This window comes from Protomyctophum parallelum (genome assembly GCF_964188405.1).
Source record: "Protomyctophum parallelum genome assembly, chromosome: 1".
NCBI classification, from domain to species: domain Eukaryota; kingdom Metazoa; phylum Chordata; class Actinopteri; order Myctophiformes; family Myctophidae; genus Protomyctophum; species Protomyctophum parallelum.
In genome coordinates this window covers 23,893,957-23,966,045 of record NC_139697.1, presented here as the reverse complement: position 1 = coordinate 23,966,045, position 72,089 = coordinate 23,893,957, and the positions used below count along the sequence as shown (strand labels likewise).

General features: G+C 40.4%; 3 protein-coding genes across 3 annotated transcripts; all 3 read right to left on the bottom strand.

Moving 5' to 3' along the window:
• Positions 1–29,138: 29,138 nt before the first annotated feature.
• nrsn1l (neurensin 1-like) lies at positions 29,139–32,123 on the bottom strand. Its single transcript, XM_083766669.1, has 3 exons — positions 32,034–32,123; positions 30,971–31,174; positions 29,139–29,619 (listed from the first exon to the last, which is right to left on the bottom strand). Exons 1-3 carry the CDS (start codon positions 32,097–32,099, stop codon positions 29,212–29,214), a joined length of 678 nt encoding a protein of 225 aa, XP_083622795.1. The 5' UTR covers positions 32,100–32,123; the 3' UTR covers positions 29,139–29,211.
• A 2,548-nt stretch (positions 32,124–34,671) lies between these two features.
• Positions 34,672–45,461, bottom strand: LOC310863210 (coagulation factor VII-like; the record flags this gene model as incomplete). Its single annotated transcript, XM_083771394.1, has 10 exons — positions 34,672–34,734; positions 36,593–36,818; positions 37,241–37,595; positions 38,425–38,545; positions 39,011–39,126; positions 42,061–42,198; positions 43,369–43,482; positions 44,121–44,145; positions 44,281–44,444; positions 45,404–45,461. 10 exons carry the CDS (start codon positions 45,459–45,461, stop codon positions 34,672–34,674), a joined length of 1,380 nt encoding a protein of 459 aa, XP_083627520.1.
• Positions 45,462–47,025: 1,564 nt separating this feature from the next.
• Positions 47,026–60,065, bottom strand: LOC310863127 (coagulation factor VII-like; the record flags this gene model as incomplete). Its single annotated transcript, XM_083771278.1, has 10 exons — positions 47,026–47,400; positions 47,686–47,820; positions 52,998–53,275; positions 53,537–53,657; positions 53,859–53,989; positions 54,768–54,908; positions 55,392–55,505; positions 56,459–56,483; positions 59,000–59,163; positions 60,005–60,065. 10 exons carry the CDS (start codon positions 60,063–60,065, stop codon positions 47,026–47,028), a joined length of 1,545 nt encoding a protein of 514 aa, XP_083627404.1.
• Between the last annotated feature and the right edge of the window lie 12,024 nt (positions 60,066–72,089).

Here is a 72,089-nt window from a genome sequence, read left to right as displayed (position 1 = left end):
ACCCTGTCCAGCTAACCTTTTACCATGAAAATGTCCAATTTAACATACTCTTACCACCTCTCAGTGTGCCCTTTTCCAACTGGCCTGGAAGCCAGACATAAAAGAAGGACTTTCCAACCAAGTTTTGGGCCACCAATCAGGGCCCAGTATGCAAATACACAGCCTATTCTGTCAGATGATGGGCCAAAACTATATATGTCGTTTTTTCATCATTTTCATATTGGTTTTTGAAATCGTTGCGAAAATCATGAACTATAGTTCATGGTTTTTGCGACGATTATTAGTTTTTTCATTGTCAAAAGTCAAGAAAAATGACATTGCCATTGTCGACGATTATAATCGGGGCCCAGTATGCAAATACACAGACTATTCTGTCAGATGGGCCAAAATGCATTGCAATTTTATTTGTAAACATTTGACCTAATTCTTATCTGTAAAATGTTAGGTGGACAGGGTTCTTTCAAACATAACCCCCGACTGTTACTTTTCAGGAAACAGGGGGAGAGAGCACCGTCTCCCGATGGTCCTCCAGCACCTTGATGTCATGATGTGGGACTCGAACCTGCCAACTGCCTGTAGCAGAGACAACGGGTCAAGCGCTCCACACCATTACGCCAAGGCACCTTTGGGCATTCAGCACATGTCTCCTGGTGCTTTTGAGTTTTTATTTTTTATTCTAGCCTTGAAAATTTCAAATTTCAAATTTCAAATTACTGCAGCATTGGTTGAGTATTAGTTTTGATGGAGTTTTGAACCAGTAACCTTTGGATTACAAACCTCAGATTTATCTTTTGAGCCACACTGGCATGTAAGGTATAATCGGGAACTTATATTTAACCATCCGTTTAGAATTTAGATGGCCAGTGAAAATGTTCTTCAGGAGATTTGAACCCGGAATGTTCTGTTTATAAACCCCAGGATTATCACCTGAGCCACACTGGCATAGGTGATGAAGTTGAGAACGTCTTACTTCACTCACCTTTCAGAATGGACAGCCATCTTTCAGAATTTAGATGGACAGTGAAAATGTCCTGTGGCAGGTTCGAACTCGCAACCTCTGGTGTACAAACACTGGATTTTACTCATGAGCCACACAGGCATAGGTAATGCAGTTGAGAATGTCTGACTTGACCAATGAAAAAAAACAAAAAACGATGCGTTCTAGCCCATCGTTTTTTGATTTTTTTTAAAATCCTCGTTTTTCATCCTTTTTGACCATCACACTGAGCAATAGCCGGCTATTAGACGTGCTTCTAAAAATGGGATAAAAAACTTCTAAAAATAGACGTCTAAGAAACGTCAAAAAATAGACGTCTAAAACACGTCTATTTTTAGACGTGTTTTAGACGTCTATTTTTAGACGTTTTTTATCCCATTTTTAGACGCTCGTCTAATAGCCCGTACCGTACGGCATACCATAGCACGCCGTTTTTCATCATTTTTGAGGATTTAAAAAAAAAAATGAAAAAAAAAAAACATGGGTTATAGCCCATCGTTTTTTGAAAAAAAAAAAAAATTACCTCGTTTTTCATAATTTTTGACCATGGGCTTTAGCCCATACCGTACGGCATACTATAGCACGCCGTTTTTCATCATTTTTGAGGATTTGAAAAAAAAAAAAAAAAAAAAAAACATGGGTTATAGCCCATCGTTTTTTGAATTTTTGAAAAAATAAGTTGTCCTCGTTTTTCATAATTTTTGACCATGGGCTATAGCCCATACCGTACGGCATACTATAGCACGCCGTTTTTCATCATTTTTGAGGATTTGAAAAAAATGAAGAAAAAAAAAAACATGGGTTATAGCCCATCGTTTTTTTAATTTTTGAAAAAAAAGTTATCCTCGTTTTTCATAATTTTTTACCATGGGCTATAGCCCATACCGTACGGCATACTATAGCACGCCGTTTTTCATCATTTTTGAGGATTAAAAAAAAATGAAAACAAAACATGGGTTATAGCCCATCGTTTTTTGATTTTTTTTATTGTATAGCAGTGGCTCACAGCCTCAGCCTCAGCCTGATGACCTCAAAACTCTAATTGTCGCAGTGGTTAAGATGTTGGCTTTCCACGTGGGAGACCAGGGTTCGATTCCCGGCTGTTACACTATCATATAAAAGAAGACCTCAACAGCGCTAAGAAACATCTGATTAATATGATTCTGTGTTATTTAAACTTTACTAACTGAAGGCTAACAAACAAAAGATCACTTCAAAATTACCAGGAGACTTTGCCTGAGAGTGTCTGACTGTTGGTGCAGTGGTCTAATCATCAGGCTTTCAGTACAGACATTCTATGTTCAAGTCCTGTTCATCCTACAGCTCAATGCTGCAGTAATTTGAACTTTTCAAGGCTTGAATAAAAAAGAAAAACTCAAAAGCACCAGGAGACATGTGCTGAATGCCCAAAGGTGCGTTGGCGTAATGGTGTGGAGCGCTTGGCCCGTTGCCTCTGCTACAGGCAGTTGGCAGGTTCAAGTCCCATGTCATGACATCAAGGTGCTGGAGGACCATCGGGAGACGGTGCTCTCTCCCCCTGTTTCCTGAGATGTAACGGTTGGGGCTTATGTCTGAAAGAACCCTGTCCAGCTAACCTTTTACCATGAAAATGTCCAATTTAACATACTCTTACCACCTCTCAGTGTGCCCTTTTCCAACTGGCCTGGAAGCCAGACATAAAAGAGGGACTTTCCAACCAAGTTTTGGGCCACCAATCAGGGCCCAGTATGCAAATACACAGCCTATTCTGTCAGATGATGGGCCAAAACTATATATGTCGTTTTTTCATCATTTTCATATTGGTTTTTGAAATCGTTGCGAAAATCATGAACTATAATTCATGGTTTTTGCGACGATTATTAGTTTTTTCATTGTCAAAAGTCAAGAAAAATGACATTGCCATTGTCGACGATTATAATCGGGGCCCAGTATGCAAATACACAGACTATTCTGTCAGATGGGCCTAAATGCATTGCAATTTTATTTGTAAACATTTGACCTAATTCTTATCTGTAAAATGTTAGGTGGACAGGGTTCTTTCAAACATAACCCCCGACTGTTACTTTTCAGGAAACAGGGGGAGAGAGCACCGTCTCCCGATGGTCCTCCAGCACCTTGATGTCATGATGTGGGACTCGAACCTGCCAACTGCCTGTAGCAGAGACAACGGGTCAAGCGCTCCACACCATTACGCCAAGGCACCTTTGGGCATTCAGCACATGTCTCCTGGTGCTTTTGAGTTTTTATTTTTTATTCTAGCCTTGAACGTTTCAAATTTCAAATTTCAAATTACTGCAGCATTGGTTGAGTATTAGTTTTGATGGAGTTTTGAACCAGTAACCTTTGGATTACAAACCTCAGATTTATCTTTAGAGCCACACTGGCATGTAAGGTATAATCGGGAACTTATATTTAACCATCCGTTTAGAATTTAGATGGCCAGTGAAAATGTTCTTCAGGAGATTTGAACCCGGAATGTTCTGTTTATAAACCCCAGGATTATCACCTGAGCCACACTGGCATAGGTGATGAAGTTGAGAACGTCTTACTTCACTCACCTTTCAGAATGGACAGCCATCTTTCAGAATTTAGATGGACAGTGAAAATGTCCTGTGGCAGGTTCGAACTCGCAACCTCTGGTGTACAAACACTGGATTTTACTCATGAGCCACACAGGCATAGGTAATGCAGTTGAGAATGTCTGACTTGACCAATGAAAAAAAACAAAAAACGATGGGTTCTAGCCCATCGTTTTTTGATTTTTTTTTAAATCCTCGTTTTTCATCCTTTTTGACCATCACACTGAGCAATAGCCGGCTATTAGACGTGCTTCTAAAAATGGGATAAAAAACTTCTAAAAATAGACGTCTAAGAAACGTCTAAAAATAGACGTCTAAAAATAGACGTCTAAAACACGTCTATTTTTAGACGTGTTTTAGACGTCTATTTTTAGACGTTTTTTATCCCATTTTTAGACGCTCGTCTAATAGCCCGTACCGTATGGCATACCATAGCACGCCGTTTTTCATCATTTTTGAGGATTTAAAAAAAAAATGAAAAAAACAAAACATGGGTTATAGCCCATCGTTTTTTGAATAAAAAAAAAAAAATTACCTCGTTTTTCATCATTTTTGACCATGGGCTTTAGCCCATACTGTACGGCATACTATAGCACGCCGTTTTTCATCATTTTTGAGGATTAAAAAAAAAAAAAAACATGGGTTATTGCCTATCGTTTTTTGAATTTTTGAAAAAAAAAGTTGTCCTCGTTTTTCATAATTTTTGACCATGGGCTATAGCCCATACCGTACGGCATACTATAGCACGCCGTTTTTCATCATTTTTGAGGATTTGAAAAAAATGAAGAAAAAAAAAAACATGGGTTATAGCCCATCGTTTTTTGAATTTTTGAAAAAATAAGTTGTCCTCGTTTTTCATAATTTTTGACCATGGGCTATAGCCCATACCGTACGGCATACTATAGCACGCCGTTTTTCATCATTTTTGAGGATTTGAAAAAAATGAAGAAAAAAAAAAACATGGGTTATAGCCCATCGTTTTTTTAATTTTTGAAAAAAAAGTTATCCTCGTTTTTCATAATTCTTTACCATGGGCTATAGCCCATACCGTACGGCATACTATAGCACGCCGTTTTTCATCATTTTTGAGGATTAAAAAAAAATGAAAACAAAACATGGGTTATAGCCCATCGTTTTTTGATTTTTTTTATTGTATAGCAGTGGCTCACAGCCTCAGCCTGATGACCTCAAAACTCTAATTGTCGCAGTGGTTAAGATGTTGGCTTTCCACGTGGGAGACCAGGGTTCGATTCCCGGCTGTTACACTATCATATAAAAGAAGACCTCAACAGCGCTAAGAAACATCTGATTAATATGATTCTGTGTTATTTAAACTTTACTAACTGAAGGCTAACAAACAAAAGATCACTTCAAAATTACCAGGAGACTTTGCCTGAGAGTGTCTGACTGATGGTGCAGTGGTCTAATAATCAGGCTTTCAGTACAGACATTCCATGTTCAAGTCCTGTTCATCCTACAGCTCAATGCTGCAGTAATTTGAACTTTTCAAGGCTTGAATAAAAAATAAAAACTCAAAAGCACCAGGAGACATGTGCTGAATGCCCAAAGGTGCGTTGGCGTAATGGTGTGGAGCGCTTGGCCCGTTGCCTCTGCTACAGGCAGTTGGCAGGTTCAAGTCCCATGTCATGACATCAAGGTGCTGGAGGACCATCGGGAGACGGTGCTCTCTCCCCCTGTTTGCTGAGATGTAACCGTTGGGCCTTATGTCTGAAAGAACCCTGTCCAGCTAACCTTTTACCATGAAAATGTCCAATTTAACATACTCTTACCACCTCTCAGCGTGCCCTTTTCCAACTGGCCTGGAAGCCAGACATAAAAGAGGGACTTTCCAACCAAGTTTTGGGCCACCAATCAGGGCCCAGTATGCAAATACACAGCCTATTCTGTCAGATGATGGGCCAAAACCATGAACTATAGTATGCCGTACGGTATGGGCTATAGCCCATGTTCAAAAATGATGAAAAACAAGGTTATTTTTTTCTTTTCAAAATTTCAAAAAACGATGGGCTATAACCCATGTTTTTTTTTTTTTTTTTTTTAAACTCAAAAATGATGAAAAACGGCGTGCTATGGTATGCCGTACGGTATGGGCTATAGCCCATGTTCAAAAATGATGAAAAACGAGGTTAATTATTTTTTTTCAAAATTTCTAAAAACGATGGCCTATAACCCATGTTTCTTTTTTTTTTCTTTTTTTTATCCTCAAAAATGATGAAAAACGGCGTGCTATAGTATGCCGTACGGTATGGGCTATATGCCCATGTTCAAAAATGATGAAAAACGAGGTAATTTTTATTTTTCAAAATTTCAAAAAACGATGGGCTATAACCCATGTTTTTTTTATTTTTTTACAAATCCTCAAAAATGTTGAAAAACGGCGTGCTATAGTATGCCGTACGGTATGGGCTATATGCCCATGTTCAAAAATGATGAAAAACGAGGTTATTCTTTTAAAAAAAAAAAAAAAAAAAATGATGGGCTATAACCCATGTTTTTTTTTTTTCTTTTCAAATCCTCAAAAATAATGAAAAACGGCGTGCTATAGTATGCCGTACGCCCATGTTCAAAAATGATGAAAAACGAGGTTATTTTTATTTTTCAAATTTTCAAAAAACGATGGGCTATAACCCATGTTTTTCTTTTTTTTCAAATCCTCAAAAATGATGAAAAACAGCGTGCTATAGTATGCCGTACGGTATGGGCTATAGCCCATGTTAAAAAATGATGAAAAACGAGGTTTTCTTTTTTTTTTTCAAAATTTAAAAAAATGATGGGCTATAACCCATGTTTGTTTTTTTTCTTCTTTTTTTCTTTTTTTTCAAAAACTCAAAAATGATGAAAAACGGCGTGCTATGGTATGCCGTACGGTATGGGCTATAGCCCATGTTCAAAAATGATGAAAAACGAGGTTAATTATTTTTTTTCAAAATTTCTAAAAACGATGGCCTATAACCCATGTTTCTTTTTTTTTTATTTTTTTTATCCTCAAAAATGATGAAAAACGGCGTGCTATAGTATGCCGTACGGTATGGGCTATATGCCCATGTTCAAAAATGATGAAAAACGAGGTAATTTTTATTTTTCAAAATTTCAAAAAACGATGGGCTATAACCCATGTTTTTTTTATTTTTTTACAAATCCTCAAAAAATTTGAAAAACGGCGTGCTATAGTATGCCGTACGGTATGGGCTATATGCCCATGTTCAAAAATGATGAAAAACGAGGTAATTTTTTTTTTTCAAAATTTCAAAATACGATGGGCTATAACCCATGTTTTTTTTGTTTTTTTTCATTTTTTTCAAATCCTCAAAAATGATGAAAAACGGCGTGCTATAGTATGCCGTACGGTATGGGCTATAGCCCATGTTAAAAAATGATGAAAAACGAGGTTAATTTTTTTTTTTCAAAATTTCAAAAAACGATGGGCTATAACCAATGTTTTTTTTTTTTTTTTTCAAATCCTCAAAAATAATGAAAAACGGCGTGCTATAGTATGCCGTACGGTATGGGCTATAGCCCATGTTAAAAAATGATGAAAAACGAGGTTAATTTTTTTTTTTCAAAATTTCAAAAAACGATGGGCTATAACCAATGTTTTTTTTTTTTTTTTTCAAATCCTCAAAAATAATGAAAAACGGCGTGCTATAGTATGCCGTACGCCCATGTTCAAAAATGATGAAAAACGAGGTTATTTTTATTTTTCAAATTTTCAAAAAACGATGGGCTATAACCCATGTTTTTCTTTTTTTTCAAATCCTCAAAAATGATGAAAAACGGCGTGCTATAGTATGCCGTACGGTATGGGCTATAGCCCATGTTCAAAAATGATGAAAAACGAGGTTTTCTTTTTTTTTTTCAAAATTTAAAAAAATTATGGGCTATAACCCATGTTTGTTTTTTTTCTTCTTTTTTTTCTTTTTTTCAAATCCTCAAAAATGATGAAAAACGGCGTGCTATAGTATGCCGTACGGTATGGGCTATAGCCCATGTTCAAAAATGATGAAAAACGAGGTAATTTTTATTTTTAAAAATTTCAAAAAACGATGGGCTATAACCCATGTTTTTTTTTTTTTTTTCATTTTTTTCAAATCCTCAAAAATGATGAAAAACGGCGTGCTATAGTATGCCGTACGGTATGGGCTATAGCCCATGTTCAAAAATGATGAAAAACGAGGTTATTCTTTAAAAAAAAAAAAAAAAAAAAAATGATGGGCTATAACCCATGTTTTTTTCAAATCCTCAAAAATGATGAAAAACGGCGTGCTATAGTATGCCGTACGGTATGGGCTATAGCCCATGTTCAAAAATGATGAAAAACAAGGTTAATTTTTTTTTCAAAATTTCAAAAAACGATGGGCTATAACCCATGTTTTGTTTTTTTTTTCATTTTTTTCAAATCCTCAAAAATGATGAAAAACGGCATGCTATAGTATGCCGTACGGTATGGGCTATAGCCCATGTTCAAAAATGATGAAAAACGAGGTTAATTATTTTTTTTCAAAATTTCAAAAAACGATGGGCTATAACCCATGTTTCTTTTTTTTTCTTTTTTTTTTATCCTCAAAAATGATGAAAAACGGCGTGCTATAGTATGCCGTACGGTATGGGCTATAGCCCATGTTCAAAAATGATGAAAAACTAGGTAATTTTTATTTTTCAAATTTTCAAAAAACGATGGGCTATAACCCATGTTTTTTTTTTTTTTTTCATTTTTTTCAAATCCTCAAAAATGATGAAAAACGGCGTGCTATAGTATGCCGTACGGTATGGGCTATAGCCCATGTTCAAAAATGATGAAAAACGAGGTTAATTATTTTTTTTCAAAATTTCAAAAAACGATGGGCTATAACCCATGTTTCTTTTTTTTTCTTTTTTTTTAATCCTCAAAAATGATGAAAAACGGCGTGCTATAGTATGCCGTACGGTATGGGCTTATAGCCCATGTTCAAAAATGATGAAAAACGAGGTAATTTTTATTTTTCAAAATTTCAGAAAACGATGGGCTATAACCCATGTTTTTTTTTTTTTTTTTTCATTTTTTTCAAATCCTCAAAAATGATGAAAAACGGCGTGCTATAGTATGCCGTACGGTATGGGCTATAGCCCATGTTCAAAAATGATGAAAAACAAGGTAAATTTTTTTTTTCAAAATTTCAAAAAACGATGGGCTATAACCCATGTTTCTTTTTTTTTCTTTTTTTTTAATCCTCAAAAATGATGAAAAACGGCGTGCTATAGTATGCCGTACGGTATGGGCTTATAGCCCATGTTCAAAAATGATGAAAAACGAGGTAATTTTTATTTTTCAAAATTTCAGAAAACGATGGGCTATAACCCATGTTTTTTTTTTTTTTTTTCATTTTTTTCAAATCCTCAAAAATGATGAAAAACGGCGTGCTATAGTATGCCGTACGGTATGGGCTATAGCCCATGTTCAAAAATGATGAAAAACGAGGTTAATTATTTTTTTTCAAAATTTCAAAAAACGATGGGCTATAACCCATGTTTCTTTTTTTTTCTTTTTTTTTAATCCTCAAAAATGATGAAAAACGGCGTGCTATAGTATGCCGTACGGTATGGGCTTATAGCCCATGTTCAAAAATGATGAAAAACGAGGTAATTTTTATTTTTCAAAATTTCAGAAAACGATGGGCTATAACCCATGTTTTTTTTTTTTTTTTTCATTTTTTTCAAATCCTCAAAAATGATGAAAAACGGCGTGCTATAGTATGCCGTACGGTATGGGCTATAGCCCATGTTCAAAAATGATGAAAAACGAGGTTAATTATTTTTTTTCAAAATTTCAAAAAACGATGGGCTATAACCCATGTTTCTTTTTTTTTCTTTTTTTTTAATCCTCAAAAATGATGAAAAACGGCGTGCTATAGTATGCCGTACGGTATGGGCTTATAGCCCATGTTCAAAAATGATGAAAAACGAGGTAATTTTTATTTTTCAAAATTTCAGAAAACGATGGGCTATAACCCATGTTTTTTTTTTTTTTTTCATTTTTTTCAAATCCTCAAAAATGATGAAAAACGGCGTGCTATAGTATGCCGTACGGTATGGGCTATAGCCCATGTTCAAAAATGATGAAAAACGAGGTTATTCTTTAAAAAAAAAAAAAAAAAAAAATGATGGGCTATAACCCATGTTTTTTTCAAATCCTCAAAAATGATGAAAAACGGCGTGCTATAGTATGCCGTACGGTATGGGCTATAGCCCATGTTCAAAAATGATGAAAAACTAGGTAATTTTTATTTTTCAAATTTTCAAAAAACGATGGGCTATAACCCATGTTTTTTTTTTTTTTTTCATTTTTTTCAAATCCTCAAAAATGATGAAAAACGGCGTGCTATAGTATGCCGTACGGTATGGGCTATAGCCCATGTTCAAAAATGATGAAAAACGAGGTTAATTATTTTTTTTCAAAATTTCAAAAAACGATGGGCTATAACCCATGTTTCTTTTTTTTTCTTTTTTTTTAATCCTCAAAAATGATGAAAAACGGCGTGCTATAGTATGCCGTACGGTATGGGCTTATAGCCCATGTTCAAAAATGATGAAAAACGAGGTAATTTTTATTTTTCAAAATTTCAGAAAACGATGGGCTATAACCCATGTTTTTTTTTTTTTTTTCATTTTTTTCAAATCCTCAAAAATGATGAAAAACGGCGTGCTATAGTATGCCGTACGGTATGGGCTATAGCCCATGTTCAAAAATGATGAAAAACGAGGTTATTCTTAAAAAAAAAATAAAAAAAATAAATGATGGGCTATAACCCATGTTTTTTTCAAATCCTCAAAAATGATGAAAAACGGCGTGCTATAGTATGCCGTACGGTATGGGCTATAGCCCATGTTCAAAAATGATGAAAAACAAGGTAAATTTTTTTTTTCAAAATTTCAAAAAACGATGGGCTATAACCCATGTTTCTTTTTTTTTCTTTTTTTTTAATCCTCAAAAATGATGAAAAACGGCGTGCTATAGTATGCCGTACGGTATGGGCTTATAGCCCATGTTCAAAAATGATGAAAAACGAGGTAATTTTTATTTTTCAAAATTTCAGAAAACGATGGGCTATAACCCATGTTTTTTTTTTTTTTTTTCATTTTTTTCAAATCCTCAAAAATGATGAAAAACGGCGTGCTATAGTATGCCGTACGGTATGGGCTATAGCCCATGTTCAAAAATGATGAAAAACGAGGTTAATTATTTTTTTTCAAAATTTCAAAAAACGATGGGCTATAACCCATGTTTCTTTTTTTTTCTTTTTTTTTAATCCTCAAAAATGATGAAAAACGGCGTGCTATAGTATGCCGTACGGTATGGGCTTATAGCCCATGTTCAAAAATGATGAAAAACGAGGTAATTTTTATTTTTCAAAATTTCAGAAAACGATGGGCTATAACCCATGTTTTTTTTTTTTTTTTTCATTTTTTTCAAATCCTCAAAAATGATGAAAAACGGCGTGCTATAGTATGCCGTACGGTATGGGCTATAGCCCATGTTCAAAAATGATGAAAAACGAGGTTAATTATTTTTTTTCAAAATTTCAAAAAACGATGGGCTATAACCCATGTTTCTTTTTTTTTCTTTTTTTTTAATCCTCAAAAATGATGAAAAACGGCGTGCTATAGTATGCCGTACGGTATGGGCTTATAGCCCATGTTCAAAAATGATGAAAAACGAGGTAATTTTTATTTTTCAAAATTTCAGAAAACGATGGGCTATAACCCATGTTTTTTTTTTTTTTTTCATTTTTTTCAAATCCTCAAAAATGATGAAAAACGGCGTGCTATAGTATGCCGTACGGTATGGGCTATAGCCCATGTTCAAAAATGATGAAAAACGAGGTTATTCTTTAAAAAAAAAAAAAAAAAAAAAATGATGGGCTATAACCCATGTTTTTTTCAAATCCTCAAAAATGATGAAAAACGGCGTGCTATAGTATGCCGTACGGTATGGGCTATAGCCCATGTTCAAAAATGATGAAAAACAAGGTAAATTTTTTTTTTTCAAAATTTCAAAAAACGATGGGCTATAACCCATGTTTTGTTTTTTTTTTCATTTTTTTCAAATCCTCAAAAATGATGAAAAACGGCATGCTATAGTATGCCGTACGGTATGGGCTATAGCCCATGTTCAAAAATGATGAAAAACGAGGTTAATTATTTTTTTTCAAAATTTCAAAAAACGATGGGCTATAACCCATGTTTCTTTTTTTTTCTTTTTTTTTTATCCTCAAAAATGATGAAAAACGGCGTGCTATAGTATGCCGTACGGTATGGGCTATAGCCCATGTTCAAAAATGATGAAAAACTAGGTAATTTTTATTTTTCAAATTTTCAAAAAACGATGGGCTATAACCCATGTTTTTTTTTTTTTTTTCATTTTTTTCAAATCCTCAAAAATGATGAAAAACGGCGTGCTATAGTATGCCGTACGGTATGGGCTATAGCCCATGTTCAAAAATGATGAAAAACGAGGTTAATTATTTTTTTTCAAAATTTCAAAAAACGATGGGCTATAACCCATGTTTCTTTTTTTTTCTTTTTTTTTAATCCTCAAAAATGATGAAAAACGGCGTGCTATAGTATGCCGTACGGTATGGGCTTATAGCCCATGTTCAAAAATGATGAAAAACGAGGTAATTTTTATTTTTCAAAATTTCAGAAAACGATGGGCTATAACCCATGTTTTTTTTTTTTTTTTTTCATTTTTTTCAAATCCTCAAAAATGATGAAAAACGGCGTGCTATAGTATGCCGTACGGTATGGGCTATAGCCCATGTTCAAAAATGATGAAAAACGAGGTTATTCTTTTTTTTTCAAAAAAAAAAAAAAATGATGGGCTATAACCCATGTTTTTTTCAAATCCTCAAAAATGATGAAAAACGGCGTGCTATAGTATGCCGTACGGTATGGGCTATAGCCCATGTTCAAAAATGATGAAAAACAAGGTTAATTTTTTTTTTCAAAATTTCAAAAAACGATGGGCTATAACCCATGTTTTGTTTTTTTTTTCATTTTTTTCAAATCCTCAAAAATGATGAAAAACGGCGTGCTATAGTATGCCGTACGGTATGGGCTATAGCCCATGTTCAAAAATGATGAAAAACGAGGTTATTCTTTAAAAAAAAAAAAAAAAAAAAAAAGATGGGCTATAACCCATGTTTTTTTCAAATCCTCAAAAATGATGAAAAACGGCGTGCTATAGTATGCCGTACGGTATGGGCTATAGCCCATGTTCAAAAATGATGAAAAACAAGGTTAATTTTTTTTTTCAAAATTTCAAAAAACGATGGGCTATAACCCATGTTTTGTTTTTTTTTTCATTTTTTTCAAATCCTCAAAAATGATGAAAAACGGCATGCTATAGTATGCCGTACGGTATGGGCTATAGCCCATGTTCAAAAATGATGAAAAACGAGGTTAATTATTTTTTTTCAAAATTTCAAAAAACGATGGGCTATAACCCATGTTTCTTTTTTTTTCTTTTTTTTTATCCTCAAAAATGATGAAAAACGGCGTGCTATAGTATGCCGTACGGTATGGGCTATAGCCCATGTTCAAAAATGATGAAAAACTAGGTAATTTTTATTTTTCAAATTTTCAAAAAACGATGGGCTATAACCCATGTTTTTTTTTTTTTTTTCATTTTTTTCAAATCCTCAAAAATGATGAAAAACGGCGTGCTATAGTATGCCGTACGGTATGGGCTATAGCCCATGTTCAAAAATGATGAAAAACGAGGTTAATTATTTTTTTTCAAAATTTCAAAAAACGATGGGCTATAACCCATGTTTCTTTTTTTTTCTTTTTTTTTAATCCTCAAAAATGATGAAAAACGGCGTGCTATAGTATGCCGTACGGTATGGGCTTATAGCCCATGTTCAAAAATGATGAAAAACGAGGTAATTTTTATTTTTCAAAATTTCAGAAAACGATGGGCTATAACCCATGTTTTTTTTTTTTTTTTTCATTTTTTTCAAATCCTCAAAAATGATGAAAAACGGCGTGCTATAGTATGCCGTACGGTATGGGCTATAGCCCATGTTCAAAAATGATGAAAAACGAGGTTATTCTTTAAAAAAAAAAAAAAAAAAAAAAAGATGGGCTATAACCCATGTTTTTTTCAAATCCTCAAAAATGATGAAAAACGGCGTGCTATAGTATGCCGTACGGTATGGGCTATAGCCCATGTTCAAAAATGATGAAAAACAAGGTTAATTTTTTTTTTCAAAATTTCAAAAAACGATGGGCTATAACCCATGTTTTGTTTTTTTTTTCATTTTTTTCAAATCCTCAAAAATGATGAAAAACGGCATGCTATAGTATGCCGTACGGTATGGGCTATAGCCCATGTTCAAAAATGATGAAAAACGAGGTAATTTTTATTTTTCAAATTTTCAAAAAACGATGGGCTATAACCCATGTTTTTTTTTTTTTTTCATTTTTTTCAAATCCTCAAAAATGATGAAAAACGGCGTGCTATAGTATGCCGTACGGTATGGGCTATAGCCCATGTTCAAAAATGATGAAAAACGAGGTTAATTATTTTTTTTCAAAATTTCAAAAAACGATGGGCTATAACCCATGTTTCTTTTTTTTTCTTTTTTTTTAATCCTCAAAAATGATGAAAAACGGCGTGCTATAGTATGCCGTACGGTATGGGCTTATAGCCCATGTTCAAAAATGATGAAAAACGAGGTAATTTTTTTTTTTCAAAATTTCAGAAAACGATGGGCTATAACCCATGTTTTTTTTTTTTTTTTAATTTTTTTCAAATCCTCAAAAATGATGAAAAACGGCGTGCTATAGTATGCCGTACGGTATGGGCTATAGCCCATGTTCAAAAATGATGAAAAACGAGTTTTTTTTTTTTTTTTCAAAATTAAAAAAAAATGATGGGCTATAACCCATGTTTTTTTTGTTTTTTTTTTCAAATCCTCAAAAATGATGAAAAACGGCGTGCTATAGTATGCCGTACGGTATGGGCTTATAGCCCATGTTCAAAAATGATGAAAAACGAGGTAATTTTTATTTTTCAAAATTTCAAAAAACGATGGGCTATAACCCATGTTTTTTTGTTTTTTTTTCATTTTTTTCAAATCCTCAAAAATGATGAAAAACGGCGTGCTATAGTATGCCGTACGGTATGGGCTATAGCCCATGTTCAAAAATGATGAAAAACGAGGTTATTCTTTTTTTTTCAAAAAAAAAAAAAAATGATGGGCTATAACCCATGTTTTTTTCAAATCCTCAAAAATGATGAAAAACGGCGTGCTATAGTATGCCGTACGGTATGGGCTATAGCCCATGTTCAAAAATGATGAAAAACGAGGTTATTCTTTAAAAAAAAAAAAAAAAAAAAAAGATGGGCTATAACCCATGTTTTTTTCAAATCCTCAAAAATGATGAAAAACGGCGTGCTATAGTATGCCGTACGGTATGGGCTATAGCCCATGTTCAAAAATGATGAAAAACAAGGTTAATTTTTTTTTTCAAAATTTCAAAAAACGATGGGCTATAACCCATGTTTTGTTTTTTTTTTCATTTTTTTCAAATCCTCAAAAATGATGAAAAACGGCATGCTATAGTATGCCGTACGGTATGGGCTATAGCCCATGTTCAAAAATGATGAAAAACGAGGTTAATTATTTTTTTTCAAAATTTCAAAAAACGATGGGCTATAACCCATGTTTCTTTTTTTTTCTTTTTTTTTATCCTCAAAAATGATGAAAAACGGCGTGCTATAGTATGCCGTACGGTATGGGCTATAGCCCATGTTCAAAAATGATGAAAAACTAGGTAATTTTTATTTTTCAAATTTTCAAAAAACGATGGGCTATAACCCATGTTTTTTTTTTTTTTTTCATTTTTTTCAAATCCTCAAAAATGATGAAAAACGGCGTGCTATAGTATGCCGTACGGTATGGGCTATAGCCCATGTTCAAAAATGATGAAAAACGAGGTTAATTATTTTTTTTCAAAATTTCAAAAAACGATGGGCTATAACCCATGTTTCTTTTTTTTTCTTTTTTTTTAATCCTCAAAAATGATGAAAAACGGCGTGCTATAGTATGCCGTACGGTATGGGCTTATAGCCCATGTTCAAAAATGATGAAAAACGAGGTAATTTTTATTTTTCAAAATTTCAGAAAACGATGGGCTATAACCCATGTTTTTTTTTTTTTTTTTCATTTTTTTCAAATCCTCAAAAATGATGAAAAACGGCGTGCTATAGTATGCCGTACGGTATGGGCTATAGCCCATGTTCAAAAATGATGAAAAACGAGGTTATTCTTTAAAAAAAAAAAAAAAAAAAAAAAGATGGGCTATAACCCATGTTTTTTTCAAATCCTCAAAAATGATGAAAAACGGCGTGCTATAGTATGCCGTACGGTATGGGCTATAGCCCATGTTCAAAAATGATGAAAAACAAGGTTAATTTTTTTTTCAAAATTCAAAAAACGATGGGCTATAACCCATGTTTTGTTTTTTTTTTTCATTTTTTTCAAATCCTCAAAAATGATGAAAAACGGCATGCTATAGTATGCCGTACGGTATGGGCTATAGCCCATGTTCAAAAATGATGAAAAACGAGGTAATTTTTATTTTTCAAATTTTCAAAAAACGATGGGCTATAACCCATGTTTTTTTTTTTTTTTCATTTTTTCAAATCCTCAAAAATGATGAAAAACGGCGTGCTATAGTATGCCGTACGGTATGGGCTATAGCCCATGTTCAAAAATGATGAAAAACGAGGTTAATTATTTTTTTTCAAAATTTCAAAAAACGATGGGCTATAACCCATGTTTCTTTTTTTTCTTTTTTTTTAATCCTCAAAAATGATGAAAAACGGCGTGCTATAGTATGCCGTACGGTATGGGCTTATAGCCCATGTTCAAAAATGATGAAAAACGAGGTAATTTTTTTTTCAAATTTCAGAAAACGATGGGCTATAACCCATGTTTTTTTTTTTTTTTAATTTTTTTCAAATCCTCAAAATGATGAAAAACGGCGTGCTATAGTATGCCGTACGGTATGGGCTATAGCCCATGTTCAAAATGATGAAAAACGAGTTTTTTTTTTTTTTTTCAAAATTAAAAAAAATGATGGGCTATAACCCATGTTTTTTTTGTTTTTTTTTTTCAAATCCTCAAAAATGATGAAAAACGGCGTGCTATAGTATGCCGTACGGTATGGGCTTATAGCCCATGTTCAAAAATGATGAAAAACGAGGTAATTTTTATTTTTCAAAATTTCAAAAAACGATGGGCTATAACCCATGTTTTTTTTGTTTTTTTTTCATTTTTTTCAAATCCTCAAAATGATGAAAAACGGCGTGCTATAGTATGCCGTACGGTATGGGCTATAGCCATGTTCAAAAATGATGAAAAACGAGGTTATTCTTTTTTTTTCAAAAAAAAAAAAAATGATGGGCTATAACCCATGTTTTTTTCAAATCCCTCAAAAATGATGAAAAACGGCGTGCTATAGTATGCCGTACGGTATGGGCTATAGCCATGTTCAAAAATGATGAAAAACAAGGTTAATTTTTTTTTTCAAAATTTCAAAAAACGATGGGCTATAACCCATGTTTCTTTTTTTTCTTTTTTTTCAAATCCTCAAAAATGATGAAAAACGGCATGCTATAGTATGCCGTACGGTATGGGCTATAGCCCATGTTCAAAAATGATGAAAAACGAGGTTATTCTTTTTTTTTCAAAAAAAAAAAAAATGATGGGCTATAACCCATGTTTTTTTCAAATCCTCAAAAATGATGAAAACGGCGTGCTATAGTATGCCGTACGGTATGGGCTATAGCCCATGTTCAAAAATGATGAAAAACAAGGTTAATTTTTTTTTTCAAAATTTCAAAAAACGATGGGCTATAACCCATGTTTCTTTTTTTTTCTTTTTTTTCAAATCCTCAAAAATGATGAAAAACGGCATGCTATAGTATGCCGTACGGTATGGGCTATAGCCCATGTTCAAAAATGATGAAAAACGAGGTAATTTTTATTTTTCAAATTTTCAAAAAACGATGGGCTATAACCCATGTTTTTTTTTTTTTTTCATTTTTTTCAAATCCTCAAAAATGATGAAAAACGGCGTGCTATAGTATGCCGTACGGTATGGGCTATAGCCCATGTTCAAAAATGATGAAAAACGAGGTTAATTATTTTTTTTCAAAATTTCAAAAAACGATGGGCTATAACCCATGTTTCTTTTTTTTTCTTTTTTTTTAATCCTCAAAAGAAAAACGGCGTGCTATAGTATGCCGTACGGTATGGGCTTATAGCCCATGTTCAAAAATGATGAAAAACGAGGTAATTTTTATTTTTCAAAATTTCAGAAAACGATGGGCTATAACCCATGTTTTTTTTTTTTTTTTCATTTTTTTCAAATCCTCAAAAATGATGAAAAACGGCGTGCTATAGTATGCCGTACGGTATGGGCTATAGCCCATGTTCAAAAATGATGAAAAACGAGTTTTTTTTTTTTTTTTCAAAATTAAAAAAAAATGATGGGCTATAACCCATGTTTTTTTTGTTTTTTTTTCAAATCCTCAAAAATGATGAAAAACGGCGTGCTATAGTATGCCGTACGGTATGGGCTTATAGCCCATGTTCAAAAATGATGAAAAACGAGGTAATTTTTATTTTTCAAAATTTCAAAAAACGATGGGCTATAACCCATGTTTTTTTGTTTTTTTTCATTTTTTTCAAATCCTCAAAAATGATGAAAAACGGCGTGCTATAGTATGCCGTACGGTATGGGCTATAGCCCATGTTCAAAAATGATGAAAAACGAGGTTATTCTTTTTTTTCAAAAAAAAAAAAAAATGATGGGCTATAACCCATGTTTTTTTCAAATCCTCAAAAATGATGAAAAACGGCGTGCTATAGTATGCCGTACGGTATGGGCTATAGCCCATGTTCAAAAATGATGAAAAACAAGGTTAATTTTTTTTTTCAAAATTTCAAAAAACGATGGGCTATAACCCATGTTTCTTTTTTTTTCTTTTTTTTCAAATCCTCAAAAATGATGAAAAACGGCATGCTATAGTATGCCGTACGGTATGGGCTATAGCCCATGTTCAAAAATGATGAAAAACGAGGTAATTTTTAATTTTCAAATTTTCAAAAAACGATGGGCTATAACCCATGTTTTTTTTTTTTTTTCATTTTTTTCAAATCCTCAAAAATGATGAAAAACGGCGTGCTATAGTATGCCGTACGGTATGGGCTATAGCCCATGTTCAAAAATGATGAAAAACGAGGTTAATTATTTTTTTTCAAAATTTCAAAAAACGATGGGCTATAACCCATGTTTCTTTTTTTTTCTTTTTTTTAATCCTCAAAAATGATGAAAAACGGCGTGCTATAGTATGCCGTACGGTATGGGCTTATAGCCCATGTTCAAAAATGATGAAAAACGAGGTAATTTTTATTTTTCAAAATTTCAGAAAACGATGGGCTATAACCCATGTTTTTTTTTTTTTTTTCATTTTTTTCAAATCCTCAAAAATGATGAAAAACGGCGTGCTATAGTATGCCGTACGGTATGGGCTATAGCCCATGTTCAAAAATGATGAAAAACGAGTTTTTTTTTTTTTTTTCAAAATTAAAAAAAATGATGGGCTATAACCCATGTTTTTTTTGTTTTTTTTTCAAATCCTCAAAAATGATGAAAAACGGCGTGCTATAGTATGCCGTACGGTATGGGCTTATAGCCCATGTTCAAAAATGATGAAAAACGAGGTAATTTTTTTTTTTCAAAATTTCAAAAAACGATGGGCTATAACCCATGTTTTTTTTTTTTTTTTTTTTTTTTTTCAAATCCTCAAAAATGATGAAAAACGGCGTGCTATAGTATGCCGTACGGTATGGGCTATAGCCCATGTTCAAAAATGATGAAAAACGAGGTTATTCTTTTTTTTTCAAAAAAAAAAAAAATGATGGGCTATAACCCATGTTTTTTTCAAATCCTCAAAATGATGAAAAACGGCGTGCTATAGTATGCCGTACGGTATGGGCTATAGCCCATGTTCAAAAATGATGAAAAACAAGGTTAATTATTTTTTTTCAAAATTTCAAAAAACGATGGGCTATAACCCATGTTTTGTTTTTTTTTTCATTTTTTTCAAATCCTCAAAAATGATGAAAAACGGCATGCTATAGTATGCCGTACGGTATGGGCTATAGCCCATGTTCAAAAATGATGAAAAACGAGGTTAATTATTTTTTTTCAAAATTTCAAAAAACGATGGGCTATAACCCATGTTTCTTTTTTTTTCTTTTTTTTTTATCCTCAAAAATGATGAAAAACGGCGTGCTATAGTATGCCGTACGGTATGGGCTATAGCCCATGTTCAAAAATGATGAAAAACGAGGTTAATTATTTTTTTTCAAAATTTCAAAAACGATGGGCTATAACCCATGTTTCTTTTTTTTTCTTTTTTTTTAATCCTCAAAAATGATGAAAAACGGCGTGCTATAGTATGCCGTACGGTATGGGCTTATAGCCCATGTTCAAAAATGATGAAAAACGAGGTAATTTTATTTTTCAAAATTTCAGAAAACGATGGGCTATAACCCATGTTTTTTTTTTTTTTTTCATTTTTTTCAAATCCTCAAAAATGATGAAAAACGGCGTGCTATAGTATGCCGTACGGTATGGGCTATAGCCCATGTTCAAAAATGATGAAAAACGATTTTTTTTTTTTTTTTTTCAAAATTAAAAAAAATGATGGGCTATAACCCATGTTTTTTTTGTTTTTTTTTCAAATCCTCAAAAATGATGAAAAACGGCGTGCTATAGTATGCCGTACGGTATGGGCTTATAGCCCATGTTCAAAAATGATGAAAAACGAGGTAATTTTTTTTTTTCAAAATTTCAAAAAACGATGGGCTATAACCCATGTTTTTTTTTTTTTTTTTTTTTTTTTTCAAATCCTCAAAAATGATGAAAAACGGCGTGCTATAGTATGCCGTACGGTATGGGCTATAGCCCATGTTCAAAAATGATGAAAAACGAGGTTATTCTTTTTTTTTCAAAAAAAAAAAAAATGATGGGCTATAACCCATGTTTTTTTCAAATCCTCAAAAATGATGAAAAACGGCGTGCTATAGTATGCCGTACGGTATGGGCTATAGCCCATGTTCAAAAATGATGAAAAACAAGGTTAATAATTTTTTTTCAAAATTTCAAAAAACGATGGGCTATAACCCATGTTTTGTTTTTTTTTCATTTTTTTCAAATCCTCAAAAATGATGAAAAACGGCATGCTATAGTATGCCGTACGGTATGGGCTATAGCCCATGTTCAAAAATGATGAAAAACGAGGTTAATTATTTTTTTTCAAAATTTCAAAAAACGATGGGCTATAACCCATGTTTCTTTTTTTTTCTTTTTTTTTTATCCTCAAAAATGATGAAAAACGGCGTGCTATAGTATGCCGTACGGTATGGGCTATAGCCCATGTTCAAAAATGATGAAAAACGAGGTTAATTATTATTTTTTTTAATTTCAAAAAACGATGGGCTATAACCCATGTTTCTTTTTTTTTCATTTTTTTCAAATCCTCAAAAATGATGAAAAACGGCGTGCTATAGTATGCCGTACGGTATGGGCTATAGCCCATGTTAAAAAATTATGAAAAACGAGTTTCTTTTTTTTTTTTCAAAAAAAAAAAAAAATGATGGGCTATAACCCATGTTTTTTTTGTTTTTTTTCAAATCCTCAAAAATGATGAAAAACGGCGTGCTATAGTATGCCGTACGGTATGGGCTATATGCCCATGTTCAAAAATGATGAAAAACGAGGTAATTTTTATTTTTCAAAATTTCAAAAAACGATGGGCTATAACCCATGTTTTTTTTGTTTTTTTTTATCCTCAAAAATGATGAAAAACGGCGTGCTATAGTATGCCGTACGGTATGGGCTATAGCCCATGTTCAAAAATGATGAAAAACGAGGTTAATTATTTTTTTTCAAAATTTCAAAAAACGATGGGCTATAACCCATGTTTTTTTTGTTATTTTTTTTGTTATTTTTTCAAATCCTCAAAAATGATGAAAAACGGCGTGCTATAGTATGCCGTACGCCCATGTTCAAAAATGATGAAAAACGAGGTTAATTTATTTTTTCAAAATTTAAAAAAACGATGGGCTATAACCCATGTTTTTTTTTGTTTTTTTTGTTTTTTTTAATCCTCAAAAATGATGAAAAACGGCGTGCTATAGTATGCCGTACGGTATGGGCTATAGCCCATGTTCAAAAATGATGAAAAACTAGGTTATTTTTCTTTTTCAAAATTTCAAAAAACGATGGGCTATAACCCTTTTTTTTTTTTTTTTCATTTTTTTTAAATCCTCAAAAATGATGAAAAACGGCATGCTATAGTATGCTGTACGGTTTGACACTGGGGGGACGGCACTTCTTCAAGTGCCGTCCCCCCAGTGTCCCCCCAGAAAGTGCACTGTCTGAGGAGGCACTGTCTGGGGAGGCACTGGGGGGACACTTGGGGGGGCACTGTCTGGGGGGCACTGGAGGGGCACTGGAGGGACAATGTCTGAGGGGACACTGGGGGGCACTGTCTGGGGAGGCACTGGGGGGGCACTGTCTGGGGAGGCACTGGGAAGGCACTTGGGGGGGCACTGTCTAGGGAGGCACTGGGGGGACACTGGGGGGGCACTGTCTGGGGAGGCACTGGGGGGGAACCGTCTGGGGAGACACTGGGGGGGCACTGTCTGGGGAGGCACTGGGGGTACACTGGAGGGGCACTTGGGGGGCATTGTCTGGAGGGGCACTTGATGGGCACTGTCTGGGGAGCCACTGGGGGGACACTGGGGGGGCACTGTCTGGAGGGACACTGGGGGGGCACTTAAGGGGGAACTGTCTGGAGGGGCACTGGGGGACACTGGGGGTGGCACTGTCTGGGGAGGTGCTGGGGGAACACTGGGGGGCACTTGGGGGGGGGGGGGGGCACTTTCTTGGGAGGCACTGGGGGGACACTGGGGGCCATAGACATCATGACAAATGTGATGAGCTCAGCACGTTTTTGGCACATTTGGCACAAGTGGCTACGATGGGCTATAACCCATGTTTTTTTTGTTATTTTTTTTGTTATTTTTTCAAATCCTCAAAAATGATGAAAAACGGCGTGCTATAGTATGCCGTACGCCCATGTTCAAAAATGATGAAAAACGAGGTTAATTTATTTTTTCAAAATTAAAAAAAACGATGGGCTATAACCCATGTTTTTTTTTTTTTTTTTTTTTTTTTTTTTATCCTCAAAATGATGAAAAAACGGCGTGCTATAGTATGCCGTACGGTATGGGCTATAGCCCATGTTCAAAAATGATGAAAAACTAGGTTATTTTTCTTTTTCAAAATTTCAAAAAACGATGGGCTATAACCCTTTTTTTTTTTTTTTTCATTTTTTTTAAATCCTCAAAAATGATGAAAAACGGCATGCTATAGTATGCTGTACGGTTTGACACTGGGGGGACGGCACTTCTTCAAGTGCCGTCCCCCAGTGTCCCCCCAGAAAGTGCACTGTCTGAGGAGGCACTGTCTGGGGAGGCACTGGGGGGACACTTGGGGGGGCACTGTCTGGGGGGCACTGGAGGGGCACTGGAGGGACAATGTCTGAGGGGACACTGGGGGGCACTGTCTGGGGAGGCACTGGGGGGGCACTGTCTGGGGAGGCACTGGGAAGGCACTTGGGGGGGCACTGTCTAGGGAGGCACTGGGGGGACACTGGGGGGGCACTGTCTGGGGAGGCACTGGGGGGGAACCGTCTGGGGAGACACTGGGGGGGCACTGTCTGGGGAGGCACTGGGGGTACACTGGAGGGGCACTTGGGGGCATTGTCTGGAGGGGCACTTGATGGGCACTGTCTGGGGAGCCACTGGGGGGACACTGGGGGGGCACTGTCTGGAGGGACACTGGGGGGGCACTTAAGGGGGAACTGTCTGGAGGGGCACTGGGGGACACTGGGGGTGGCACTGTCTGGGGAGGTGCTGGGGGAACACTGGGGGGCACTTGGGGGGGGGGGCACTTTCTTGGGAGGCACTGGGGGACACTGGGGGCCATAGACATCATGACAAATGTGATGAGCTCAGCACGTTTTTGGCACATTTGGCACAAGTGGCTATGGTTTCTTTTAGCCCAAGGAGTAGTTTGACAGAAGAGCCGACTTTAGGACGGTACACCCCCCCCCCCCCCCCCCCCCCCCCCCCCCCCCGAACCTCAAATCAAATTACGTCACATTGTAGGCTCTACAGAGCCGAACCGACTTTTATTCGGCTCTAAAATAGGAGTATGGATCGTGCCTTACCCAATCTTTCTGTTTTATGAACACAAGGCTGCTGTACTTTATACCTCCTTAGTATGAGGTATAAAGTACAGCAGCCTTGTGTTTATAAAACAGAAAGATTGGGTATTGGGTAAGACTGACGTTATGTATCTTTCAGGACCTTTCACTGCTTCGTCTCAACCATTACTCAATGGCTCTGGTCTCAGTCACCGCGGTGGATATTTTGACATTCCGTTTGTTATATTTTTATGTTGCCACTACTGTTGGAGCAGCCATAAACTACACAGGTTCATCCCGATGTTCTGGGCATCTTTGTAATGTTAGTGTTTAGTAAAAAGCAGGTAAAAGAGTAACGTTTGAGGCAGACTAACATCAGTTACTCTGCCATTCACTATAGTAGAAGAGGTGTGTCTGGTGAGGGTTTAAAACCCTGCAGCTACGTCGAGTCCGCCTACAGGAAATACGTAAGCTGCAACCATGAGACCCGTTCCTGGATTCGTCTATAGTGGAATTCTCATTCCTTCCCCTAACCTTAACCTCAAGTGGAACTATATATTTGACTTATAATCGCGAACAAAAGGATTTATATTAATTACTTATATGCATATGGTGGAATACAACCAAAACTGTGAAAAAGAAGAAAATATAGTTGAAGAATTCACTATAAATCATAAAACAGGTCGGAGTATTTCATCCAACAAGGAAGTGGTCTGCGACCATTTGATTGGAGGAAACAATGTAAGGCGGAACCAATCTGATTGGCAGAGGAATGACAAACGTCATCATTGGCTGAGGGCTTATTGACAGATTCCCTCAGCCAATGATGACGTTCGTTAGTCTCAAAAGTTGTCTCAAAAGTCTCAAAAGTAGCCGTGTTTCACAGTCTTCTCAATGTATGGCTATCCAGGGTTTGATGAAACACGGAATTAATGTGAAACACGGATACAAAACACATCTGTGAAATACAGATACAAAACACAAATCTGAACTTGTGGATACAAAACACCAAATGTGAACCTGTGAGTTCACACATGTGAGTTGCAAATCTGAACTTGTGAGTTAAAAATCTGATCGTGACTGTGAGACTTTTGAGACTGTTCTGGTTCCATATCACTCTCTCTATACTAATATTTAGTGATTAGATAGTTTAACAGATCTTAGTGGTTAAGTATTAGACGTCTAAAACATAGTAACTTTAGAAGTAGTTATTGGGCAAAAGCACACATAAGGCAACTACTGTATATGTTTGTCTCTATATGTTAGGTTTATACTGTAATCCACTAAATGTGTTACATCTGGATAACTATACATGGAGAAGACTGGATCATCACCTAGATGATCTGCCCGAGCTGACCTTGTCACATCACGTGACATCATGGAGACCTTAACGCCTTCATATATGGTCAGGCCTCGTGACATCTAAATCATGTATCGTAACCAGATTACCCTAATTCAACAGGCAGCAAATTCCACTCACATCAGAGCATTTAGTAAAAAAAGAAAAGGTAATTGGCGCAAGAATAGAAGTAGAAAATGTATTGACCAATCAAAATGAGGCCGTTTGTTCCACGTTGAAAATAGAGCACTTGAGGCCAACGGTTGCCTAGAGACATAAAGTACAGGCAATTACAAAGCCAGATTCTGCTGAAAAGATAACCGGTGATATTTTCTTTGCAACAGGTACTGTGTGTGGGTGGATGTGGGCAGCTGTGTGATTATGTGCGTGGGCAGATAGTCATGCAAATGTGACTTTTGGTGTATGTTGTATAAGTGTCTGTATTTGGTAACATTTGGTAACAAGTATTTTATCGGATCCAGCTTCGTTATTCATTTTTCTATGCATTCAGTGATTTGGGTTATTTGGAAAACCCCCCGGTCCGCCCCGGTAACAAGATGTGCACATGCACGCACTACAGTGGGGGGAGGGGGACTAACGACAGGCCAACAGCACACAAACCAAGGCCCACCCCCGCTCGATCATGATTGGCGGAAGGCCCCTCTCTATCCTGATTGGATGAAGGCTGGGCCACCTAGCCAAAAACTAAACCTTTTCGTTTCCCCCCAGGGGTTAACTGGGGACAGGGAGGAACTTCTTATATGGTCAGCACACTCTAGTAGGGAGGATTATCACAACAAAACAAAAAAAAGAAGTGAATTAAGTGAAATCACTGAATATACCTTTATTGTCTTCCGCATGTTAGCAAATCACACAGACAAACATCTAGAAATGTTGACAGAAAAAACTGGTTTTATCTAAAAGGGTTTACATGATCACCATTATGACACTTCTTGATCAAACTCATTGATTGATTGAATACTAGACAGAAATGTAAACAGTAGGTACAGTCAGACATTTCGGCTAAAAGTATAGCACAAAAAAGTCCAATGGGCATTGTTTCCATTGTGGTGATGTGGTCCTATGTATTCAATACGAACAACAATACGAAACATTAAGATATTTGATGACTTTGATATGACACATATTCATTTTATTTTATTTTTTCAGTGCTCGACAGGTCAAGATAATATCTCAACCGGTCGAGATAAAATATTTTTTGTTCAGTGGCCATTCCTGGGCTCCGTACTTTTCAGTATTATCACATGATATTACTGGTCTCTTTAAAATGGTCAAAGAAAAATACAACACATCACGCCTCGTGATACGCTCCATATATGAAGATAAAAAAACTAGCGTTCACAAAAAGCCCGAAGATTAAGGCCCAGCTCTACCTGGGCCCTAACTGGGCTGGCCCAAGGCCCCGTCTGGCCAAATTAGCACACATTTTACGCCCTATACCTGGCCCGAAGACGTCAATTAAACAAACAAAAACATGTCCATATACTGTATATGGGCTTTCAAGCTCCGCAATGCCTGGTGTCGTTTGTTGACAAAACTTTAGAAGACAGATACAGAGCATGCAGCTACTATGTGGCTTTTTCAGATACATATGTTAGCGTGCCGATTAAGTTTAAAATGAGTAATACATTGTCTGGACGTCATCTTGAATGAGACTAAAAGAATAGAGTAGTTCTGTAATCAACATCAGCTGTGTTTGGAGGAACTTGCAGCAATGGGAATCAATCAGTTGAGTGAAATCAAGATAAATTTTATTCATTTTACTCAACACGTTATCACGCATCATGTTTACGTTCAAAGGAAGTCATTCAATTTTGATTTTATGGACTTTTGATATAGAACTTTAGTTAACACACTTGAAAAAAGTAAATACAAAAACATTACACTTGATTACAACAGGTTCCACCATTTACAATTCATCAGAACATTTAGAGACGTACAATTATACACTTCTATAAAAAGAAAAACAGGAAATCATAAAGAAAGTAAAAAAGGGAAAACATGTACAGTATGCGTCGAAAGGGGTGGCGTGAGCTCAGACTTCATTTACAGGGGCCAGTTTTGAATTGCAGCTGTCCGTAGGTGCTCTTTGAGAGCGGTTTTGAAGGAGTCACATGTCTTAACATTTTAAAGTTGATTTTCTTTGCCCATGGAGTCCTGAGAAAGTTACCCTTGCATGACTTTGTCTAAATATTCGATTGAAATCATCTGTTTTTTTTCCATCTGAAACGTTTTGTAAATATGATTTTAGGCATAGTTATACCTACTAGGTCTGGCTTTTTCGGCCAAACTGACCGCCGTCCCCCCTTCTCCCCCACTCTTAATTCCATTTCCAACGAATTAAATCATATATGTTTGGCTGGTTAATTAACTTGGAATTTGTTTACTATTTTGATAAGATAATAGGAATACAATGATTATTATCCATGATGAGGGATGTTATTGAATGCTCAGTTAGACTCGACCGACATTTCCTTTCCATGAAGCGAGAATGCTTGCCGATGCGCGATTCAAAATAAAAAGTGTAATTCCAACCAGATAGACCTCCCGAACCCCCCCCCCCCCCCCTCCCTCTCCCTCCCTCTCCCTCCCACGGAGCCTCGGAGGCATGATGTAAATATCCAAGTAACTGCCGGTGAGGTATGCCGAAGTGCATTTTAGATAACGCTGTAGCACTATTTGTGGCGGTGATGCGTCACATGACTTGGTCTATCCTATGGTGTATATATAAACCGTGCTGCTATATGCGTAGCATTATATAGAATTATAGAAGGCTATTGGGTCATGGGTGTTGCTTTCGTGAGCAATGGTGTACAAGATTGGTAATACGTTGGTCAAAGTAACTCATTTTTAGACCATCTGCAGTCCCCCCCCCCCCCCCCCCCCCCCCCACACACACACGCACTTCTAGCCTACCCAAAGGTAAAACAAAGTCGGAAAGTGTTTTATCAGCTCTCTGACTCTGAGCAATGTGCCTGGCTCTGGCTGTTATACAATAACGTGTGGTAGCCCATTTTATTTGCTCAATACGGACAGTGTTTGCTGCGCAAGGGTATTCAATATAGCGCTCACAGTCACTATAATTATAGTTTGTTAAAGTGAAATGAAAAATAACTTTAGTCGTCCTGTAGTTAGTTGCTGCAATGAAGTTGGAATGTGACATTTACAAGACAATGGCAAGTCATCAACCCCCCCCCCCCCCCCCCCCCGCGGGGGGAGAGGTGTGAAGAGATTCAGGGAGAGAGTAGCCAATGGAATTGCACGAAAAACACAGTCATCTTGACCTTTAGCAGTCTATTTCAGACATGCTAGTGTTAATGGCTGCATGTTAAGGGCGTTCCACATTTTAGTGTATACCTCAGTAGGGTCATTGTGAGCAGCCATTGCTTGGCGGGGGACGCTTTCATAGCGAGGCACTCGAGCTTGTAGGTCTGCTATTTTTGAAAATATGACATGAAATATCATATCATATATACCACTGATATGGAAACATAGGTATTTCAGAAAAGGATTTAGAATATATATTTTTTAATTTCGACGTCTGGCCTAAATGAGTTAAGTACACTTTTCAGTACTTTTACTTGTACATTTCAGAGGCAAATATTGTACTTTTACATTTACTCCACTACATTTATTTGACAACTTTAGTTACATTGTTTTATTATTATAAAACATACTTTAACCACTTCAGCATTTCGGCCATTTGAAAATAGCCGATCTACAAGCTCACAATGCGTCGCATCGCGAGCTTGTAGATCGGCTATTTTCAAAAGAGTTTTATAGATTTGAAAAGGGACATTCTGCACAATGAGCACTTTTACTTTTTGTACCAAAACTTGATACTTTTTATCAAGTACATTTTATATTGTGGATTTTTACTTGTAACGGAGTAGTTCTACAGTACATTGCAGTATTGATACTTTTACTTAAGTAAGAAAAAAAATTGAGCACTTTTCCCACCACTGGCAATATGTACCTTCCCTTCCTCTGCACCGGGCGCCATGGTGACTGCCGCCTCCCCTGCACCCTTCAGAGCGCTGCCTACCTCTGTCCCGCACTCCCTTGTCCACTCCACCTCTCGCTGGGGCAGCTTCTCTTTGACCTTGGCCCAGAGGAGGACCCCTGCGACCGCCAACAGCGAGCCCAGGCAGGACAGACCAAATCCGGTAGCGACGCTGACATGCAGCCCCCTGTTGAAGCTGATGGCTTGTCTGTCGACGAAGAGCAGGTCACCCTCGCCAAAGGATTCGATCCTCCGGGGAGTGGAGTAACCAACGGACAGGCTGGCAATGCCTGCAGTCAGGATCAGGAGACCCAAGGCCAGAGACACCTGGATCAGAGAGGATGGGTATGACCAATGAAATACTACTACTACTACTGCTGCTACTGTGTTTTCATCACCTGGTGTAAACAGTAGAAGTATGTTTTCATCTCCTGGTCTAAACCAAGGTATATGGAATGGAGGTAAGGTCACCAACTCCATTTTCGCTATCACGCAATTCCAGACAGCAGATTCGTCGCACCATGGGAGCCAAACTGCACCCGGAAGTCTGGCAGAATGCCCTGGAGTCAATGAGAGCTCAGTGACCAGCTCATGAACAAACACTATTTCTGAATTTCTGAATTTGTAAAGTAATCACTTCTGGCAAATAACATATAAGACATGTAACACATTATAGGCATCTAAAGATCAAAAAGTAAGTTTCTGTAGTATCGCGAGACTGTTCACCGTTTCCTGTCTGGCAGCCAAATCTCACGATACCCCCGGAACAGAAACGATACCTGCTGCTGTTTAAATCCTCAAATAAAATGATGTACTTACTGTGCACATCGAAAAGCAACTGATTAGAAAACAAACTGTGATATGTCTTCTTTTATATGCCTGAACCGATTATATGACACAGGTCTCAATGGTAAATAAATAATGTTTGTTATGAGCTGGTCCAGCTTGCTCCATTCACTGCTTTGTATTCATGTAACTTCTGGTGCGAGATTTGGCTCCCATGAAAGTGTCATGGCGCAGCACAGTCACGTGACCATGACACTTCCTTCTCTAAGCTTCCTTGGTCTAAACAGTAAAGTGTTTTCACTTCCACATCTGGACACCAAAATGTGGTGCTAGCGAGCGCTCCGTGTTAAACCCCAGCTGTGCAGGGTTTACTCGTGCTACATGCACGTGAAAAGAAACGCCCCCTGCAGTTCCAGCTTTGGCCAGTAGAGGGGCTTGGTCTAAACAGTAAAGTATTTCATTTCCTGGTCTAAACAGTAAAGTGTTTCATGTCCTGGTCTGAACAGTGACATGTTTTCATCTCCTGGTCAAACAGTGACATGTTTTCATCTCCTGGGTCAAAAGGATCCCTGGCTAATAAAACATTTAAATGAAAGAACCTTAAATATTTTATTTATTTCATAAATAGAGAATCTTAGCATAATGCATTCCATAAGGCTAGACCACACATGGGCATATGACATCATCAACTTGCGACAGGAGCAGTCCCTATTGAGTGAAAGATTCGCAATTTATGAAAGAAATAAAATATTCAAGGTGTTTTTATTTTGTAGTTTTAGTTATAGAGGGCAAGTATAATGTTTTAAGGCCTATTTGTCTCATTAGCCAGGGATCCCTTTTTAACGGTAAAGTGTTTGCATTTTCTTGGAGTAAACAGTAAAGTGTGTCGTACGTTATGTGGCATGTTCCAGATTCCTGAGCTCCAGCAGTGGGGTGATCTCTGGGTCTGGGCCAATCCCTGATCCTCTGGGTCTCTGTCTGACGCGGAGGATCCCTGATCCTCTGGGTCTCTGTCCGACGCGGAGGACGAGCATTCCTCATAGAAGTGGTGCAGATATGAGCGGACACCAAACTGAAGACAACTGGAGCCCGGCGTCTATAAGGAAATGACAAGCACAATGAAACAACTGTCTGGTTTACATTCTGCAATACAGGGAATGGCAGCACTAGACCAGTGGTTATCATAGTAGAGCCCAGGGATCCCCAGGGTTCCTTGAGGGGGTTCCACGTGGTATCTTACAGGGGGACCGCATGTAAATCCAACTGAGCATTAAGTTCGACATGCATCCGCATCTCGGACTAGCGCCTGCTCCCGTGCTTGCAGTTATGGTTAGGTTAGGGTTTAAGGTGGGTTGTCGTTTTTCGGACCAATGACTAGTCTAACTAAAGTACTGCACCCATCTTACATGCGTGTAGCTCTCAGAGTTATGGAGCTCTTGGAGTTAGAACGTTTGAGAACCACAAGGACTCAGGAGAGTTTAATTGTGGGGGAAATAAATAAATAACACAAAAAAGCTAATCTGACTAAATGAGAGCATGCCAGAGCCCGGCCTCTTTTTAGTCCGTTTTAAAAGCTTGATCTGAAAATGATCCTAGTAGTGTGCTAATGAACAATGAGTTTATTCAATGAGTTTATTCATTTATTGGCAATTAATTCTGAATTATATCCATTTTTATTTATATAATGTAGCACCTTTTTCAAAAGTAATACAACAGCCTCCTCTACTGTATATGCCTTACATATTACCAGTTCACACACTGATGGCAGCAGAGACAACCTAGGGTCTCAGGACACATAGCCATGAACCCAGGAGCAGCGGGAATCGAACTGGTTGGGGAACCTTCTGGTTCCCAAGCAACCGCGCTTACCTCCTGAGCCCCGGCGGCCACCCACTGCCAACCTCAAGAGAAACAGGGTTATCAGCACACGGCTCCAAATGGAAAAGCACGCTCACCTCACTTCCAGAGGATTCTCCTCCTGAGACGCAGCCCACCACACAGGCCTCAGAGCATGCCGCCATCTCAGCTCACACGCCTGGTGCACACACACACACACACACACACACACACACACACACACACACACACACACACACACACACACACACACACACACACACACACACACACACACACACACACACACACACACACACACACACACACACACACACACACACACACACACACACACACACACACACACACACACACACACACACACACACACACACACACACACACACACACACACACACGTTATTGTCCTTCAGAACTTTACATCAGACATGCACAACAGAATACAAGCACTTTGCAATGGCTCCGTTAAAAACACCACAATTCATGACCTCAACTAACTAACTTTTATAAAACAAAGAAATTTGCCAACATATTCAAATTGACTTGAAGTATTGCACGTTTATATCCCTATTCAATCCCTCTGGATCAGAGTCAGACAGACTATAGTAGTGCATGGTTCTCAACTTTTTCTTGATCACGGCCCACTAGAAAATATCCAAAGCGTTTGCAGAAGGAGCAGTTCACCCAAACCCCATGAAGCCTTGAATTCATGGACATTTTTCAGTTTCTTTTTGAATTCCTAAGCCAATCATTCTGGGTGGCTGCTCAGTAGGAGACTGAGTACTCATGAATCTCCTACCGGAGACGTCGCTGGTCATCAAATTATTGGTTTAGGAATGTGACAAAAACTAACAAAAAATGTAAACAGCGGGGACGCCGATGGCCTAGCGATTAAGGTGCAACCACCTATAGGCTCCAATGTAGCCCCTTTCGGGACCCTACGTAAAACTTTTCTGATATTTTGTTGAGTTTTACGTTGGGTCCCTGCTCACTACTGTATTTTCGTATGGAAATTCCTATATGCGGAAGTGGAGATTCTCTCTAAAATAGGACCCGCGGCATGTGACGCCATTATTTTCCTTGAGTTATTCTGAATTCGGTAACTTTAAGTAGCTATACATCCAGCTGCGAATATCTCCTGTGGCGCGGAAGCCGTTAAGTATTTTTAATCTTTGTTTGACCGATTTGGTCGCTTTATTTCTTCTTGTTTGTTTACCGTTTATTGTACCGCCTCCCGGTGTGCGGTTGGCTTGTGAGGCTACGTCCCTGCCTCTGATCTGCTGTGTCATAGCTATAGCGCCACTAGCTAGCCAGATAGGCGGTACAATGAGGTGTCAATAAACAAGGAAGGAAAAGAAGAATCCAAGCTTCCAAATCGGGCAAACATATATTAAAAATACTTAACGGCTTCCGCGCCACAGGAGATATTCGCAGCGGCATGTATGGGTACTTATACTTTACATATTCAGAAAGCCTCATACTGAAGAATATCGTCAAAGAGCGCGGGGAGGCGGTAAACATGTAAACATGAGCCAGTAAATGTTTTAATCAGGTGGCATGGACGACGTGGAACAGGACCCAATGCACTGGGTCGAACAAATGTCAGAAACTTCAGTAGCATTTGGGTTCTGCTTGGAGGGCTAGCTCCAATGCAGCCTGATAGCATTTCAAAGGTTCGATTCCTGAGCATGTGGCCTTTGCTGTGCGTCACTCCCTGTCTCTCTCCCTGGTTCCTGTCACTCTCCACTACTACTATATCCACATAAAGACAGAAAAGGCCAAAAATGTATCTTAAAAAAGGAAAACAAAATGTAAATAACACAAGGTATAGTCAGACATTTAGGCTAAAAGGATAACAGGGTATACCGGTAATTGGAAGAAAATACGTCATTTTTTGGAATTAACTTTAATGGCTGCTCTGTGACAGTCATTCATATAATATGGTACTGTACGTGTGAGGAATGATGCCGGCTGTCCCTGATGGTTGATCATGCACAGCTTGTGAGAAAAGCAGGGTGGATTTTGTTCTGAGGTGATGTCACCACTGCTGCTACCCACGGATGAGTCACACACTGTACTGTGCACATGACAACCATGTACTGTATGAGCACGCAAACGCACGCGCATGAAAGCAGCAGCATGTACTCAGATGTTTGCATACTGTCCTGGCTAATTCACACACACACACACACACACACAGTTTCCAAATAGAAAACAAATAACTCATCTTTTACTTTCTCTAATAACAGCCTAAAACATGAACCGTGGTTGAAAAAATTAAACAAAGTTGTTCTTTAGCCTTTATGTTTACCGTCACATTTGTATCCATAACCCACACCACAACTTTAAAGTAAATATATAGCCTAGCCTATATGTCACACGCGTAATGCTTCTCTAGCCATTACTGAAAATTAGCCTAATTGATACACTGTACCTATACCTCCTTGAAGAAATTAAACCTTTTAGGGGTTCTGTTCTCATTTGGATTACGTAAATTAAGTTAAACTAAATTAGTTTATATCAAAGGCATATTCTTTCTCGTACGCGCAATGCACAGCTATCACCATTTGTCTATTTCTAGAAAAGTATTAGCATTTTTATTTGAGGGAATGAATGTCGCTGTCCATGGTTCCAAGAAGAGTGTCAGAGCAACTTGTTAACTTGCAGCAGTTTCGAGCTTAGGCTATAGTCGCTTAGCTCGCTTCCCAACCAGAACTAATCAACAGGCTACTGTCACCTAAGCGAGCGTGCAAACATGTTCTTGTTGGCAGGTGGTCCGTGGTCGTGGACCCCGTTCTGCAACAGACACGCACACGTGCATTTCTGAGTTTCTGACCCACTTTTCTTTCCATCGGAGGAGAAAAGTGGAGGAGAATTATTTCCACAACTCTCGTTACTCTCTCTGCAACAGAGAGTGCACTGCTGACTCAAAAACGGAGCCTAATAGGTAAACGTGGAAGAACAAGGACTTACCCCTGCCTTGAGCGCTCAGTTGCCTGCTTCTTCTATCATAATCATTCACAACATCCAGCCCGAATCTCAATCTAAAAGCTCGCGTCACCTGCTGCAGGCTTCCCGCATGCAGTACATGCAAGCATGGCAGTGGTTTCTTCTAATTACTGTGATGTGCTCTGCCTCTGCTCTGATCCGGTCTAAAACCCGCCCACTGTTAGCCCCTTAGAGTATATGAATGAATCGTCCCTTATTAGAAAACTGAAAGACGTATCAACTGATAAAGGACACGCAACAATCAATCAATCAATCAATCACTCACTCACACATCTTACAAGTTCAAACAGCTCAGGTTGCTAATTATAATAGGCTATACACAACAAATCATTCTTTCAGATTTGTTTCTGGGTTTAGCTCATTTTGTTGGCAATCATTTCTAGTATAGGCAACCGAAAAAGTAAATACTCATATATTTTTAAATATTAAATGTTAAATAACAATGGGCCATATGCAGACCGTGGCCATCTTACCATAGAAGTTAATGGCAAGGTGCAACTTCCACTGGCAGCCCATTCATCCAAACAGAAAAGTCCTCTCTGATTGTATTTACACAACGTCAAACTCACCAACATTACAGCTGTACGGAAAGCTTGAAGCTCTTTCTATCCTCAAAGTGTTTGTTTCATAAAAATCCACCGTAGACAACACTGTTATGAGTTACTTTCTGTCCTTGCAGGTGATTCTTTTTACAAGTGTTGCAGTTTGGAAGTGCTCGTTAGATATCACTCAACTGCCCTGCAGTATCACACCTGTTTTGAATGTGCACATAATGCAGGAGGCAGCAGGACGCTGCTTTACTGAAAACGAGTGCTTCCAAACTCTGATGGAAACATGGCCGCGGTCTGCAAATGGTCAATTTAACCCATTCTGACCTGAGATCAGATTCTAAAAATGTCTTCTACATCCTGACAGTTTTCTGAAAAAGATATGTTTCTATGTCAGTCGTTCTTCGATTTTTCAAAAATAGCAGACCTACAAGCTCGTAAAAATAGCAGATCTACAAGCTCATAGCGCGCCACCGAGTGGCGCGCTATGAGCTTGTAGATCTGCTATTTTTCAATAGCTAAAGCATAACATAATGCTAACACCAAAACGGGTTCCCGCCCAAAATGTGTCAAACCTCGACCAAAGCATTGAAAGAAAAACTCCAAGATCCATTGAATTGTTTATTTCAGCACAACACCATATATAGACCAGAACGTTCATTAGAGTATTATTTTATCCTTGAAAAACGCTGGCATGTGTTGACCCATAGTGTATATTTTTGTCAAACTAAACTCTGAGAGTGTACAAATGGAATCAAATGGGGTCCATCACTGCTATGTAGTTGTAAAAAAAAACTTTTCTTCTCTTATGGGGGTCACCGTTATATCCCTGGGCTAATATGTGTCGATGTGGACGTCCTTGCCATGAAAAAGTTCCTGAACCACCTAATTGTAACTAATTAACCGATCAAAAATAAATGCTGCCACCTCACTGGTTAAGAGTCGCATTGGGGCGGCGCTTTAATGGTGGCTTCCGCCCAATTGATGAAGTACATCATCTTTACACACGTGATTCAATTTGACCAAATTAACTAAAACACGCAAACAAATTAACCTTTGGTTTTTCCCCCCCAAATGCTGGCACCTCATGGGTTAACCGTGGCATTTGTCATGGTGTCCGCCACCCAGTGGATGAAGTGCGCCATGTTGGCGTAAACCCCGTAGTAGCCGGGGTGCTCGCAGCCACGCCCCCAGCCCACCACGCCCGTCAGGAAGTGGGTGGAGCCGTACAGGGTGACCAATGGGCTTCCGTCGTCTCCCCGGCACGCCTCCTGTTCCCCCTCCAGGTAGCCGGCGCACAGCATGCTGTCGGTGAAGTTAAACCTGAAGAATATAAAATAATTAAACATTTAAACATCATGTATATGTGAAGTTAAACCTGATAAATAAAGAATATAAAATAATTAAACATTTAAACATCATGTCTGTGAAGTTAAACCTATTAAATATATAAAAATATACTAAATATATATATGTCTGTGAAGTTATAAGGCTACTTCACCCCTTTTCTGTTGGTATTGTTCACGGTGAACACATAATAATATAAATGAGGGCTGAGGCTGATTAAGTTTGCAAATAACGGCCCATGGGCCGTTATTTGGAGGAGGGCGGGTATTTGAAGGAGGCGGTTATTACGCAAAATGGTGTCAGAACCTGGGCTGTTATTAGGTGCTGGGCGGCTATTTGAGCATGGGCTGTTATTTGGTAATATACGGTAAGTAATGTGGGGGCGGGCCTTGACATACCCGCTGGTCCGGGAGCAGTCCTCATTGGACAGGATGGGGACGGACAGCCGACGCATCAGCGGCGAGGTGGGCGGCGGCACCGAGTCGGCCGTGGCACGGTTGCCCCCGGCGGTGCGGCGGCCCCAGCCGCTGACCGTGTGGAACCGGACCGGCGCCAGCTCGCGCCGGACGAACTGGGCGTCGCGGGGCAGGCAGACGGGCACGGCGTAGCGCCCCGGAGCCACGCCAGGGGGCGCCAGACGCAGCACGGCCACGTCGCCCTCGCCCGTCTCCCACGAGTAGAGGGGGTGGGGCGTGGCCGAAGCCACGCCCACAGTCTGCTCCGTGCCCTCCAGCACCTCCAGGTGGTGTTCCCCTGGAAACACACAGGATGTGACCAAATAAGGGCAGAGGATGTGACCAAATAGAGGAAGATGATGAGTCTTATAGGCCCTTTCTGAAACCAGTCCCTTGACCTGAAGTGCTCTCGGGAGGTTCCCTCCAGCTGAATCAAGTTCCCTTGATTAGGGTGCTAGGTATAAAAAACTGCTTGGAAATACACTCGACCTCCTTGTGCAGGAAACAGACACCATTCGTTGGCTTGGTTACCATCATGCAATTGTGTTACCTGTTATTTTTTTTGTACAGTTATATTGCATTGCATCGTGTATGTTTGTGTGACATGTGGATTTCATTAATATGGAAAAAGGAAATACAGCGTGACTGTCAAAAATGACATGTCATATTCATCCATGGTGTTCATAAATCATTGTTAAAAGTTGTTTTGTTTGTGTGGTTTCATTTAAAGTTTTTTCACGTGGGGTAAATAGTTTATTTATCATTTATTTGTGGTGGTACTTACATTTGTCGGTCGTGGTTTCCATGCGGACAGAGAGCAGGGCTGCACAAGGCAATGGAGTCTAGATCGGCACAGACTCGCTCTTTAGGGCTTTATAAGCCACTTCCACTCAAGGCTGCTTGGTTTCGGACGACACTTAATATGGCGCAACCTCGCGTGAACGTGCATATCGAGGACAAGTGTGTAGGGCGAGTGGCGAGGAGCTGGTTTCAGAAAGGGGGTTAAGGTGCACTTCACCCATTCTCAACTTCATCTTAATTGAATTGGTCAGACACGCACGCACGCACACACACAAACACACACACACACACACACACACACACACACACACACACAGGGTGATTACCTGCCACCACGGTGAGGTTGTCGGGGTGGTTGCCATGGATACAGTGAGCAGCGGTGATGACCCACTCTGAGCCCACCAGAACTCCCCCACAATGCACTTCTCCATGGAGCATCACCACAACCTAGCGCACACACACACACACACACACACACACACACACACACACACACACACACACACACACACACACACACACACACACACACACACACACACACACACACACACACACACACAGTAATGCAAATTCAAAACAGGTGGAACGCAGGGCTGCTGATTTCAAACGAGCACTTCCAAACTCAAACACCTAAAAAGAATCCCCTGCAAGGATTTTCTTGACAGTAGAAAGTAGCTCATCATAATAACATGTCTACGGTGGATTTTTATATGAAATAAACAGAGGTGTGTTTTCATACTGTAGGCCAAGCTTTTCATACTGTACAGCTGCAAAGTGCAGCAGATATAGAACCTTTCTGTTTGGATGTTCGCCGGGCTTGCATAAGGTCAATGAAATACACAACAATACAAGACCACCAGAACACCCCCTCCCCGCGCGTTGGGCAGACAGACAGACAGACAGACAGACCTGCCAGGGACACTGTCCTTTGGGACACTGGCGTCCTCCCACCAGCCTGGTGTGGCTCTGGACCGTGTCGCTCTGCTGCTGCTCATCTGGAGGGATCTGACCACATGGAAACTGGACTACGACCAGGATATAAGATCACATAACATGTGTTTAGATCACAGGATGAAAGGGACCACTTCTCAACCTATATCTAATTGGTCCGTGTCGTATAATTCTGTATAAAATGAAACCAAATTCATCATTGTATAGTATAGGTCAGAACTACTCTAGATATACAAGGGTCCCTCTGTAGACTCCTCAATTCTCAGAGACAGGAATGTCTACACTTCACACCTGAATCCAAAAAAACATTGTTCTCACTCTGTTTGAAGCTTGCTCCCCTGGGGTGAAGAAGCTGGATTCTTCCGGCGACCAGTTGGTCATGCTCTGTCACTGACTTTCACTGAGTGACTGTTCCACATTTTAAAGAAGGACTTTCAGTATAGAATAATGAGAGACGCTATAACTATTAATAGTGAGTGCAATTTGTACTGATTTAAAATATACTATGAGACTATAAGATTATAACTTCCTCTATTGGGTTAAACTGTTTTAATTCACTTCTTAAAGTAGAATGTTCAGTTCTATTTTTAGTTCCGTTAAACATTGCTTAAATATAAGTCTGTTTCCGTTTCATATACTTTTAGTTATGGTTAACTATGTTCATAAGAGTATGTTTAGTTTGCATCTAGTTCTGTTATGTTTTAACTACATTTGTCATTGTATCTTTAAGTAATCATTGTGTTTTAGGCAAGATTGGCCCTGTTGGCTCAGGCGGTGGCGTAACCGTCTGGGCACCCGACTGGTAATCCAATTTACAATTTAGGCATTTAGCAGACGCTCTTAATCCAGAGCGACTTACATTTAAGCAAGAACAAAAGCATAGGAATACATCACATAAAAGCATTTATCATGAAACATGCGTAAGCTAAGAAGGTAACAGTGGAATATCTATATGATGAAACTATACATACACTATACATAATAAACTATACATATTCACTACTATGCTATACATATGTACTATGGCGTGCTATGACTATATACAATACAATTATAGTGCTGTCTACATAACATGCTATAAGTCTGTGTCAAATGCTATCTAAGCCAACAGAAATGCTATCTAAGGGGTTAGGGTAAGTGCTATGGGCCATGATGGAGTCTGAAAAGGTGGGTTTTCAGGCTACGGCGGAAGAATCCAGTCGCAGTGTCCAGTCGCAGAATCCAGTCGCAGTGTGCCGCGGGTTTGACTCCCGAGCCCGACACGGCCTTTACTGCATGTCTTCCCCCATCTCTCTCCCGTTTCCTGTCAGCCTACTGTCTGTCCCTTCAAAAACCAATAAAATATCTTAAAAAAAAGATTGGCCCTGTTAAAATGCAGCAGAGTTAAGACCTCCTTGTCTCGAGAGCCCGCCCCTCTTCACCGGAGACGGTGAAGAGGGGAGGGACTCAGATAGTATATAATCTAAAGAGCAGGGTTGCTCTGGGTTCTCTTGCTGGATCCGGTTGCACTGTTTTTGACTACCCAAGTGCAGCCCGTGTGATATTATCTAGGGGATCCCAAAGGTCTGTTTCCTTTGTGTTTTTGTCTCGACCGTGGACCGTCTTTCGCTGCAAATAAAGAGGTCTACTTTAAACCCATTTCATCTGGACCTGCCTTGGTGTTTTTCCTGTATGTTGCACGCTATAATTGTTCTTCAGGGAAAATACACGACATTCGCACAAAAAACTAAAAATCTGATGATGCCCTCCCATAGGAGGGCTGTGGGCAGTTCAGAAACCTGTAAAAAAGTAAAAAGATAATAATATATATATATATATATATATATTAAAAAAATATATATATATATATATATTAAAAAAATATATATAAATATATATATATATATATATATATATATATATATATATATATATATATATATACCTGTATTGTGCTGAGTATAAGATGACTCTGATTATAAGACGACCCCAATTTGAATGTCAAATAGTCTAGTCCCGATTATAATATGACCCTGTTTTCAAGGATATTTCCATTGGAAAAAATGTATAGTCTTATATTCAGGCAGAGAGAGAGAGAGAGAGAGAGAGAGAGAGAGAGAGATTTATTATTGTGACTGAGAACATCGATGGTTTCCATTTTCGCCTTGCAGCTTTTCAGGAATAGAAAGCCTGCAGTTTCTATTAGCTTGGATTCTGCATCGATCATGTGGATGTGTTTCTGAACGGCCTACAGCCTACAGCCCTCCTATGAGACACAGACTGGTTTCTGAACGGTCTACAGCCCTCCTATGAGACACAGACTGGTTTCTGAATGGTCTACAGCCCTCCTATGAGACAGACTGGTTTCTGAACCGCCCACAGCCCTCCTATGAGACACAGACTGGTTTCTGAACGGTCTACAGCCCTCCTATGAGACACAGACTGGTTTCTGAACGGTCTACAGCCCTCCTATGAGACACAGACTGGTTTCTGAACCGCCCACAGCCCTCCTATGAGACACAGACTGGTTTCTGAACTGCCCACATCCCTCCTATGAGACACAGACTGGTTTCTGAACCGCCCACATCCCTCCTATGAGACACAGACTGGTTTCTGAACCGCCCACAGAACTCCTATGAGACACAGACTGGTTTCTGAACTGCCCACAGCCCTCCTATGAGACACAGACTGGTTTCTGAACTGCCCACAGCCCTCCTATGAGACACAGACTGGTTTCTGAACTGCCCACAGCCCTCCTAATAGCTCCTATGAGACACAGACTGGTTTCAGAACTACCTACAGCCCTCCTATGAGACAAAGACAGAGTAGAGAAATACTGTGGCATTTCATGAACATTAGTTCGGACCAATTATGTGACGATAGGTTGAGAAGTGCAGGTGAAGTGGATCTTTAGAATCAAATCAGATCAAATCAGATCAGATTCTGACAGGTACACAGACAGGTATACAGACAGACAGGTACACAGACAGGTATACAGACAGACAGGTACACAGACGGGTTCTTCTCACCGCGTGCGACACACTCTCGTCCGTCCTCTCCCAGGGCGAAGCCATCGGCACACGAACACTTCCTGCGATCTCCGGAGCCGTCACAGAAGTGTTGGCATCCTCCGTTCAGGTACAGACACTTCAGAGTGTCCTCAAACACTGAAACAACAACAGACACGTTCAGGTACAGACACTTCAGAGAGTCCTCAAACACTGAAACAACAACAGACACGTCAGAGAGTCCTCAAACACTGAAACAACAACATTCACGCCGGCCATTTTCTAATTCTTTTGCCATAATTATGCTTTCAACTATACGCGCCACTATCCTGGCTGAGAGGTGTGTTGTAGGCCTACTTACCCTACTATGATACATTATAAGTTTATAACCATTTCAGAAAATGGCCACAGGTCGGATTAAAATGCTTCGTATTGAAGAATATGGAATCCACGGGTGCCAATACCCACCCGTGCAAATTTCTAACGTGCGTGGCCAGGCCGGGGGTGAGCACTTTATATGTGAAATCAATTTGTTTATTTATTTATGTGAAATATTTATTATACACGTTAGCTTTGTAAATGTAGCAAGGCGCTCAAAACAGCCATCTTGTGAAGGACGAGCGTTGTGTGCCAACATTTCCCTGTATTTATAGTTTATTTAAATAATCTCATGCACATGTTTCTAGTGCATTTATAGCCTACTGCAGGCTTTGTTGACTATAGATTTAGAAGAGATTTTGAAGCTTTTGCTCCTGAAAGGATTGATTATTTTACATGATTGATTATTTTACATGGGAGAAGCCGTGATATAAATGCAGGTCGTTTCGAGGAAGCAATCTGATTGGTTGAAACGGCTTCTAGCCGTGGGACAAACCAGCACCATTCACAACCTAATCAAAACAAAGAATTCAGCTGCTCTGTTTTCCCAGAGCGCTAGCAATCTCGGTGGCTAGGCTACTAAGGCTAGCTAGTTTCTTGGGACATTTGTGGTCGTAGTGACTACATCTGTCATTAAAGAAATATACTTTTTCAGCGATTATCTTAGTTTTAAGGGTAACTGTTGTAGAATTGCAATATTACACTATAATTGCAATATTACACTTCGTCTCGTTGCTTACCGCATCACTGTCGTGGCAATAATCACGTTAAACCACACCCTCTCGTGTAATATTGCTTAAGTAAATGGGCGAGAAGCGATTTTTGTCCTACCCTGGTCTAGAGTAGAGTTCGGTGGGGCTTACCGAAAGGTGTATTTGTACCCGTTTGGCAGTACTTTCCCTCGTACGCCTCCAGACATTCACAGGTATATCTCTAAAGGTGTATTTGTACCTGTTTGGCAGTACTTTCCCTCGTACCCCTCCAGACATTCACAGGTATATATCGTGTCCATATAGATACAGGTTCCGTTGTTCTTGCAGGGGTTCGCCAAGCACGGCTCACGAGCTGCATGATGTGCAAAAAAACAATGAAACACTGTTTTAATTCTGTCAGCTAAAACTATGACGAAAAATGTGCGTTGTGTGTCTGAAATTCTTAGGAACAATCCCTTGAGATCTCGTTTTCGCAATTCACAAAATACACTTCATACATAAAGACACTTTTTTACTAACAATTCAACCAGCCAAAACAAAACAAGACAAAACAATACAATTCCTAGATAAACAAGAAACAAACAACAACAAAACAAAAACTGCAACAAAACAACATTTCATGGACATAACGTAGAAATATAACACATGTCATTGACAAAAACTAAACAAAACAAATAGAAAACTAAATGACGACTAAAACTATGACGGTGTGACTAAAGAAATAGACTAAAATGAGGGACAAAAATCGCATTCAAACCTATGTAAATATATAAATATCCCAAACATTATTATGCATTTAGATTATACTGTATAATCTTTGTGACTTCTAAACTTCTCCTAAACCACAAAATAGATACTATTACAAAATTAATACCAGCCAATACTCTAGGGCCGATATTGCCTATACCGATATGATGACCGATACACCATGCACACCGCAGTGCTCTTAAAATAATACTTATTTGTATAATAAATAATGAAATCTCTCACCGTGGTACGTCTTCCAAAACTTCAACTGTAAAACAAAGTTATAGTTTGAGCTTTACACAAGTTTAATATTGTACATTTTCAATTCACATTTCAATTCAAAGATGTGTTTAAAACAATGTCCCATAAAATATATAATAATAACAATAACAATAATAATAACCGTTTGGTCATCGTTTTCGAACACTTCTCGAGCCTCTTCGTAATCACAGATCTCCTCGATGCATTCTCTCTCCAGGTTGCCTGGCTTCAGTTCCTCCAGGAAGCCGGTGTTAGCACGCCTGCTCCTGGTTAGCACGGTGCTAGCATCACGCTTCTGTAAGAACACTGAAATAAATAGAGCACCGAAGTCTGACGTCAATATCGGTAGAGGGCGCAAATTCACAGGTTCATGTACTTTTTATTTGCATTGTAATCCCCATAGGGGGATTTTAGATCGTCTCATATAAGAACTGTGTTTGAAAAATAAACACTCATATGGATATGAAGAATCAACTGACTGAGATGAAACGCTATTGTTACTGCTGTTGAATTAGTTACATTTTCGCTAGAAGCAGACTGTATCATATTCATATATGAGTGACTGACTGTTGCAAAAGATACAGAGACACCTCCCTGACAATAACGCTGAGACAGCTTGTTTATTTTTGGACCACAACACTTATATGAAACGATATTAAGATCACCCCATGGTATTCTCCATAGAGAAATTACTTCCGCGAACCAGGGGAATCGAAGGGATGAGCGAGTTACGTCAGGACTTCAGTGCTCTATACACACTGTGTTTAGCACGCCTGCTCCGTGTTATAAATTTGCCAAAACTAGCTGATGTGCAAAGGTCACAACTATAGTCACAAGAGTATTAGTGTAGATTGAAAATTAAAGAACACACCAAGTACAGTGCAACTCAGACGTTGGGTCTAAGTGGGCAAACTTTGAAGTGTGATATTAACAAATTCAAAACATTAAAGTATTCCGAGGAAACCCTACACTTTGAGAAAGCACTGCTCTACGACGACAAATCTGGATTCCAAGAAATAGCAGATCCACAAGTTGTTCAAGTGGTTAAACACGGCTTGATTAAGCGTTTAAAACCAGGAAAGCATAATGTGTCACAATCACTTTAACCACTTTAACCGTATTATACTTGGAATAGCACATCTACAAGGTTGTTGATCTGCTATTTTTTAACAATCGTGAAAACGTGTGCAAATCTTTGAATGTATACATTTTTCAAGTGAACATTATTAAATGAAATAAAATAATGTGCGTGGAAAAGAACGTACCTTCTGCAGAAAGCAGATGGATGAAGGTCCAGAGGATGAAGGTAGATTTTAGCAGCATGGTTGGTGACACTCCGTCGTGAGTTGGAGCTTAATAAACGTTGATGTGGAACAAACAACCAGCAGACTCTATAGCTGTTTAACTGTGCACTGCGGAACAGGTCAAAGGTCAAACCAACATCGTTTGACCCGTGTGTGTGTGTGCTGAGGCCGGCAGAAATGTACAGGAGGAGCACGTTGTGGAATCAACTGAACTTTGTCACTGATCGACTGCATTGATTCTGCACTCTGCAGCAGGGCTCGAACCCCTGCACTTTCAGCCGTTGGCTTGCGGTGGACACTTTTGTTAAACAATACAAATGTTGATACGGAAATACAAAATGAGCGGACAATACTATTACCGGAAACACACACAGCTATAGCCCTGAATGACCATAACACACACAGCTATAGTCCCTGAATGACCATAACACACACAGCTATAGTCCCTGAATGACCATAACACACACAGCTATAGTCCCTGAATGACCATAACACACACAGCTATAGTCCCTGAATGACCATAACACACACAGCTATAGTCCCTGAATGACCATAACACACACAGCTATAGTCCCTGAATGACCATAACACACAGCTATAGTCCCTGAATGACCATAACACACACAGCTATAGCCCTGAATGACCATAACACACACAGCAATAGCCCCTGAATGACCATAACACACACAGCTATAGTCCCTGAATGACCATAACACACACAGCTATAGCCCTGAATGACCATAACACACACACAGCTATAGTCCCTGAATGACCATAACACACACACAGCTATAGTCCCTGAATGACCATAACAGGTCTGAGAGAGTCTGTCACTCTCAGAGTTAGTTGTCCTTCTTTGAGAACGTTTGAGAACCATTAGTACGAGTTGGACGTACTACCAGTAGTACGAATGTGACACCCCAGAGGGGCCCTGGACCTCACTTTGAGAGGGGCCCTGGACCCCCCCAGAGGGGCCCTAGACCTCACTTTGAGAGTCACTGAAGCACTACTAATATGTATGGCTGTGTTTATCAAAAATGATATTGATGGCCAAAATTATGCGTTTAAAAAAAAAAATACTGTAGCAGGGGATCACATTTAACTCCGAGAGTCATGTACGGGTCCGTATGGTTCCATTTGAACACTCTCTGAGTCACAGACCCATAAGGGTCTATTTGGTTCCATTTGTACACTCTCTGAGTCACAGACCCATAAGGGTCCATTTGGTTCCTATACTATATTTAGGTGGGGACCCCCTGAAATCCCTCAAGGACCCCTGGGGGGTCCACGGACACCACATTGGGAACCATCGGTCTACAGGCTATGCAGGCGCAACTTTCAGTTCACAGAAATGTTGAATATTTTGTATTTATTACACATCTTTACAACATTAATTGGTGGAGCATGTTTTTTTTGTCATGGTTGGCCTATAACGATAAATTAAAATGAAAACAAACACAAATAAACGTTCCATTAACCTTCGTTTTGTCTTCCCGTATAAAGCTACAGGGAGCTACCACAGGGGGGCGCTAAAGAGTCACATGTGACAGGCGGCGGATGACCCCTGACCCCTGCAGTGGTCATCAGCGTGTGGGCTGCAGCGTGTCGTTGTGAGTGACTGACGGCCGCGGGTCCGTTTGGTTGTGCGTTGTCATCGTCGTCGCCGGTTCTGTTCTGCTGGCCGTGGGCGGTTCTGTTCCGTTGGCCGTGGGCGGTTCTGTTCCGTTGGCCGCGGCCGGTTCTGTTCCGCTGGCCGTGGGCGGTTCTGTTCCGTTGGCCGCGGGCGGTTCTGTTCCGCTGGCCCTGGGCAGTTCTGTGGTGCTGGGCGTGGGTGGTTGGGTTTTGTGGTGGATCCATTCCAGGTAGTTGGACACGCGGGTGTAGATGCCGTAGTTTCCGGGCCGCGCGCAGCCCTTTCCCCAGCTGACGATGCCCAGCAGGAAGTAGGTCTTCTTGTACTGGAAGCACAGACCAAATGTGTTTATAAATTCCAGCGTCATTCTTTCCGCCGCGCTAACAGCTAAGTCAACGGAAAGCTAATATGAGCCCAGAGCGTAGCATACGGTAGCCGAAAGGCGAACTGACAAAAAAGAAAAAAAGGCAAAATTCTGAATATTCTTATCTCGCCCGGTATCATTGAGGATGCACTAGGATGTCCTCACACGTCCTATGTACGCGTCGGTAGGTGGCGCTATGAGGTGTGGCAACGTCGTATGTACGGAATCGGTTAAGGAGAACCATACCTGGGTGACTAGTGGACCTCCGCTGTCCCCCTTACAGGAGTCCTGTCGTCCCTCCAGGTAACCCGCACAGAACATGTTGTCGGTCAGAACCACTCCGCTCTGCTCCACACACTCCTGAGTCCGGATCCTGGGAACCTGCATGTGGTCATAGTGGCGTTGGAAGAGGCATGAATGAAGTGTGTCATGTGACAAAGTATTTTCTACATTGTGGTATTACTAGTTTTTCAGAAAGGTAAGTGATATTTCTGCTTCTGCTATATAGTGTTTGTTCAGTAACAGTGTTAACTAGAACTGCACTCTGTCGAGTGAATACTTGCTTGTTGCACACTAGTAGGCCATGAATGGCCAACTAGTGCGCAAGCAGAGCGTGCAAGTACTTTCGACCACTACATATATACTATGTATATATGCATATGTAATTTGTAAGTTGATTAGCGGTATACTGTGGTTACTTTGTGCCATACTCAGTCCCAGACAACCCGCCACTTTTGATGCGTATGCACCGTCCCAGCAAACTGTGCCTGATACGGCAGTGGTGCCAGATTACATACATGTATACACAGGAGCATTACCTTTAATCCTCCCAACACTAAAACATATCGTCATTACGTCACCATCGAAAACCAATTACACTCTGGCATTGGGTCCTTTAATCCACATATGTCTTACTAGTGGAGGATATTAAGTCAATATTTCATGAGAATCGTTCACTTTATGGTACAAGCACCAAAATTGGCACACGAGTGCTTCGGAACCTACTCTCTCAGAAAAGTACGTTGTCCACAAAATGGACACCATTTTTCAAGATGGCCGCCAAATGAAAAAGGCCATTTGTGGCGGTTCTGGACAACCGTGGGTCCGACCGACTCGAGACCGGGCACTGCACTCCCTGTGGGTGTGTGGAACGTGTGTGTCGAATTTGAAGTCGGTGGGGCGAACGGTTCTCGAGTTACGTGGATTACAGACGTACACACACACAGAATTTGTGCAATTAGCAGATCATTGGAACGGTTGTTCGCTTGGTGATACAAGCGTGACATTTGCCGTGAACATTCCTTTGGTCAACTCTTTAACTTTTTAAACCGAGCCATCCAAAAATCCAATATGGCGGTGATATTTCAAGATGGCCACCAAAATTAGACTGGTTTAGCATTTCAGCATATATTTGGCTATACCTTTGTGATGTACTATACCATACTACTGTATAATACTGTACGGCACTGTAGGGCATCATACTGTACCATACTGTACAGTACAGTACAGTACAGTACAGTACAGTACAGTACAGTACAGTACAGTACAGTACAGTACAGTACAGTACAGTACAGTACAGTACCGTACTGCATGGTACCATACTGTACCGTACTGTACCATACTGTACCGTACTGTACCTTACTGTATGGTATCATACTGTACCATACTGTACCGTACTGTACTGTACTGTACCATACTGTACCATACTGTACCATACTGCATGGTACCATACTGTACCGTACTGTACCTTACTGTATGGTATCATACTGTACCGTACTGTACTGTACTGTACTGTACTGTACCGTACTGCATGGTACCATACTTTACCGTACTGTACCATACTTTATGGTATCATACTGTACCATGCCGTACCGCACGTTACTGTACCGTACATACTTTACCATACTGTACTGTAACATACTATAGTGTACTGTACAGTACCGTGTGTGTGTGTGTGTGTGTGTGTGTGTGTGTGTGTGTGTGTGTGTGTGTGTGTGTGTGTGTGTGTGTGTGTGTGTGTGTGTGTGTGTGTGTGTGTGTGTGTGTGTGTGTGTGCACGTGCAGGGAAAAGGGGAGGGGTCGGTTAATGTGGAAATTGTAATGTAATTTGTGTCACAGTGAAATGTTGTGCTATAACAGTATGTAATACAAAAGCAATATTTGTACAGTAAATATGACATGGATGCAATGTAGTGCAGATGGATTTCTGTGGCATGCATAATTTTTTGTGCATAATGTGCTAATGGAGTGATTTGGTAGGAGAAGTCGGACGGATAAACGGACATATTGCTTTGCATCCCCTATAGTAGTAGGAGCTAGGATGAGCATCAAAACTATATATTTTAAATACTTTTCATTAGCACAATTTTACATTCCATAGGGCTGGACCACACATGGACCCCATTTGGTTTTGTTTTCTGCATCTTCCTCTGTGACCTGCCACCTTCATGTCATCTCTCACAGCATCCTTAAACCTCGTCTTTGGCCATCCTCTTACCTGGCAGCTACATCTTCAGCATCCTTCTCCCAATGTACTTTTCACATGTCTAAACCATCTCAACCTCACCTCTCTTGCTTTATCCCCAAACCTTCTAACCTGGGCTGATCCTCTAATTCAGTAATTTCTGATAATGCCCTTCCTTTTCACTCCTAATGAGAACCATAGCATCCTTAATTCTGCCACCTCCAGCTGTGCCTCCTTTTCATCAGTGCCACCGTTTCCAACCGTACGGCATGGCTGGTCTCACTACCATCGTATACATCTTCCCTCTCACTGGTAGCCTTCTGTCACAAATAACTCCTGACACATACATAATATGTCCCATATTCTCAATACATTGGCTGCCCTTGCTAGAACATTTCCATCTCTATACTCACCTTAACCTGTTACACTACTGTAAATGGTAAATGGTAAATGGTGCATTTATATAGCGCCTTTATCCAAGGCGCTTTACATAGATTGTGCATTACATTCACCCATTCATACACCGATTGCGGCGGAAGCCATGCAAGGTACCAACCAGCACATCGGGAGCAATTTGGGGTTCAGTGTCTTGCCCAAGGACACTTCGACATGTAGACAGGAGGAGCCGGGATTCGAACCGCCGACCCATGGATCATTGGACGACCTGCTCTACCTCCTGAGCCACAGTCGCCCCTGTCTGGTCTACTGTCTGGTCAATTGGTACAAATAATTTTCTCCCTCCCTCACCATCTCTCTTTGCACTTACTGTACATCTCATATAGCCCTGACCACTTCTTAGCCCACACCACCTGACATCACATCTCTCTCTTCTTACCCATCATCTAAAAAAAAACCCCAATGGGCATTGCCCATTGACATATATTCAAGTCTGTGTGTGTGTCTGTACATCTGTAATCCACATAACCCGAGAACCGTTCGCCCCACCGACTTCAAATTCGACACACACGTTCCACACACCCACAGGGAGTGCAGTGCCCGGTCTCGAGTCGGTCGGACCCACGGTTGTCCAGAACCGCCACAAAAGGCCCTTTTCATTTGGCGGCCATCTTGAAAAATGGTGGCCATTTAGTTTTTTCAAGTGGACAACGTACTTTTCTGAGAGAGTAGGTTCTGAAGCACTTGTGTACCAAATTTGGTGCTTGTACCATAAAGTGAACGATCGTGTCATTAATATCCTCCACTATACGCCATCATTAAGAGCTAGTTATACATATACACACCATGTAATCTGGTCCCAGCAAATCAGGCACAATTTGCTGGGACGGTGCATACGCATCAAAAGTGGCGGGTTGGCTGGGACGGTGCATACGAGCTGGGCGAAACTATTACTTGCGCGCTCTGCTTGTGCAAGTAAATAGCTCTATATTGTGTTGGTAATCATTGCTAGAGTGTTTGTTCAGTAACAGTGTTAAATATATAGTGTGATAGTAATCATCGCTATAGAGCAGTGGTTTATACCCTCTTCATATCAAGGCCCATTATTTATTGGGTACAATACTATTGACTGTGACCCATGATGTGACCTATGTTTTTACTTTTAATTTAATTAAATTTTGTCCTGTTTGTTGGGGGGGGGGGGGTGTACGTTGTTTGTTGATGATAAAAAAAAAGGAAAAAAAAGTGGGTGACTATGTGCAAAGATTTTCTTGTCAGATGTACTGCTTGGCTGTAAAAAATAAATAAATATATATATATATATATATATATATATATATATATATATCATGTCTACCATGTATGTAACCTGGCCTCACCAGGCTTTCCACCACCTCGGAGGAAAGCCTGGTCTCTGTTTCAAAAGTCCGTATGATCCTGTCGGGAGCGGATGATATCGTTACGTCATGTTGTAGTCATTGTTTTGTAGTCATAAGGATGATATCGTTACGTCATGTTGTAGTATTGTTTTGTAGTCATCAGGATGATATCGTTACGTCATGTTGTAGTTATTGTTTTGTAGTCATAAGGATGATATCGTTACGTCATGTTGTAGTATTGTTTTGTAGTCCATCAGGATGATATCGTTACGTCATGTTGTAGTATTGTTTTGTAGTCATCAGGATGATATCATTACGTCACGTTGTAGTATTGTTTTTAGGCGGCGGCAACTTCCTTTTCCCTCTCAATAAAAGCTCTCGTAGCTTGTAGCTTTTATTGAGAAAAATCGGTTTGAGGGAAAAGGAAGGTGCCGCCTGTTGTTCCTGCCTGTCGACTACAAAACAAACAATACTACAACATGACGTAACGATATCATCCTGATGACTACAAAACAATACTACAACATGACGTAACGATATCATCCTGAAGACTACAAAACAATACTACAACATGACGTAACGATATCATCCTGATGACTACAAAACAATACTACAACATGACGTAACGATATCATCCTGATGACTACAAAACAATACTACAACATGACGTAACGATATCATCCTGATGACTACAAAACAATACTACAACATGACGTAACGATATAATCCTGATGACTACAAAACAATACTACAACATGACGTAATGATATCATCCTGATGACTACAAAACAATACTACAACATGACGTAACGATATCATCCTGATGACTACAAAACAATGACTACAACATGACGTAACGATATCATCCTGATGACTACAAAACAATACTACAACATGACGTAACGATATCATCCTGATGACTACAAAACAATGATATAGCCAACCTCCTGAAGGTCCGCAAGGCCAAGTACCGCACCTGGGGGGACAGGGCCTTCTATGTTTCGGCCCCCAAACTCTGGAATGAACTCCCTAACCATCTCAGAGTTGCTCCCTCTCTCCTCTCCTTCAAAACCTCACTCAAAACCCACCTCTGCAGGATAGCTTTCCCCAGCTGAGGTCTCGTTTATCCTTTTATCCTTTTAACCCTGTTCTGTTGTTGTATCCGTTATGTTTTGCTTTGTTTTTGTTTTTCTTATGTAAAGTCCATTCCTAGTGTTCCTATGTAAAGCGCTTTGGGTATTTAGAAAAGCGCTATATAAATTTGAGCTATTATTATTATTATTATTATTATCACTGATCATGCTCGTTATGCAGCCTACCTGCAGCCGTCGCAGCAGGTGCGAGGTGGGTCCGTTCTCGCTGCGCTGGCCCCAGCCGCTCACCGTGTGCGTGCTGACGGCCCACAGGTTGCGCTCGGCCAGCGGGCGCGTGGGCAGGCACACGGGCACGGCGTACGGCGTGTAGACGATGGGCGCGCCCAGCCGCAGCAGGGCGATGTCGTTGTCGGCCGTGCGCGACACGTAGTCCTCGTGCGTCACGATCTGGACCACCTGGACGCTCTGCTCCGTGTGCTCCTGCACCGCCGTGTTGTGTTCGCCTGGTCGGTGGAGAGAGAGAGACGGGACGAATACTTTATGGATTCATTACAGTGGTTGGTGGAGAGAGAGAGAGACGGGACGGATACTTTATGGATTCATTACAGTGGTTGGTGGAGAGAGAGAGAGACGGGACGGATACTTTATGAATTCATTCATTCTTGTCGGGGAACCCCTTTTGGTGTTTTAAACATTATGTTTTACTTTAGCTATTGAAAAATAGCAGATCTACAAAAGCTCATAGCGCGGCACCGCATAGGTACCTGCCACCACCCTCAGGAACTCCGTCCTGGTGTTCTCCATGCAGTGAGAGGCTGTGAGGACCCAGGTTGGATGGATGATGATCCCTCCACAGAACCCCTTGTCCCGGTACACCAGCAGAACCTGACACACACACACACACACACACACACACACACACACACACACACACACACACACACACACACACACACACACACACACACACACACACACACACACACACACACACACACACACACACACACACACACACACACACATATTTAATATGCATTTTATCTAGACCTGCCCCCTGGTGGTGGTGGTGTTACCACGGTGTACCTGCCATGGACACTCTCCTTTGGGACACTCTGTTCCTCCGACGATACGAGAACGAGGATCCACCCGGTCCGCTCTGTCCGACCCCTCCCCCTGGTCCTGGAGGACGGGAACCATGCCGCACGCTATGGGCTCTGAGGAAACACACAACACATGTTAAAAAACCACAATACAACATGATATAAACAGTGACACGCACAGCACAACATGCTATAGGTTCTGTGTGTGAACACAGCACAACATGGCTGCCATACCGCTGCCATGATCTTGCCATTGCATCGTTTTTAGTAAAGCAACAAAAGGTACGTGCATGGTACGCCGTCGAGTGATATCCAACAAGCACTTCCAAACTCAAACACTTAGAAAGATAATAATCTGTTAAGGAATTTCTTAACAGAAATAGCTCATGAATTATTTAGTTGCTGTGAGAGTGAGGTCTATATAGCCAACACCACCTCTGGATTCCTGGATCGCTGCCCTCCACGATTTCCTATCCAACATCAGGATCTTGAGCTCTGCAGTGTTGCCAGCCAAGATGTCGCATAGCAGCACGTCTACATTCTTTCCCCTCCTGGCTTTGCCCTGGGTTGGCTCCCATATAGGGTCAATTTACTTGCCTCAAGTTCTGGGTGCCTGACGCAGTGCCCTGCCAGCCTCATCCTTCTCTCTCTGACTTTGTCCGTCCCCATAGAGGTCCACATTTCTGATGCGGTCCGTCCATGTGACACCTAGTGCCATTCGTAGCATTCTTGTGTATAGACTCCATCCCATGTATGGGGATTTTGAGTGACTGAAATGTACAATTTCTATTTCAAACAAAGTAGTTTCAACCAGCTATGGAAGATACAGTGTTGCCTTCCTGCCTGGTTGAAACTATACTTTGTTAATTAAGCAGACATGTTTCTGTCCTACCTCCCGGCAAACAGTTGTGGTTATCGTGATGCAGGAAGTAGCCGTCCGCACACGAGCACTTGAGACTTCCCGCTTCCTCCTCACAGAAGTGTTCACAGCCTCCATTCTCCAGCAGACAGGTGTCTGGAACGGCGTTGTACTCTGAACAAACAACAACAACAACACTGGCTTATTTATTTTCTTTACATTTTTCTTCTCTTTGGTAGATATAGGTGTTTGTATTTTGTTGATGACATGCATTCATGTATTATTATTAATTGATTAATTTGGATTAATTGGATTAATTTTTTTGGAGTACACCGATCATACCGGCGCGCCCAGTGCACGCAATGGGAGAACAAGCCGATGTGACCGCTTAATTGCTTGGCCCACTGGATAGGACATTTAGATTTAAAATAAAAAAAATAAATAAACTCGCTCATTGACTCGTATACCGAAGTCTGTTATATTGGGGGGGGGGGGGGGGGGACTTCTCAAATATTTATATGAGATTGAACATAAATGAATAATAACAAATAATTACAAAGCCTCTAATTAATTCAATCAATCAAACGTTTGCGGGCAAAGGTTTATATACGACAAAGATGGGGGAGGAGTCAGGGCAGAGATAGGGAGGAGTCTGACCCAGCTCACAGCTCCGCCCACTGAACTGAGGCCGACACAGACACATGAAGGAGTCTCCCTGGTTCACGCAGGTTCCCTGGTTCACGCATGGCCCCGACGCACAGCTGTCTGGAACTATGCACACACACACACACACACACACACACACACACACACACACACACACACACACACACACACACACACACACACACACACACACACACACACACACACACACACACACACACACACACACACACACACACACACACACACACACACACACATTTTAACCATGTATTTATGTCCACACACAAGGAAAAGCATACAAGGACACAAATAAGGTTAAAGGACCACTTCACTACTTTTCAACCTACTGTATCTTCATAGGTATAATAGGTCCTCACTAATAATCATGAAAAAATGGCGCAATTTCCTTCTACTCCGTCTGTGTCTCATAGGAGGGCTGTGGGCAGTTCAGAAACCGTCTTCCAGTGACATCATCGATGGGGAATACAAGCTAATAAAAAACAGCAGGCTTTCTAGTCCTGAAAAGTTGCAATGCGAAAATGGAAGCCATCGTTCTCACGATAATGAAAATCTAAACATTTTTGTAAAAGAAATCTTGTTTAAAAAATGATCTGCCTAATGATGATGAGGCCCACAGCCCTCCTATGAGACACAGACTGAGTAGAAATAAATCGTGTCATTTTATCATGATTATTAGTGAGGACCTATTATATGAAGATAGGTTGAAAAGTGGTGAAGTGGTCCTTTAATAATGATACAATAAGTATGTCACTCTGTACTCAATTAGTACTGTATAAGTATAACAGGCAGCGTCTCCACCATATGTATTTGTATAGCGTCTGGCAATTATAGCACACACACACACACACACACACACACACACACACTCACACACACACACAGTATAATAAATGCTGTTATATTGATTCCATAACACCCCTCATCCCCCCAGAAGTTAGTTACTTTCCTGCATCATAATAGTATGGCAACATGATAAAATAACGTAATAATAATAATATTAGTGATGTTTGAAGGTGTGTTGTGTTCCTACTCACGACTGTAAGTCCTCCAGAACTCATCCTGAAATAATGACACAGATTAAAACATTAGTGTGGCTGGTGACACTTTAGATCAGTGGTTCTCAACCTATTTTCAGTACCAGCTCAGAGAATATTGGCTCTCCAGGTACCACCAGTATGACTTAAGTTAAAAATAGGTTATTATAGAGTAGGTCAAATAGGTTAAAGTATCAAACTGAGGGGCAAAATTGTACATGCAGCTATGCCCTCCGTGCCCTCAGTGCCCATTTACTTCACTGATTACTTAAAGAAAGTGAGCGACAGCCACAACACTAGAGGGAGCGTAAACAATGATCTGGTGCCACCCACTTACAACACATTAGTTCATGACTAAATATGTGTGAGTGCATGGGACCTGAATGGAAACAAGACCGCAAGGTCTTTCTTTGGAAATCCTTTTGGACCAAAAATGGCTGATTGTAACTTGTTTTAATTGTCTAGTAAAATATTCAATCAATCAATCAAAAATGGCCTTCGTTGTCTCTTCGTTGAAATCCCTGCCTTGCATTACAGCTCTGAGTTATGAAAAGCCACAGCTCTGAAGCCACCCGAGTAAATCACATGACAGATAGTATTGGTAAAACTTGCAGAATGACTCAGATAAGAAGCTGATGAGACAGTTTACCATTGTCTTAGAACAGATTAACTCAGATAAGAAGCTGATGAGACAGTTTACCATTGTCTTAGAACAGATTAACTCAGATAAGAAGCTGATGAGACAGTTTACCATTGTCTTAGAACAGATTAACTCAGATAAGAAGCTGATGAGACAGTTTACCATTGTCTTAGAACAGATTAACTCAGATAAGAAGCTGATGAGACAGTTTACCATTGTCTTAGAACAGATTAACTCAGATAAGAAGCTGATGAGACAGTTTACCATTGTCTTAGAACAGATTAACTCAGATAAGAAGCTGATGAGACAGTTTACCATTGTCTTAGAACAGATTAACTCAGATAAGAAGCTGATGAGACAGTTTACCATTGTCTTAGAACAGATTAACTCAGATAAGAAGCTGATGAGACAGTTTACCATTGTCTTAGAACAGATTAACTCGGATAAGAAGCTGATGAGACAGTTTACCATTGTCTTAGAACAGATTAACTCAGATAAGAAGCTGATGAGACAGTTTACCAATGTCTTAGAACAGATTAACTCAGATAAGAAGCTGATGAGACAGTTTACCATTGTCTTAGAACAGATTAACTCAGATAAGAAGCTGATGAGACAGTTTACCATTGTCTTAGAACAGATTAACTCAGATAAGAAGCTGATGAGACAGTTTACCATTGTCTTAGAACAGATTAACTCAGATAAGAAGCTGATGAGACAGTTTACCATTGTCTTAGAACAGATTAACTCAGATAAGAAGCTGATGAGACAGTTTACCAATGTCTTAGAACAGATTAACTCAGATAAGAAGCTGATGAGACAGTTTACCATTGTCTTAGAACAGATTAACTCAGATAAGAAGCTGATGAGACAGTTTACCATTGTCTTAGAACAGATTAACTCAGATAAGAAGCTGATGAGACAGTTTACCATTGTCTTAGAACAGATTAACTCAGATAAGAAGCTGATGAGACAGTTTACCATTGTCTTAGAACAGATTAACTCAGATAAGAAGCTGATGAGACAGTTTACCATTGTCTTAGAACAGATTAACTCAGATAAGAAGCTGATGAGACAGTTTACCATTGTCTTAGAACAGATTAACTCAGATAAGAAGCTGATGAGACAGTTTACCATTGTTTTAGAACAGATTAACTCAGATAAGAAGCTGATGAGACAGTTTACCATTGTTTTAGAACAGATTAACTCAGATAAGAAGCTGATGAGACAGTTTACCAATGTCTTAGAACAGATTAACTCAGATAAGAAGCTGATGAGACAGTTTACCATTGTCTTAGAACAGATTAACTCAGATAAGAAGCTGATGAGACAGTTTACCATTGTCTTAGAACAGATTAACTCAGATAAGAAGCTGATGAGACAGTTTACCAATGTCTTAGAACAGATTAACTCAGATAAGAAGCTGATGAGACAGTTTACCATTGTCTTAGAACAGATTAACTCAGATAAGAAGCTGATGAGACAGTTTACCATTGTCTTAGAACAGATTAACTCAGATAAGAAGCTGATGAGACAGTTTACCATTGTCTTAGAACAGATTAACTCAGATAAGAAGCTGATGAGACAGTTTACCATTGTCTTAGAACAGATTAACTCAGATAAGAAGCTGATGAGACAGTTTACCATTGTCTTAGAACAGATTAACTCAGATAAGAAGCTGATGAGACAGTTTACCATTGTCTTAGAACAGATTAACTCAGATAAGAAGCTGATGAGACAGTTTACCATTGTCTTAGAACAGATTAACTCAGATAAGAAGCTGATGAGACAGTTTACCATTGTTTTAGAACAGATTAACTCAGATAAGAAGCTGATGAGACAGTTTACCAATGTCTTAGAAAGTAGATGATTTAACCTTAGGATCAATACACAACATATCATACCGTAGACTCTGTGTGCTCAAAGACCTCCCGGGCCTCCTCGTAGGAACACTTCTCCTCCAGACACTCTCTCTCCAGATCTCCTTTCTGGAGCTCCTCCAACCAGCCCGAGTTGGACCTCCTGGTTCTGACCAGGACCGCGAGGGCTTCGTCTGGACGCAGGAACACTACACACACACACACACACACACACACACACACACACACACACACACACACACACACACACACACACACACACACACACACACACACACACACACACGTTGATTTTGTCGACTACAACTATGACGTAAACTATATTCACTGACAAAAAACAAATGGAAACTAAAGCTATGGTGACAAAAACTAAGACTAAATATATTGACAATTTCGTCAACAAACTACAACAACTACACTAATGTGAGGAAGGGGCTAGTGGACAAGAGATCCAGTAAAAGTAAATCAACTATAGATTTAGTCGACTAACACCATAAACTCTTACAAAGTTATGATATGTTTAGTCAACTAAAACTAGACTAACACTAAAACATTCCAGGTGACTAAAATGTCACTAAAACTAAATGAAAACTATTCAAAAGACTATGACTAAAACATAAAAATTTGCGGAAAAATTCAAGGCTCTAGGACGGATGCCCGCAAGTGAGGGCAAGCTTCCGTGTTGGTGCCAAGGAATGTAAAGAAAGGAAGGGACGTCAGTCAAGTGACTAGACCTTTCTATAGCCAAATTCCAATACCCAACATCTCTGCTACTCGCTCACTCACACTCCAGCATGGTGGTGTTACGGTGAAATTGGTGACCTGCTGAAATATGTGACAATTGTGTACTAGTCAATCACATAACGTCAGTGTCTGAACGTAAATCACTGCGGTTTGTTTATTAGCAGACACACACACACACACACACACACACACACACACACACACACACACACACACACACACACACACACACACACACACACACACACACACACACACACACACACACAGCGGCGTCAGTGTTACCTGAAGCGGTCAGACAGCAGTAGAGGTTCCAGAGCAGACAGAGGACGACGATCAGAGCCATGATGGTCAATGTGTGTGTTTTGAGGGACTAATGATGTGCCTCTGTGTGTGTGTGTGCGTGCGCGTGTGTGCGTGCGCGTGCGCGTGCGTGCCTCTGACGGTACAAAGTCTGATCTGCCGTCACCTGCAGGTCGCTGACCCCACGCGCGCGCGTGCGCGCGTGGGGTCAGCACTGTCTACAGTCTACACAGAACAGAAAACAACATTACCCAGACTCCTGCACTGTCTACAGTCTACACAGAACAGAAAACAACATTACCCAGACTCCTGCACTGTCTACAGTCTACACAGAACAGAAAACAACATTACCCAGACTCCTGCACTGTCTACAGTCTACACAGAACAGAAAACAACATTACCCAGACTCCTGCACTGTCTACAGTCTACACAGAACAGAAAACAACATTACCCAGACTTCTTCACTACAAAACAGACAACTAGAAAAGCAGTTCCTGCAGAAACCGCACAAAAACAATTCCAACTAAAATGGACCATTGGCCCGGTCGCCGTGATGATGGATGGTGACGTGTTCACTGCCACGCCCCCAAGAAGCGGCAGAGGTTTGAATGCGTTGTTATAGCAACCACGGATAGCACCTCCTATCAGTGGTTGCTATAAACCTAGAAAGATCTGACCCTTCCTCATGCAAACACAAAATAAACAATAACTGCAGTTTGAACTATAGATTTCTAGCATGTGGAAGATGCCTCAAAAAGTGGCTGTAGAGAACAATGTGTGCTCGCTGCATGGGCGAGCACACGATAACTTATTGCACTAGCATGAGTATCATGCACAGTTTGCACACACTCAATGAACGATCTACTGTACAATGTATGTATTGTAAAACTAACATGTGTAATTATAATTATGTAATTACTCTGAGTTTACCTGAGTATATTTTCCAAAACTCATTCTGCGGGAGAGAAAGAAAGATAACAGTGTTATTGAACAGTCATGTCGGGTTGGAGGATAATGTTTAGTGATCCATGTAGTTACTTCACTAGAGTGTGTAGGTCTGCTATGCTCCCCATAGAACAGCTCCCCATAGAACAGCTATGCTCCCCATAGAACAGCTATGCTCCCCATAGAACAGCTATGCTCCCCATAGAACAGCTATGCTCCCCATAGAACAGCTATGCTCCCCATAGAACAGAGTGTGTAGGTCTGCTATGCTCCCCATAGAACAGCTATGCTCCCCATAGAACAGCTATGCTCCCCATAGAACAGAGTGTGTATGTCTGCTATGCTCCCCATAGAACAGCTATGCTCCCCATAGAACAGCTATGCTCCCCATAGAACAGAGTGTGTAGGTCTGCTATGCTCCCCATAGAACAGCTATGCTCCCCATAGAACAGAGTGTGTAGGTCTGCTATGCTCCCCATAGAACAGAGTGTGTAGGTCTGCTATGCTCCCCATAGAACAGCGATGCGAGTAGACTCGCATTGCCACACTGTTGACTCTCGCATTTTTCTAATGCTTCCGTCATGCAGTCTGGAGCGACGGAAGCTCTGATCATGAGTAAAATATAAATGCTTCCGTCATGCAGTCTGGAGCGACGGAAGCTCTGATCATGAGTAAAATATAAATGCTTCCGTCATGCAGTCTGGAGCGACGGAAGCTCTGATCATGAGTAAAATATAAATGCTTCCGTCATGCAGTCTGGAGCGACGGAAGCTCTGATCATGAGTAAAATATAAATGCTTCCGTCATACAGTCTGGAGCGACGGAAGCTCTGATCATGAGTAAAATATAAATGCTTCCGTCATACAGTCTGGAGCAACGGTAGCTCTGATCATGAGTAAAATATAAATCCTTCCGTCATACAGTCTGGAGCGACGGAAGCTCTGATCATGAGTAAAATATAAATGCTTCCGTCATGCAGTCTGGAGCGACGGAAGCTCTGATCATGAGTAAAATATAAATGCTTCCGTCATACAGTCTGGAGCAACGGTAGCTCTGATCATGAGTAAAATATAAATCCTTCCGTCATACAGTCTGGAGCAACGGAAGCTCTGATCATGAGTAAAATATAAATGCTTCCGTCATGCAGTCTGGAGCAACGGAAGCTCTGATCATGAGTAAAATATAAATCCTTCCGTCATACAGTCTGGAGCAACGGAAGCTCTGATCATGAGTGAGCGATAAAGCGGAAGTGAAGCCTCCTCCCCACTTCCGTTTCATCTTTACAGTCACGCAAATATATCCTCATATAAATAGAAATCATGTGAGCAGCATAATAGCTTGTTGCTTTAATAGCAGACATGGAAATAAATAATCAAATCCAGAGTCTATATAGCAATCGGGGATTGTGGAATACGAGAGACTATAGGATATGAGGGTTCAAGTGGTTAATGTGAAAATAAAACAAATTAAGTCCCTCTCACACAACGATTTGACACAACTTTTTCATGTCAAGGACCCCCAAATTGACACTCATTAACCCGAGGACCCCCATTTGAAAATATATGCCAGGGACCCCCATAAGAGAAGACTTTTACTGCTCTAGCAGTGATTTTCAACCATTTTAATTTCAAGGACCGCCGGTTTGACCTGAATTAGGCTACGATCCCCCATTTAATGGCATTTATATCTTTGGGACCCCCGATTTATATTGTAAAATCAAACTTAATTTAACTCTGCGAGTGTACAAACATTTGTACACTACAGACCCATAAGGGTCCATTTGGTTCCTAACTATCATTTAGGTCTGCGGACGCCATTTCTTACTGTTTGTTTATGGAAGATGAAGACCTCCTTGGCCTCCTCATAGGAGCATTTCTTACTGTTTGTTTATGGAAGATGAAGACCTCCTTGGCCTCCTCATAGGAGCATTTCTTACTGTTTGTTTATGGAAGATGAAGACCTCCTTGGCCTCCTCATAGGAGCATTTCTTACTGTTTGTTTATGGAAGATGAAGACCTCCTTGGCCTCCTCATAGGAGCATTTCTTACTGTTTGTTTATGGAAGATGAAGACCTCCTTGGCCTCCTCATAGGAGCATTTCTTACTGTTTGTTTATGGAAGATGAAGATCTCCTTGGCCTCCTCATAGGAGAATTTCTTACTGTTTGTTTATGGAAGATGAAGACCTCCCGGGCCTCCTCGTAGGAGCATTTCTCCTCCAGACACTCTCTCTCCAGATCTGCTGCTCTCAGCTCCTCCAGGAAGTAGTTGGCTCGACGGGAACGCTGAAGAACACTGCTGGCGCCCTCTCTGTTTCGGAAGACCGGGGCAGGCAAGGTAGGCAGGCAGGCAGGCAAGGTAGGCAGGCAGGCAGGCAAGGTAGGCAGGCAGGCAGGCAGGTAGGCAGGCAGGCAGGCAGGTAGGCAAGGCAGGCAGGTAGGCAGGTAGGCAGGCAGGCAGGCAGGTAGGAAGGCAGGCAGGTAGGCAGGCAGGCAGGCAGGCAGGCAGGCAGGGACAGAAAGACAGTTAAACCACTACAGCACTGACTTGAAATGACCCTACTCCCCTCCCCTACTCCCCTCCCCTTCCCGTTCAAAGCACAAAACACATGGCTGACAAACAGGTAACATCCTTTTTTAAAACACAAGAAGAAGAGGTGGTGTTCCTCCTCGTATAGGCCTATACCTGTAGGAGCCCAGGTGCATTGTGGGATACACAAGAAGAGCCATAGGAGGGTCAACAGGTCTGTCCGTGGCATGTCTGACCGTCTGTCCGCTCTGCTGAGAGACTCCATTACTGACCGCTGAGCAAAGTTCAGCTGCAACAACCACCCCCCCCCCCTCCCACACACACACACACACACACACACTGCTCGCACTTTAGGCACAAACATGAGCTCATGCACATACGCACACCGAGCACGCACACACCGAGCACGCACACACGCACGCACACAGTTTGTCACCAGGGGTCCAAATGGACCCTTATGGGCCCGTAACTCTGAGAATAAATAACGTCACAGTTTATGAATTATTTCAGTTTATTAATTATTTTATTATTATATCTTATATTATAGCCAACACACAGAAACAATGCTTATACGGTTTAAATGTTGAGGTCTTTTATTCATGGCACATTAATTCCCCAAAGTCAATAAACAACACACCTTCCCAATCAGGGATTTAACCCATTTTAGGTGGGAACCCCTTTTGGTGTTGGCATTACGGAATGCTTTAGCTATTTTTGAGAAATCGAAGAACGACTGACATAGAAACATAGCTTTTCCAGAAAACTGTCATTTTCAAACAGACATTTTTAGAATCTGATCTCAGGTCAGAATGGGTTAAAAACAATCAAGCCAGGATTCAAACCCAGGGATGCTATACTCCCCATAGAACAGAGTGTGTAGGTCTGCTATGCTCCCCATAGAACAGAGTGTGTAGGTCTGCTATGCTCCCCATAGAACAGCGATGCTCCCCATAGAACAGCGATGCGAGTAGACTCGCATTGCCAGACTGTTGCCTCTCAAATGCTTCCGTCATACAGTCTGGAGCAACGGAAGCTCTGATCATGAGTAAAATATAAATGCTTCCGTCGTACAGTCTGGAGCAACGGAAGCTCTGATCATGAGTAAAGTATAAATGCTTCCGTCATGCAGTCTGGAGCAACGGAAGCTCTGATCATGAGTAAAATATAAATGCTTCCGTCATACAGTCTGGAGCAACGGAAGCTCTATCCTGAGTAAGCGATAAAGCGGAAGTGAAGCCTCCTCCCCACTTCCGTTTCATCTTTACAGTCACGCAAATTTATCCTCATAAATAGAAATTATGTGAGCAGCATATATAGCTTGTTGCTTTAATAGCAGACATGGAAATAAATAATCAAAGTCTATATAGCATTCGGGGATTGTGGAATACGAGAGACTATAGCATATGAGGGTTCAAGAGGTTAATGTGAAAATAAAACTAATTAAGTCCCTATCACACAACGATTTGACACAACTTTTTCATGTCAAGGACCCTCAAATTGACACTCATTAACCCGTGGACCCCCATTTGAAAAGATATGCCATGGACCCCCATAAGAGCAGATTGTTACAGCTCTAGCAGTGATTTGATCGTTTGGGAACCACTGCCCTAGGGGTCCCGGACCCCCTGTTGAAGACCCCTGGCCAATCACAGCACGTCTTGCGAGAGTGCACTGGCCATTGTGGCCAATCACAGCGTGTCCTTACTCACCACCTTACCACCTGAATCGCACAGAAAACGTGTGTTTGCGGAAAAGTGGTTGGATGATGTCGGCTGGCTCCAAACTAATGCTGAGCGTAGCGAGATCATCCGAGATGTGGTGCAAAATATGTCGTGAGCATCCCAATCTGGCCGATAAAAACTGCACCTTTTATACAGGGACAAAGAATTTCAGTCACCCAGCTTTTATCGTAAAGTCGGGTAGTGTACATTATTTATTTTGCACCGAGGAGCCATGTGTGTCTGACTGTGTTGACTGTGTACATCGCCTCGGCTAAAAACAAAAGGGAAGCCTGACGTATGCTTCGCCGTACGACGTGTCGTATGTTAATTAATAGCTGATCTGCAAGCTCACAACGTGTTGCCTCCGCAACACGTTGTGAGCTAGGAGATCGGCTATTTAAAAAAAAAAAAATGTTATATTGCTTTGATGCTCATTGCTCATATTATCCTTAGGAAGTATTAAGAAGTTTGTATTAGAATATGCATATAGGGCTGGAATACACATGGACATAGCTGTAATTTGCAACTCTAGATTTATTTTATAATGGGATAAATCTAGAGTTGCAATACTCCATTGACTCCCCAGTCCCCACTTATCCAATAAATATTGTTTTGCTATAAGTTATTCATGCATCCCTCTTTTATCCATCTGGCGAGACGGGTCGCCGCATTTTAGGAGCACCAAGTAACTCCTCCAGGTGCTCCTCTGAGTACTAGACCAAAAAGGTTGTGTGCAGCCCCGACTATATTATATTTCCACACTCACTCCAGAGGGCCACTATATTTCCACACTCACACCAGAGGGCCACTATATTATATTTCCACACTCACTCCAGAGGGCCACTATATTTCCACACTCACTCCAGAGGGCCACTATATTTCCACACTCACTCCAGAGGGCCACTATATTTCCACACTCCACTATATTATATTTCCACACTCACTCCAGAGGGCCATATTGCATGTATTACTGTCATAGCAAAAAAAAAATAGGAGCACCAAGTAACTCCTCCAGGTGCTCCTCTGAGTACTAGACCAAAAACGTTGTGTGCAGCCCTGACTATATTATATTTCCACACTCACTCCAGAGGGCCACTATACTTCCACACTCACACCAGAGGGCCACTATATTATATTTCCACACTCACTCCAGAGGGCCACTATATTTCCACACTCACTCCAGAGGGCCACTATATTATATTTCCACACTCACTCCAGAGGGCCACTATATTATATTTCCACACTCACTCCAGAGGGCCACTATACTTCCACACTCACTCCAGAAGGCCACTATATTATATTTCCACACTCACTCCATATTGCATGTATTACTGTCATAGCAAAAAAAAGCTGATCTTGTAGATCAGCTATTTTTGCTATATTTGAATTGAAATCCTGAAAAAAATTGGCAATGTTTTTTTTATTGGAATCCTGAAAAATATCATCTATGAAAAGGCAACACAATGAGCAGAAAATTAACCATGTAACAACAAATTGAGCAGGGCACCGCAGGGAGTTGAACCCCGTTCTGGTAAACCAAAAGTACCACAACCAGTGCCTTAGTTTTTGTTTTATAATTTAGGTCCAAATCACAGTGCCATCACAATTGCCTACAATTTCCAGATTGAAAATACTTGAGACAAAATATTTAATATATATATATATTTAAAAGTGGGAGGGGAGGGAGACAGGGAGAGGTCAAATGAGGCCAGAAGGGATGTAACGGGAAGATACTTCTCTGCGGTAGGAAGGTTGAAGTCACCCAGTAGAATCAGAGGGGTGCCATCTTCCGGAAACGAGCTGATCAGAGAGTCTAGTTCTTCCAGGAAGTTCCCGAGAGTTCCTGGAGGGCGATAGAGCACAATGAGGATGAGGGGGACTGGCTGTGATATTGAGATAGCATGAAATTCACATGTGGACAGAGAAAGGTGAGAGAGATTTAAGACACGGAAATTCCATTTGGGGGATGTTAGTAGCCCTGTACCACCCCCTGTACCTGTTTGGCGAGGGGTGTGGGTGAACGTGTGTGAAACAGAGAGGGCAGCGGGAGTTGCAGTGTTATCTGGGGTGATCCAGGTTTCAGTCAGAGCAAGGAAATGCAGAGACTTGAGGGAGGCGTGGCCTGAAATGAATTCAGGCATATTCTTTTTGGTAGCTGCGTGGCAGTTCCATAGGCCTCCCTCCACCACAATGTGGTGTGTAGTGTCGGCCCGATAAGCGGCTGGAAATGAGCACAGAGTCAGGAGGTAAAAAGCAGCCACACCGTGGTTTATTCCAAAAAGAAGGTTGACAGCATGGGAAATGGCATAACACAGGCAGCAAGCAAATAGGGCATGTTGGTGTGCAGCTCCACCATGCCCTCTCACTGAATCCAACACTGAGTTGGTGTGTGTGCTTCCTGGCAGCCTTTTATAGTCAGCCGAACCAATCAGTGCAGACTGTACCATATTACCTGGTTAAACATGCAACACTTTTCTGAACCCCACATAACCCACATCACATGAACCTATAAATCTATATCCCTACACCAGTAAGTACATATCAATGATGCCCACTATTGCAAGATAACCCACATATCACATTATCATTAGCAGCTCCAATGCATAACTCAAACACCCCCATGGCTATTTCACTGTGGTCCAGTCCAGACCAATACATGGTGCTCTGGTAGCCTGGGACTCTTTTGCCTGAACACACTGGAACAGACAGAACAGAAGCAGTCAGTATTCAAGTACCCATAACACAGTCTCATATTACATAATTGTATTTTCATGTTTATAATACTTTCAATAAACCAGTTCAACTCATGACTCTTCCTTTGTGTACAAATATACATACTCAGAGCTACCAACCTGCACACATTTTGTGTACCAACCACGCAATTCTAGGCTTATAGACACCTAGAATTGCGTGGTTGGTACACAAAATGTGTGCAGGTTGGTAGCTCTGCATACTTAAATGTGCCCAATATCAGTAACGGAGGACCACTTCGTTACATGGTGACTGGGTGAACGAGCTGGATAGATGAGATTTGAGGGATCTCTGTGACTGGAGAGGTAGTGTCTAGGGCGACATGAGGAGGACAGTATAGGGACGGTGGGAAAGCACATTCTAAACAGGTATAAGAGATAATAATAAAGTCATAATAATAATAAAGTACAACTGATAATTATAACATAATAATAGGAATAATAGGAAGTAGGAACAATGTCTAGACCAGACAGACAGCCACTGCCGAAGTCAGTTTACACATTGAAAGCACCTCCTACCTTCCCTGTACAACACAATCCACAGTCTAAAAGACAATGGCCACAGAACTCGTTTCAAGATGCAAGGTACAAATCATTCTGTACGGCATCATCAGCTTTGCCAGAACAGTCCGTTCCCCCAACAAGTGATGCTCTCCACCAACATTGCAAAAGGGCAAACTACCAAGCAGCAGTGATGAGACGTTCTCTGACTAGTAAGATGAGTGCTCCTTCACCCATTGGCAATGGCTGGGGCATGGAGGATGGGGAGTTAACAGTAACATGGATGACTAGAAATCCTGCCCCTGATAGTGTGTTGCAGGTAGTCCACTGTAATTGTAAAAAAAAGCAAATGTGAGACTGAAAGATGTTGCACTGATTTATGTCACTGCCAGGACTGTGAAAATGTGTCAAAAGAAACAGAAGAAAGAGGTACATGGGATGATGACTCTGATGAAAGTGATAGGGATGAGTAACCCAACATGTTACCATGGCCTACTACTTGTTTTGTTCAACAATTATTAAGATGTTAAAGAATTGCCACACTGCCTACATCCATTTAAATGCAATGCATAAATGCAAACAGCACAGACTACTTACACAGCCAACAGAAGGTTTTATTCTGATGGATTTGTATGCTATTTTGTATTTTCATACATTTCCTTGGGGGGGGGGGGGGGGTGTACAAATGACAGATGCTGTGACACTTTGCGGAACTTGTAAATAAATAAATGTTTCATACCATATGTTGTAATAATTCTGACCTCTAGTACTTTAATTTTTAGTCTTGTACATTTCTTTGCATTATTCCAATTTAGGGGGCGTGGTAACATTTGGATAGATTTTCTGCCATTTTGGTCCAAGGTGCCCTGATTTTCTTTTCTACCTTTCATTACACAGTAGGTTGAGACATTTTCTATGTATGAAACATAAGCTTTTGGCACAATTTACTGTGTAGGATTCATTGTACTGTGTGGCAAACACTTAAGTTGAAGCATATTCTTTAACAAATATGCTACATTTCATGATCTAAATTCACATATGAGTAAACTAAAGGCACCAATACTTGTTTCAGATGTTAAGTATATGCATTTGACATTTGAGAAAGACTTTGTGTTGCCAAAAACACATTTTACAAGCAAAAACAGCAGCCCAAGATTTTCGTTTTTTGATTATACACTGTTTATACATTTATGGCTTGTGACAAAATACTGCAGGATATTATGAGTAGAACTTTTAACCCAAAGTCTAGAAGGGTATTATCTATGAAAAAATGCATTGAATGAGTAGTTCCCATGACATGGGAACGAAACTCTTTTTCTAAGCACTTTTTCATGGGTCCCAACACGGCGGGGGGCTGAGCCCTCACTGACTTACCGATTTCAAATGGGACAGCCCTCAAGCCCTCGCAGACTTCACATGAACGCACACCTAACTCAGGGCTCATTGAGTCAGCAAGAGAGCGGATTGGGGCTTATTCAGATAGACAATTTCCGCATAGAGTTTCTGTATCTGCTCTACACCTGATATGCAAACTGCAAAACTAATACTTGATGGTCGTATATTTATCTCTTATTGATTCATCCCAGCCTGTCTCCAACGCTACTGTTGTGAGTGGGCCTGAAAAAAATTGAGCATACTCATTCCAAATCATAATTATTATTATTACTCCCCGTTGTTTTTAACGTCTTCAGCGTTCGGCCTACAGGTATTACAGGTTTTAATTTTCATGCAGGCTACTATGGATAGTAAAAAGTACACTGCATATTCTCAGCACCATTGAGATTTTCAACAAACGAATGTAACCGGGTGCTGGCAAGGAATTTAAGTTTAGATATTATGACTACGCCACCTTCATTGAACAAGGAAATTAATACATATTAGGTAATAAATAAAAATACCTTCTACCTCCAACATTTTGTGCCCAGAAGGATTTTGGACGTGTGTGTGCTGCGTGCGTGCGTGCGTGCATGTTCTATTCAACAAATATATATTATGAATCTTCCTTGCTTAAAGACAATATTGACCATGAATGAAAAGCTGCATATTATAATATTGTAGGCTGAACTCAAGGTAGCCTGCTTGGGGGAGGGGGGGCAGTGTAAATCTGGCCTTGTCTGTTGATTGACTGCACACAAACACAAGGGCGCGCACACACACACACACACACACACACACACACACACACACACACACACACACACACACACACACACACACACACACACACACACAGAGAGAGAGTAGTTTATTATGTGCGCGCTTTGCTCCAAAAGAGAAACATTTCCATGGTTACAGGTCCAACAAGGTCAGTCACAGGAAGGGAGCGCTATGTGTTGATTGTCTGATGGATAATTACACTTCCCTTCAAGACTACGATGTGCAAACAGCCACCCTTTCATGTACTGGATTTAGAAGCAGGCTGTAAAACGTTGTAGCTCGTCTTGCTTCAGCTGCCTGCCTCAGCTGCGCTGTCTCTATTGCTTCCTTTAATCACTTGCCTGTGAAGTTTTTTGATTTGCAACACGCACCGTGCACTGTAGAAATAACTGATAACTGCAATAGCACAGAGACAGTGGGTGTGGGAACGGTATAGTATAGACATGCTCTTTGTGCTGTCAGCTGTGATAAAAAACAAAATAAAACATGTTGGTTTATCTCCGCCTGGCTGGAAGACCAGCAGGAGGTGGATGTGGTGTGTGTGTGTGTGTGTGTGTGTGTGTGTGTTCAACTGACCCATTTGGAAACACCATATATGTACTACTCCTGCATGAGTCATCACATTAGCCATCGTGTTACGGCACTATCATAGTGTACAGCACAAAGAGCACAGCTGATGATACATACATACAGTATATGTACTGGCATAAATCAACATTCTTGCTGTATACAGCAGTGGGCTATATTACACCTGCAAATTAAAAAAGCTACAATCCGTAAGTTGTAGTTTATGCCCTCTCTCCCGATGGAGATTAGAGATTCCAGATATTGCAACAGTATTAACACCCACGATTTGAGTCTCTGGCGTGCGGAACCAAACACCTGCCTCGCAACGATGAGGAAATACCCACTTGTCCAGGGGAGACATTGGGCTAAAGGCGAATGAGCTTCAGGCAGTACTACTCGTCAAGCAGTAGGGTGTCCTATTGATTGATTGATTGATTGACTATTTTATTAGACAATAAAAAATGCAAACAGCACAGGGTACAGTCAAGTGGTCCAAAAGGATAGCGCCGAAGAAAGACCTTGCGCTCTTGTTTCCATTCGGGGGTCAAATATGCATTCATTCACAAACCCACCTCCCTCACACCAAATGTCTCAATGGAAGCTGGGAGACCACTTCCAACAAATGGGGATTGTATTAACATACTCTTATTACAGTTAGATTAAAGACATTAGGACATGTAATTTGATTAAGAACAATTCCCGGATTGCAGCTTTAATGTGTTAAATCCAAAGCATGCACGGCTGACAACAAAAATGCATTACTATGCAGGGTGTATTATGAACCACAATGTTTTTTTGTTGTTGTCCACTCCGAGTCCTTTCTAAGAATGTGCTTTAGACAAGCTTTTATATTAAAGCACAGTAAGCTATTATACTATTGCTTTGATCGGCTTAATTAT

Coding starts and splice junctions, on each gene's coding strand:
- nrsn1l (XM_083766669.1), bottom strand. CDS start 32,099: ATGGCGGCATGCTCTGAGGCCTGTGTGGTGGGCTGCGTCTCAGGAGGA. Junction 31,175..32,033: donor GAGAATCCTCTGGAAGTGAG/GTGAGCGTGCTT, acceptor ATTTCCTTATAG/ACGCCGGGCTCCAGTTGTCT. Junction 29,620..30,970: donor TCTGGAACATGCCACATAAC/GTACGACACACT, acceptor TCTCTGATCCAG/GTGTCTCTGGCCTTGGGTCT.